The sequence below is a fragment of the Lampetra planeri genome, chromosome 6 (assembly GCF_965212315.1).
Source record: "Lampetra planeri chromosome 6, kcLamPlan1.2.h2, whole genome shotgun sequence".
Taxonomy (NCBI): domain Eukaryota; kingdom Metazoa; phylum Chordata; class Hyperoartia; order Petromyzontiformes; family Petromyzontidae; genus Lampetra; species Lampetra planeri.
Genome location: NC_136112.1, coordinates 17,698,547 through 17,762,888, shown reverse-complemented (window position 1 = coordinate 17,762,888; position 64,342 = coordinate 17,698,547). Strand labels below are relative to the sequence as shown.

General features: G+C 46.5%; 2 protein-coding genes across 3 annotated transcripts in view; both read left to right on the top strand.

Moving 5' to 3' along the window:
* Positions 1 to 2,108, top strand: part of LOC144719636 (uncharacterized) — an 11,250-nt gene extending 9,142 nt beyond the window's left edge. The window contains exon 5 of the mRNA XM_078595765.1: positions 779 to 2,108. Coding sequence (XP_078451891.1) covers positions 779 to 845 — 67 coding nt within the window. The 3' untranslated portion in view covers positions 846 to 2,108. The remainder of the gene's footprint in view (positions 1 to 778) is intronic.
* Positions 2,109 to 27,778: 25,670 nt separating this feature from the next.
* On the top strand, positions 27,779 to 50,607 carry LOC144719634 (collectin-11-like). Of its 2 annotated transcripts, XM_078595754.1 has the most exons (6): positions 27,779 to 27,992; positions 33,068 to 33,198; positions 40,668 to 40,837; positions 42,646 to 42,717; positions 48,325 to 48,417; positions 49,494 to 50,607. In XM_078595754.1, the coding sequence occupies exons 2-6, from the start codon at positions 33,167 to 33,169 to the stop codon at positions 49,838 to 49,840; spliced, it is 714 nt and encodes a 237-aa protein (XP_078451880.1). In that variant the 5' UTR covers positions 27,779 to 27,992; positions 33,068 to 33,166; the 3' UTR covers positions 49,841 to 50,607. The 2 variants fall into 2 exon arrangements, with proteins under 2 accessions (XP_078451880.1, XP_078451881.1); XM_078595755.1 differs by lacking the exon at positions 27,779 to 27,992 and having other exon boundaries at positions 28,007 to 33,198.
* The last annotated feature ends 13,735 nt before the right edge of the window (positions 50,608 to 64,342 follow it).

The following is a 64,342-nucleotide window of genomic DNA, read 5'->3' as shown; positions in this document are numbered from 1 at the left end:
GATCCCTGTAATAATAATAATCTCTATTTTATAAAGCGCTTTCATTTCGAAGTATCTCAAAACACTACGTAAAAATAAAACTACACTCACAAGTATAGATACAATGTAAGCAAAACAGAAAGCTAATAACAATATCAATGACTCTCCAAATTCCAATACAATAAAGAACTATGATAAAAGTGAAAAATGATTGGAGTAATCCAATCAGACAAGATTATTGTTTTTTTTATCCTAAGTTACAGAGAAAGCCCGTTGTACAAATAGGTGAGTTTTAAGACCTGATTTAAAAAATGACACAGGCCTCAGAATCCCGAATGGACTGAGGAAGGGGATTCCACAATGATATTCTAAAACGAGCGCTAGCCACGTGTGCTGGCGTCACGGTGCACATTTACTAAACTTCATCGAATTATGCACAAACGACTGAATTGGGGGGAGAAAAAAAACCCAGATGCCAACTGTGCCCAATACTGGCAGATCAATGGGCACACTTGAAGGCCGGTGCTGTGTACACCTTGTGGTGCGCAGGGGGACAGCTGCCATTGGGATAATTTTGGGGAGATCGCAGCAGGGTAATGATGGAATGGTTGAGATGAGATGTGATATAAAGGCTCTCCGAGTTGCTCAGGATAGTAAGCAAGTGGTCCTTCGCTTGCAAAATCCTTACCCTTATGAACTCCGTCTGAGCCAGAGTCCAATGCGCTCGTTTGGATTGGTAGACCTGGTTAAGCGAAATAAAGATTTTATTGACGATGTGTTTTTCTTCTCCTTGTGCTAGCCAAAAAAATCAATGTCGACAGAGCCCAGTGAAGACCCTAATCAAGACCCTTTCACAAGCCTTGTGATGAATGACAGTGAAGATCACGCTTACTGGTTTTCAGAATGATGACGATGGATCTTCTGCTGCGAGGACTGAAATGCACAGGGTGATCCACTTTAGACACCCCAATGATTTCTGACTCATTTCAACAAATGTTTAAATAATGTTAAACGACGTCTTATTTAACTTAAATGCTACATTACACATCTACAAGGAGTCGTGTTCTATGAATGTATGTTGAACTTATTTATCACTGTATGTAGCCAACCGTGCTAATCAGATGTGCCGGGGAAGGAAAACAAACTAAACACAACAATTAGTTTATTCTAGATGATTTAACAGTGCATAGCTCCAGTGGATTCCTAATATCAAATGGAAGAGTATTCCAGACGTCCGCATCCTAAAGTACGCGATGCAGGGACCATCTTCGTTTGATGGCTAGCCCAAAGCCGCTGCGAGGATGACTGGAGTTCCCGTGATGATTTTTGCTCCTTGACGTAACTTGTAAATCTCTAAGAGGGTTTGCAGTTTCATATAACTTGACCTGTAAATATCACATCCTTTGCTTTCTTTATTTTTTTGTCCAATATTATGCAAATGTCAATCGTATGTTTTTATTGACAAAAATGTCAAATATTGGTTTTCTTTGTAGCTGCTTTTAGTTTTCAGCTCAATGTGTATATAGGGATACCTTGACTTTCGTCCACTGGACTTTCGTCGCTTCGCTCTTTCGGCCGTTTTCAATTATAACCACATTTCAAATTTCGTCCACGTGCTTTCCTCTTTTGTCAGATTTCATCCAACCTTCCACGATGTTCGCGCCACGTGCCATTTTTTTCGTTCAATCTTGGAATAAAAGTCGTTTAGTGAGCATCTCATATTTGTGTTTATTAATATATTATGAATACTGTACTTGTGATTATACTGTAAACAATTAATAGTTATTTTGTGATAACAGTATCATACTACAGTGTTCATAGTTCTTTTCATGATTATAAAACACGTGGTTATATTTGTGATTACTGTGAAATACTTATTTTTGTGCTTGAATATATTCATAATGGGTGCTAAGTGTGGTGATAGTAAATCTAAAAGCCCATAAGGTTTTCAATTTGCAAGAAAAGCTTGACATAATCAAACTTAATGAGCAAGGCTAAATAAAGGCTCTGCTTTGACATTCGTCCATGCTCTGGTCCCTAACCAGACGAAAGTGCATGGTATTCCTGTACAAGGTGTTTTTCACTGACTTTTTTACATTTAATATTTAAAAAAAGAAATCTACAACTGATTTGCCAGTGTCCACGTGTGTATGCTTTGTGTTACGATGAAACGCCGCAATTCCTAGCAACATTCCGATTGAAGATAATATATTTTGTCTGGTTTTGTTTCTGCCGCGTCATGGGTTATTTCATTTTCGCTCTGCTATCCTGAAGCAGCATTGGCATCACATGTGCTTAATTTTTCAAGTAGAGTTTGTTCTATAACGTGCTAGTTTAATTCCTGAAGAACACCACGTTATGGGACAAATCGCGTTCTCATAAATAATATAGGGGTAAAGCACAGTCCACCATAACATGTGAGAAGTGTACGCAGGCTGAACAAAGACTGAGGCGCGTGGGTAGCAAATAGAAGCATCCAGCAACATGCTCCCTTGTGCAATGCGACGCCGAGGCAGCCGTACAACCACTTTTATTCCTACTCGCGTGACGTAGTTCCATTCATGCAATTGCGTTATATCCAATTCGCATCCGTGTTCGAAAAAACATGTTCTCCAATGCATTCATCGTATTATATCCAATTCGCGTTGTGAAAACGAGTTATAGCAAAATGGACTAGATTTGAAAATGTAATTTCCTACAACAACTAGAAACCTCGCAAACTAAAATTAATCGAGGTGGTTCAGAGGTCACAGATGTTGAACTGAGACCACTGAGATTCTCGGGGCCTGAGTTCGAGTAAAATGTGTGTAACATGTCACGGGCAGTCATAGAATTCGAAATGGCGCGGGTCAAAGCTTTCAAGCATTCACACACGTCCTAGCCAGATCAAAACTACTGGGGTGGTTGCTATAAATTAAATCGCCCTCACACCGCATTAGCCAATCGGCTTGCAATAGGGTAGCAAAATCGGCTTGCAAAGGCTGATTACAGCCAATCAGCTGCAAGAATGCCACCAAAGGGCCCACGCTGAATTCTGCAGCACGATGGAGATCAGCGACCTTCGCGTCTGATAAAAAAATACTATATTCAAGAAAAGATAAATTAAAGGAATATAAATAGAAAAAAAAATCTGTTTTATTTTTACTTACCTTGATCTGATGTTGGTTTGCATGTCCAGAGGCACAATGAGTCACCACAATTGCACACACACCAAAGAAAATAGCCACAGACACACAAAACAACAGTTGCCATTCGCCACAAAGTGGCGATGACGTCACCACGGCGCTTGTGCCATGCCAGGTACAATTTGAGGCCACGTGAAATGTCAAAGGCTTGCTAACAGGAGGTGACGGGACAGACCCAGATGCCACGGGTTCCTGACTGAGATGACTGGCAGATGCACCAACTGTGCCCCTAATATGCAAACTTAGCTAATTTTAGCCATCCCTTCATTGAGACTCATCTTGAAACATCTGGTACCGGTCTTTGGCAAATCCACTCGGCTCCACATCTTCAGCTACCGCATCCGCCCATGTCTTCTCCAGCCCGTGACATGCCCATTTACTCACCTTTATCTGGTCAAACAAGCTGCTTGGGCATGCGGTCTACATAACTCAGCTAACGCAGCTTTGCCTGCCAGAGGATCTCACTGATGGGAATGTGTTCAGATCTATGAAGGATTTTTTAACTCCTCACAAAATCCAGCCTGGTTTAACCCAGGATGGATTGTAGGTAGGACCGGCTTGAATATTTCTAACCGGCACAGATGTTCCGTTAGAGGGGTCCACGTTTCACAAGCATCGGGAAGGAAGGGCATGCTTGGCAGAGAAGTCGCTGAGCTTCGTGTGGAGTGACATACCAGGTAGCTTCCACGCAACATTACTCTGCAGATGAAAATAAAATGCTGCCCGACTGATTGGGAGTAAGACCTCTCCTGTCAAATCGGAGCTGGTCATGAGTACACTGCCCAGGTAGAGAAAACTTTGTACTCTCTCCACAATTTCTCCATCACCAATGGGCAGTTGAGGGGGTGAAGTGTTGATGGCAAAAAGTACCCAGGCACGTGCTTAGTTTTAGTTGGGTTAATTGTAAAGACTACACCTCTTAGTGATACACTCCAGGTTCAGCAGTAGCACCTCTAACTGCTCCTCTGAGTGAGCAGCAATTAGCATATCATCAGCATACATTACATGGTTGACCAATAGGGAGCCATCTCTCGACCGCACCAAGGCATCAATCAGGATCCCATTGAATCTGTACAAGATGGAAATTCCTCAGATACAGCCATGGAAAGCTTCCCGAACTGCATAATTAAAGACGATGTTAAAATTACTGCTGGCAAGTATCCTTAGCTAGCTGAGACCAGGCTACACTGTACCATTGACCGCCTCTCAAACAAGAGACCGGACCCACACATTGAAAAGCTAGACGTTAACAAAGTCGTAATTCATCGCAGTAACAGTTCTATTTCTGAAGGTCTGAAATCCGTTTTAGCTAAAGGACTAAACTTTGCAGTCACACCTAGACACATACCAGTTAATGATATAATTGCCCGAGTAGATGTGGCTCTCAAGGGCCTGAGTCACATCGCTGCAGACGTAGCAAGATCTGAAATCTCTGCAACCCTCAAAAACCCTAAGATGCCAACTAGCAACATCAGCAAAGATGAGCATTTTGAATTAGCTCAATTAAAAAAGAGGGATGACATTGTCATCCTCTCAGCCGACAAAGGCAATGCCACTGTCATCATGGACAAAATAGAATACAACAACAAAATTCAAGAACTACTCAACGATGGCAGCTATACAAAAATAAAAGAGACCCCACGAACAGCCTCGGCATTAAAACCAACAAAATCATTTCTGATTTAACCGCATTAATTGATCAGACCAAACAGTTCTCGTTGAAACCTTCTGCAGCCAGGCCACCAAGATTATACGGCTTGCCAAAGATACATAAAGAAGATACACCTCTTCGTCCCATTGTTTCTACTATCAACTCCCCCACCTACAAACTGGCTCATTTTTTGTCTGAAATCCTACGGCCTTTCACAGGAAAAACCACCTCTGCGGTACTAAACTCTACTGACCTGGTATCGACAATCAATGGGATTTCCCTGTCCCCAGACGACCTGCTTGTCAGTTTTGATGTGGTTTCCTTATTCACCAAAGTTCCTGTACCTGACACCATCACAATCATTGAAGACTTGGTTCATCAAGGAATGAACGCTGGGGTACCCCCCCTGGTGAGACACTGCTTAACCAATACATACTTCACCTGGAATGGAACTTTCTACAAACAAACTGAGGGCACCAAAATGGGCTCCCCCCTTTCTCCGGTTGTAGCCAACGTTTTAATGGAGAAATTTGAGACTGACGCCATCCAGACTGCCACTCTACGCCCGACCTTATGGAAGAGGTATGTAGATGACACTTTTGTCATCTGGCCACATGGCCGGCCTGCTCTAGACCAATTTCTCGACCACATCAATTCCATACACCCAGCCATCAGATTCACCATGGAAGTCGAAAAAGATGTCAAGCTACCCTTTTTGGATTTCCTAATTAAAAGGAGACCTGATGGTTCAATGAGCCACTCTGTCTACAGGAAAGCCACCCATACAGATGCTTACCTAAAACCGGATTCCCACCACCATCCATCCCAGAAGAATTCCCTCATCAAGACTCTATACCATAGAGCCCAATGCATCTCCGACCAGGAGCACATTGCCAGTGAACTCAAACACGTACGCCAAGCTCTTAAGGCTAATGGTTACTCCAACTACACAATCCGCAAAGCCATCACTCCAACCATCAAGAAGGATCCTGTTGAGGAGCCTTTCAAGACCATCACCTTACCCTACATTGCTGGGGTCACAAAAAAAATCTCCAAAATCCTGATAAAACACAAGATCCAGGTCCGATTCAACACAGTACATAAAATCCGTGATCTGGTACCGTCTGTAAAAGATGTGGTTCCAGACATACAGTACCCTGGCGTCTACAAACTAAGTTGCCTCTGTGGTAGCAGTTACATTGGAGAAACCAAACGACATGTCTCGGACCGCATCCGTGAACATAAAGCAGACTGGAAAGACGGTAGGACAAACACCTCAGCCGTGGCAGATCACTGTTACAATTCAGTGGGCTCACATGATATTGACTTCTCCAAGACAGAGGTTCTCTGCAAGCCATCTGGTTACCATGAGAGATTCGTTCATGAGGCGATCCACATATACAAACACAGAGACAATTTCAACCGAGAATATGGATTTTGGCTTAGCAATCATTGGAAGGACGTAATAAACCATTTCGGATCTTAACTGATTGTGTTCACGTTTACGGTGACTTTCAGACCGCGTTCCACTCACTGGCATTGTATTCTTTGCAGGGAATGGATTCTTTGCTCCGCTGCAAGTTTCCTACCACTACTCTCCCATTGACATATTTCGTTGCTTCCTCTTAGTATCTTTCACACGACGGTCAATGGTACAGTGTAGAATAACAAATAGTATACAATTTACATGCTTCGATTTAAAGCTTTCGTGACTGCAGGGATTCATCTTCTTGGTTCTTTCGGTAAAGTCACGTAGAAGGGAAGTAAGAAAATAATAAAAAATAAAACATAATAAAATTATTCTCACGACGTTTCGGCCACAACGCAAGCAGCCGTCCTCAGGTGAAAACCAGGCCCGTCGAGGCGACAGAGTCTGACTCTGCGTTGTGGCCGAAACGTCGTGAGAATAATTTTATTATGTTTTATTTTTATTATTTTATTACTTCCCTTCTACGTGACTTTACCGAAAGAACCAATAAGATGAATTTATATGCTTAATACAATGTACAAAGTAATATATAGTATTGTAATTGTATAGTGAATATACAGCAGTGTAATATACATTAGGGTTGGTAGAATAATACATAGTGTAATATTACAATGTATAAGGTTTAGGGTGATTTATAGCAATACAGTATATAATTTAATGTTGGGTTTGTCTATAGTACGGTGTAGACTCGTGTGATGTAAAAGAATAAAGTTTAGATGGAAGCATATTATATTTTTTACGACGTAGAATTGTAATGTATTACTCAATGTTAGTAACTCAGCTTATTGTAGAGTATTTTTAGTATACTGATGATACTATGTAGTTTATACTTTAGTTGTTTACGTGGTGGTTTTAGTTACTGCAGCTACATACTATTAAAACTCCTTCCCTTTATTAATGCTACCCCTATCCCCTCCCTTTGATGCTGCTAATCCTGCATAATGCACGGGCATAAGTAGTACTAATCACATACCTGCATTTCCCATATCCCCTCCCTTTGATGCTGCTAATCCTGCATAATGCACGGGCATGAGTAGTACTAATCCCATACCTGCATTTCCCATATCCCCTCCCTTTGATGCTGCTATTCCTGCATAATGCACGGGCATAAGTAGTACTAATCACATACCTGCATTTCCCATATATATGCTTAATTCCTCTTGATATGCAAATTCTTTTGTCAAGGCGCCCTTTCCCCCCCTTCCAACTCAGCTTATATATATGCTCCAAGCACGTGTGCTGTTTCATTCAGACTCTGTCGCCTCGACAGACCTGGTTTTCACATGAGGACGGCTGCTTGCGTTGTGGCCGAAACGTCGTGAGAATTATTGTATTATGTTTTATTTTTATTATTTTTTTACTTCCCTTCTACGTGACTTTACCGAAAGAACCAAGAAGATGACTCTCCAAGGATGTCAGGGACAAGATTGTAGACCTACACAAGGCTGGAATGGGCTACAAGACCATCGCCAAGCAGCTTGGTGAGAAGGTGACAACAGTTGGTGCGATTATTCGCAAATGGAAGAAACACAAAATAACTGTCAATGTCCCTCGGCTTGGGGCTCCTTGCAAGATCTCACCTCGTGGAGTTGCAATGATCATGAGAACGGTGAGGAATCAGCCCAGAACTACACGGGAGGATCTTGTCAACGATCTCAAGGCAGCTGGGACCATAGTCACCAAGAAAACAGTTGGTAACACACTACGCCGTGAAGGACTGAAATCCTGCAGCGCCCGCAAGGTCCCACTGCTCAAGAAAGCACATATACATGCCCGTCTGAAGTTTGCCAATGAACATCTGAATGATTCAGAGGACAACTGGGTGAAAGTGTTGTCATCAGATGAGACCAAAATGGAGCTCTTTGGCATCAACTCAACTCGCCGTGTTTTGAGGAGGAGGAATGCTGCCGATGACCCCAAGAACACCATCCTCACCGTCAAACATGGAGGTGGAAACATTATGCTTTGGGGGTATTTTTCTGCTAAGGGGACAGGACAACTTCACCGCATCAAAGGGACGATGGACGGGGCCATGTACCGTCAAATCGTGGGTGAGAACCTCCTTCCCTCAGCCAGGGCATTGAAAATGAGTCATGGATTGGTATTCCAGCATGACAATGACCCAAAACACACGGCCAAGGCAACAAAGGAGTGGCTCAAGAAGAAGCACATTAAGGTCCTGGAGTGGCCTAGCCAGTCTCCAGACCTTAATGCCATAAAAAATATGTGGAGGGAGCTGAAGGTTCGAGTTGCCAAACGTCAGCCTCGAAACCTTAATGACTTGGAGAAGATCTGCAAAGAGGAGTGGGACAAAATCCCTCCTGAGATGTGTGCAAACCTGGTGGCCAACTACAAGAAACGTCTGACCTCTGTGATTGCCAAAAAATGTTTTGCCACCAAGTACTAAGTCATGTTTTGCAGAGGGGTCAAATACGTATTTCCCTCATTAAAATGCAAATCAATTTATAACATTTTTGACATGCGTTTTTCTGGATTTTTTTGTTCTTATTCACAAAACCCCCATATCCAATATTCTTCACACACCGTGGTATTCACGCCATACGTTTGCCCTTAACACTGAATTCACAGCCCCGAAGCTTGCCCCGAACACTGCCACTTGGACGTTAAGGATTCGCCATCCAGGCGTCCATCTGACTGACCTCCTGAACGACTAGACGGCTGCATGCGTGCGGTTTAACGTGTGGCCATTGCGTTCTGCCATTGTGCATTTTGAACGCGTTAGATTATCACTCAAAAACGTACATACGCAACAGCACGTGATAAAAAAAATACTGTATTTCGTTCTCACAGTCGAGTCATTCACCCCTTGTGTTCTTCCAAAGTGACTATTGCAACGCATTACTGATTGGGATTCCGAATAAGGTGCTCGGTAGATTTCAGCTCATTCAGAATGCTGCTATAATGGTTACGTGAACACCATTTCCTGAGCACATCACACTCGTTCTTTTGTCGTTTCATTGGCCACCAATCAAATATCGAATTTATTATAAGGTCCTGCTAGTTACCTACACGGCTGTCAATGGGTTAGCCCCACATTACTTACAGGAACTGTTTCACGTTTTTACACCAATGAGGTCCTTGAGATCTTCTGATCTTCTTAGTATTCTGAGGTCAAGGCTCCGTTCCTGGGGTGATTGGGCTTTTGCCAGTGCAGCTTCAAGACTATCGAACACGTTCCCTCTGAAAATATGACAATCAGAATATTTAGTGATATTTAAATCGGCACCGAAACCTTACCCTTTTAAAATAGCTCTTTCCCCATAGTCTTGGTCGTTTACACTGGCTCTATCTAATTTCCTGCTTTCCTCCATTGGGATCCTAATGATGAAATGCGCCTTACAAATGTAAAGTATTAGATTAATATTTCAAGACAGGACCTAAACAGCTCCCACGGCTCTGATGGTCTCGTTACCAAAAGTACAAATAGATGTTCCAGTCTGGGAGCTGCAGTGGCAACAGCCTCATCATTCACTCACCCACCCACTTACTCACCCACAAGACAGGACATACATTGCTATAATGGCTCTGATTATTGTCTTGTTAGCAAAGGCAAAAAGCGATGTTCCATAGTCTGGGAGCTGCACAGTGGCAACAGCCTCATCATCACCCCATCACACAATGTCGGAAACTGATGTATATATCCCTGAGTTGTTAGAACCAAGTTTAGACGTAACCGCCTTGTCTTGTTTTCATTTTTATTCATAGAGCGCCTCAGCTCAAGGTGCTTTACATAGTTTTAAAGCGATAACAAAAATTGTGTGGTTGAGATGGCAAGGGCATGCAAGGGCCGAGGGTTGAATGATCGTAACAGAGGTCACGTGGGGGTCACGAAAGGGCTATAGGGGAGGGACGGGACTGACTGTCGGGGTAAAGGGAGAGAATAGAACGGGCAATGGAGAAGAGTTGAGGTTTTAAAAGAGGTGGAGAAGGAGGATTTGTGTCACAGTAAAACGAAACTATGTTTATTTCACCAGGCAAGGCCCATTGAGCTATTTGGCTTTTCAGATGCGACCTGGCCACAAATAATTGCTCAACGAAGTGGATTATCACGTGAAAAATTATAGAAGAGCCAAATACTCTAAACGCACGTTTATGATTGGAGGGAAACAATGGAAGACCCGAAGAAAACTATACACGATCTTCCCAGACGTCTGGACGACCGTTCTCGCATTCCCAACCTCTAAGCAGCCTACCCTATCCTGACCACGCGATTCCTAGCGTCATGCACGTGTCCCTGTATGCACCATAACAGGGGGCTTCATTCCTGCCTCAAGGACCCGATTCACGAAGCAAAATCACCTTTTATGCCATAACGAACACACGAAACGAATATGGAGATCCCCCCCCATGATGTAGCCTTGACCAGTCTGTTGAAGCAAGTGCTGTTAGCGAGAAGCAGCACCTATTAAGGCCGGCACGATCGCGACGGTGATCTGGCCAGCACCATGCCCGACCTCCTTTTTCTCACCAGTATTGGTGTTTACACCCCGCAACGCAGGTCGCTGGTTCATAGCGCAATGCGCACACACACACATACACGACGAATGACTGATGAGAGTGGCTCCTGCTTCATGCCTTTTTTGCTCTTACCTGGTCTCGCTCCTGCATCGTATCCAACTGCGTTAATTTACTCTAGTTCGTGTTCCCTGTTGAGAGAGAAATAGACACGCGTCGATCACACATCTACACCCTCGCTCACATGCAGACTGTGTCACTGGCATGGCTTGGAGTCTAATCCAGGCGACAAACCTGTTTGGCACCCTCATAGAACCATTGACCATAGCAATCACGACCCCTGATTTGACTAAAATAATGTATTTAACTACGTGAGAGCTCATTGAGATCATTGTCTGTTGTGAATAATTCACCATCTGCTATGATTGACGCAGTCTCACATCACCAAACAACTCATATGGAGCCTCTGTCACTGACAGCAGCCACGCCTGGGAGTCTAACTCTGAGGTAGCAGTTGCCAGAAGTTTACACAGGCTACAATGAGCACAGCTCTGAGTCAAGGCCAGGTGGGGGCTGAAGTCAAACTCAGGGCCTTGGAGAGGGCCGGATAAGGGTCTCTGACATGGCCATCATGAGCCATGTACTATCACTCACTGTGAGGTTCTGGTGCAGGTGCGGTTGGTACTCACTGGGCTACTGGTAATGTTTAGTCTCCTCGCTGACATGGTCTATTTCTCCAGCAGTAAAAAAACCTCCAGCAACATCAATTGCAACCAGAGCAGCAATGACTCCAAGGGAAATACAAACTACAGGTAGTTCAGGTGGAGCTGAGGTTGGCGTGGGAATGGTGTCTGTTCTATTAAACAAAAAACGCACAAAGGCATGCATATCCATCATCATCACCATCTTACTGCCATTTCCTCCTCGTCTTGTTTGGAGCTCTGCTCATTGCTGTCTTGGGCCGCGTCCACTCCCCAGTCCCTCGAATCCACATTCACCACTTCTACTCTGCTCACTCTAGGCCTGCTGCTTTCTCTCTGCCCTGGTGCCTCCACGTTCATAATCCTTATTCTGTCCATGCGGTTGCCCCCTCTTTTGTTAAGGCAGCCCCAGCTGTGTGGGCCGACTCTCTTTCTGCTCGAGTAAGATGGGCACCAGCACTCCCGCCTCCTTCGTCGGCTTTTCAGTTCAGACCGGTTAGGTGATCAAGTTTCAAGTTTCATTTATTAGGTATAGCCCTCGGAGCCATTCGGCTCTTGAATCGGGTGCAACCGCAACAAACAAAAAACTAAAACATGAAAAAAAAACATCTTAAAGTGAATGTGACTGAGTGCAAACAGAAAATCCAAGAAAAGACAGCAAAATATTGCAGAAAAAGCACCGTACACCAACACTGTGTGCAAAAATCCCAGTGGGATGCAAGTCAAACAACAACAACCACAAGACAACTTAGATTAAGGCTATCAGTCTAACTCTGTACTACAACAAACAAACATGGCCAAACCAAAAAACTTTTCGAAAATCACCAAAATAAAGCCATAAAAGCAATGAAACAGTGGTCATAGGAACTGTGACCGAATTTTCACAATAAACGACGTCAACAACATGTACTACCAAACTCTACAGCCATAGCTGGCTGCATGAGTCACTCCACAACAGTAGGAGCATCAGTCGGAGTATCAACATTTTTCAATGCACCTTTAAGATCAGCACACTAAATCAAAACACAGATCATACTTTGATCACTGAGATCTATCGCACATTCATTGTTTCTGTGTTGCCCAACGTCTGCTCCTCCTGGTTTCAGGAGGAGCTGACCCTGTGGATTCATCAAACGTGCGATCTGGCTCTACACGGTGTACCTGATGAGGCCTGTTATCCGGAACACGAGGGTGATGTTTCGGCTTGACGCTGCTAAGATTCTCATCTCCTTGTGGAAAAGTAGTGCCGTGAGAGTGCTGCATGCATTGGAAGGTGTGAAGGAATCGACTGTAAAACGATGTATTTACCAAGTATGTTTGTATGTGTTATCGTGTGAAAATATAAAACATTCAACGTGCATATGCTTACACATTGTAGCATGCATCTAGCCGTCCATTCATTGAAGACTTTAGATCAGTGGTTCTTAACCTTGTTGGAGGTACTGAACCCCACCAGTTTCATATGCGCATCCACCGAACCCTTCTTAATTGGAAAAATAAAATATGATTTTTTTTACTGGTGCACAAAATGAACCGTGCATCAACATCACTGTGTTCAAAGAACAAAACCAGCAACACATGAATTTCACATAAAACATAATAATGAATACTTACTGCAAATCAGTGTGACTTCTGCTGTTGCCTTTCAGAGACCAGTTCAGAAATGCGCGGCTTCACCTTGGCAAGTGCCACTCTCATGTCATTTTCGCAACAAAGTCTGTAACTTTTCTTCGTTTTTATTTACAGCATCCTCGAAAAGGATTGCTCGCAAAGATATGTTGTAACAAACGGTATGAAAATCTCCAGGGCTTTCTTAGCAATAACAGGGTACGTTACCATTTGTTGACACCAAAACGTTGAGAGCGTTGTTGTTCTGAAGAGTTGCTGTTGAACCTGGCTCTGCTGAATTTCAATGATTTCGTCCAGGTATTCATCATTGACATCTGCTGTCTCAACACTAAACGTGAACGGCTGTCTCACCCATGCTGGATATGACTCTCTTGTAGGGAAGTATCCATCGAGAGACTTTGCAAGCTCATCTAAGTGCGTGGCAATTGCTTGCTTCAGTTTCGCGGGTACAGAAATGTCTCCGATTCCAGATACATCTTTGATCTTACTTACATAGTCGTCCAGCAGGGGAAAGTTTGCGAAGTTATCGTTCTCTGTTCGTCGTTTCCATAACGGTAGCTTTTTTTGAAAAGCCTTCAGGTTTTCTTCCGCGTCAATGATGTTGACTCCACCGCCCTGCATCTGCTGATTGAGATGATTGAGAGCTGCGAAGATATCAGCCATGTACGCTAAAATGAGAATGAACTCAGAATTTTTGAAGCAATCTGCATGACAATGTTGGTGCTCTTGCAAAAACAGGGCTAATTCCACACGCATGGCAAAAACACGATTCAGCACATGTCCCCGGGATAACCACCGAACATTAGAATGGTACAGAAGTACCTCGAATTCAGAGCCCATTTCTTTACACAGCTCACTGAAGATGCGGTGCCTCAGAGCACTATTTCGCACATAGTTCACGCATTCCACTACAATTTTTAATACTTCTGTCAGTTTTGGAGGCAAGGTTTTTGTTGCCAACGCATGCCTGTGCAGAATACAATGCGTAACAATGATGTGTGGTGCATCGGCTTTAACTAGCGCACCAAAACCAGACTTTCTTCCCAGCATGACTGGAGCTCCGTCCGAACGAACTGCAGAAACCATATCCCACGAAAGATTGTTGTCTTTGAAGAAGTCATCCACAAGTTTCTTCACATCGGCTGCCTTAGTTGTTGTTGTAAGATGCTTACAAAATAAAAAAAATCTTTCTTTATCACGTCGTCTTTCACATAGCGCACGAATACAGCAAGCTGGCTTAGATTGGAAACGTCTGTGGTCTCGTCGAGTTGGAGGCTGAATTTTGCCGGGCTTAAAATCAGATCTGCAACTACTTGAGCCAAGATGTCTTTGCTCATGTCCTCTATTCTGTCGCTGATGGTGTCATTTGAAAGAGGAATTTGGGATAACTTAACTTCAGCCGCTTTTCCCAGCATGATATTCGCCATCTTCAACACAGCTGGTTTTATGAGTGTTTCACCAATGGTGTGTGGTTTGCCCTGCTTTGCGATTAGGTAAGCAACTTCGTACGATGCTGTGAGAATCGGTTTGTTGATGGGTACAAAGCCGAGAACAGGCAGAGTAGCCTTTTCATCGAATATGGCTCTCTTCACCTTGAATTCAGTGAGCGTTGTGTTCTTGTATTCCCCATCTCCAGGGGCGGTTTCTTCATTAGGGCGATTGGGCGACGCACCACCAATGTCATTCAACCACAGAGTCACGCTAGCCGTCACTGTGCCTCTGGATATAGTCCAATCAGCGTCATGTCACGTTCTGTGGAGTACCGCCTCTTTTTGGGCGATTTCACTCCGGCTGAGAATCGCCCCGAGTGGCCCCATAGACTTACATTCAAAGATGTTTTTTTCGAACGGGGGGCGCTGCAATGCATTCTCTATGGCTTCCGGGAGGGCTCGCACTAACATGCTTACGTCATAATACGTAAGCACGTTTCATCCAACAATATAATTTGTCGCCACCTAGTGGAATCTTTAATAAAAGAAACTTGAGTGGATTGTATTAATAGTGAGTATAGAAACAAACAAGATGTATTGTAAGAGTCACTTTATTTTTCATTAATATTAAAGAAGTGAAGTTGCCTTTACATGCTTAAGCTGTTAATTTATCCATTGCATGGGTGGACCTTATCCTTATAAATCATCCAGACATTTGCCCCCCCTGAGAGATTTTGCAGGAGCCGCCACTGCCCATCTCCATGCCGCTTAAGGAAGTGTTCCCTTAGTTTTGCCGGTGCTAGACTAGAATTGCTCAACTTGGCATTGCAAATCATGCAGTTAAAACGCTGACTCCCATCACGTTCCGTTATACATGTGAATCCATATTGTACATATTCGTCCGACCACTTTCTTTTTTTGCTCGACATAGTTAGTATGAAGGGATTAAAATATTAAGAAAGAAATCACACGACGTACCATCACGACAGTCACAAGTCGACTACCGAGCGCACCAAATTCCCTGCAGCACAGATAGGCCAAGCGATGTAGCGTGATCACTTGCAGCAAATGATGGCCAAGCCGGACGTGTCATCACGAATCATATGAGTCGGGTGTGTGTCTTAACCTCCGCCGAACCCCTGAGACTGACTCACCGAACCACTGCTTTAGATGGAGGCCTAGATGGCGAATTGTTAACGTTCAAGTGATAATGTCAGGGGCGGGAAATTCATTGTTAGAGGAGAGCAAGGAATGGAGACGGGGAGATATGTTAAGAAGTGTACACACATAAAACACGAAGAGCGACACAGCATCCGTTAATACAATAACAAGTGCATAAATCATATAGAATTAGTTAGACACAGAGGGAGGGGGTGTTAATTTTGGACCCAGCAAGGCATCCCTAGTTTTCGCATAGTGTCTATTATTTGTCATAACGCGGTTTTGCCCAACACGGCATCTTCGAGCAACGTAACCCCGAGGCCTGCCTGTGAATGTTAAATAGTGACGGTGCTAATACCGAGCCTAGAGGGAGACCGAATCAGAAGTTCATTTCCTGAGTAAAGCCCTCTGAGCTAAGAAGATATTTTTCAACATTAAAGCATTCCACATTCAGGGACTCCTTGGCTGATGCACAATTCCCAATTGTTGTGCTGGGTTTACCAGAACACAGATGGCCGCCGCATGCTTCGCTACCATGATATCAGTGACCTTCGAACCTACACACAATGTAGACAACTCAGAAAATAGTCGACTTTCTTACATTACAGCATGTGATATCTGAGGAATAACACTTTCCCTTTATACCTGTGCCACAGAGTGACATGTTTGTGCTAAATCTAGACAATAGTGTGGATTAGAATTTTCTCTTCACGATAATTATGAAGTAGTGGGTGACAAATAGATCCAAGGGAGACATAACGCAAACCTGGTTCATTGTGGACGTGCAGCTGCAGATACCCAATGTCTTGCATACCTGGCTGGTCATATCGATAAACCGTAACCACACAGCAATAACGCCAAGAGTCGTGGGTCTGGATGTTGCTGATGGTGATGGAGGCATTGCACTTGGACTCATCACCCACCCTTGTAACCTGCAATGGCATGAGGCTTCTCTTTCTGTAGTAGGTCTTATACACCTGGTAGGCAAAGATGAGAACACGCCAGGGCATGACGGTGTGTGCACATAATACAGGTGCTCATTCCAAAAACCGACATTCGTGAATAACATTGAATTATAACAGATATACATTTTATGAAATGACTCTTCTTTGCAGTAGAGAGAACGTAGAGAATTCGAGATAATTGTAGTTGAAGATATAATACTATACTGGTGTCTGAAAAACTTTGAACTTGACAATGGGACCAAAAAAGGAGAGTGGGTAACCTCCAATGAAATAAATTATCATGAACGGGCATTAATAAATAACATTTAATCATCTTTGTAAGTAGACGGGGTAGGTAAGAGTGAACACATTTTCCAGTGACGCACCTTCTCATCGTGTCCGTCTATGGTCCTGAACCACTCAACAAGCGTGGCTCTTATATCCGTGATCTTGCAGGTGTAAGAGCAGGACAGGAAAACTGTGCTGCCGACTGTGGTGTCCTTTACATCCGGGGTGACAACGGCCAGATCTGTCTACAAATCACGATGGTAACATCAGCAGTGAGAATGAACCTCTGGAGGAGGTGCTATGCTCACAGTGCAGTGATGACAACCAGGTCTAAGAGAGTGCAAACACTTCCCATGAGACTAAGCATCTATTTTGATCTCTAGCAGAGCAGTGCAATTCTGCATGTCAGAGAACGGTCCACAGAAGGGGATATCTAAGAGCTACCATTGATGACCCTTCAAGTGGAGTCACGGTGGTGAGATGTTAACTACCTCGCCTGATATACCGGGTCATGGGTTCGATACCGACCCTGACGCCTCCTGTATATTTGAAGTTGGCATTTTCTGTCTCCCCGGGTGGATTTTTCTACAGGTCCTCCGGGGTTTACCCTTTATGGATACAAATTGAGCAATCATTGGAAGGTTGTTATTAACCAGGTAAAACCCTAAATGCTTCATGGTGTTGCCTTCATATCCGCATCTGCTGTTGCTTCAGCTCCCCACTCCCAGCCCCACTCCCCCCCCCCCTCCGACATTTTGTCTCTGCTCGCCCTTTAATCACTTTTAGTAGCGCTCTACTTGGCAGCACTCCACTCCCCCTACCCCACACCCCACTCTCTATCTCTCCTCCCTGGCTCCTCCCCCCTCTCTTACCTATATAGCCTCTTGTTACAGCAGACCTTATGGCCACTTCAGTAATTGTTTCTTGCTGTGGTTGTCCCACCTGATGACGGACGCTTGTGTTGCGCCCGCAACGTCGTGATTTAATTTATTTTATTTTATACCTACATGACTTTACCGAAAGAACCAAAGAGTATTACCCTCCATATTTAGAAAGATCTGTTTAGAGTATTTGGCTGCGGAATTTTTCACGTGATAATCCGCTTCGTTGAGATGTCATTTGTGGCCAGATCGCTTCTGGAAAAAAAGCTTTATAGCTCAGTGGGACTTATCTGGTGAAATGAGAATAGTTTAGTTTATAGCTTTGATGTAACGAGACGTGCATCTACGTATCTACTTGGAGGGATCTGCACACATCCTCCTTCCATTCCTCTCGTAAAGCCTCAACTCTTCTCAATTGCCCGTTCTCTTCCCTCCCCTCACCCCGACAGTCAGTCCCACTTCTGAAAAAAAGCTACATAGCTCAGTGGGCCTTTGTTAATAAATATTAAATAGTTTAGTTTGTGACATTTGATCCACACAGCAGGGAGGATTGTTTCCCCATAATGCACTCCAAAAGCAAGTAAAGTTTGCTGCATGCCACTCAAACATATGTACAGGAAAACCTTGCCCAATGCTTTTGTCGAATGCGTGTTTCAGCTCTACACCGTTTACCTAATGAGGTCGGTTTTCCGGAACACGCAGGTGATGGTTCGGCTATGTGTGATTTTACGCTGCTAAGATTCTCATCTCCTCAAAGAAGAGTACTGCATCCATTGGAAGGTGTGAATTGATCAACAGTGCGAACGATTTATTTACATGTATGTTGTTGTGTATGTATGCTTTTTTGCACGTACAACGCAAATGTTTACATATTACCGCATGCATCGAGCAGTCCGTTCACCGTTGACGTCATATGAACCCCTAGATCGAGAATCATTGAACGTTCAAGTGACAGTGTTAGGGGCGAGCATTGGGCGTGAATACTGTGGTACGGGAAGAGGAGTGGAGATGGAGGTTTTGCCTTGAGGTGAAATGGAAGACTAAAGAGTCTAAACACACAAACAATAAATGGAGAGCGACTCTGCATCATTTAGTACAATGACAAGTACAGAAATGATGTAGAATTAGTAAAGCAAAGAGGGGTTGATGATTTTGAAGCCAGGAACGCAACCATATTTTCACATGAGGTCTATTATTTGCCGAACGCGGCATTTTCCAGGAGGTCTGCCTGGTTCGTTTAATTGGAAATACCTTTGAATTATCCAATTAAGTACAGCATCAGAGAACCAAATTTTACGTGAAGATGTTTTGTGTAGTATTGTTTATATTTATTTAATTGTTTCACCTGAATGATCAATTGAGAAGAAACATCTGTTTTGCAAGGGTGCTCAGGTGACCAGGGTAAGATGACAAACTCATGAGTCTTGACATCTGGATTTAAGACAGAGCCCTTGGATTAGAACCGACGCTCTCTCAGCAGTGCTAGTTCAGAACTCTGACCTCTGATGCATCCTGTGACCTCTTAGGCAACGTTGTTTTAAGGTTGAGTCAAATCCAGGATTTTATGCCCATTGGACACTGAAAGTGAAAAGTCATAGGCAGGAGTTGAAGCCAGATGATCGCGGTTCTAGGTCCATTGTTCTGTCGTAAAATGTTGAACTTTTTTGGCACCGTACGTAGCCAACCGTACTAATCGGAGGTGTGTACAACTAAACACAATACATAACTACCTTCCTCTGCGTTAGTGTAAAAATCCACCCACTCATGAATATTAATGAGGGGGGTGGGCCTCATGTGGAGTGACGTCACGCGCGGGACAGACAGACATTTTTGGGTGATTATAGTAGGTAATGGGGTTTTGGTCAACTACCCATCCTCCATCACTGGCTTTGTATGCACAGATTCGTAGAATTAACGTGAGGAGATACAGCAGTGGCTGTAGTGCACTATACGGGCAGTCCTTTACTTATGCATACAATTAGTTCCTGAGACCCATTCGTAAGTTGGGTATTTGTAAGTCGTGGACTGCCTGTACATAGTTCCAGTACTGTCTTTTTTTATATTTCATTTATATATTTTTATGATATAATATCATGATCAAGATAAATTAGCATTATGTACTATGAATGGGAAAACTAAAATATGTATTAATTGAAATAACTAATATTAAATATATGGGTAATTTTTTCCAGTATCAAAGTTTGAAAAATAAGAATAGGGTTTACTCTTTCTGGCAATAAAACAGGAGGCATTAAAATGTTAAAACACAAAATAGAAACCTTTTGCAAGGAATCAAGTCAGCATTAACCTCACATTACTTGTGGTGAACATACAAACATGATCTGATCATATATGCATTGTCTTTGAAACTGATGGGCCTACACCAGAGACAGCCTTCTTCATGGTCTTGTCTCACCACCCAGCGTTAGGCCAGAAAATAACGTCAAAAGGCGACCAGTACAAAGACAATGTAAGTATCAGATGATTTATAGCTTGAGTTAAGCACAATACTTGTGGTCAGAATGCACTGAGGCGCCTCTATATGAGGAATGAAACAGTAAGACTTCTCCACAAATCTGGCTGTTGCTTAATGAAGCTAGTTGTAATTATTGGCGAAACGTCGTACTCAGATTGTAAATGCTGTGGCTTGGCTCTCCAACACACCGGTGTGCTGTACTAGTGACGAATTGTCATGTTCTGTTTACGTGACAACCCTTACTAGTTGGCTGTGTCGGGTGGTGGCAGGTTTTAACGACACATTTATATATTTACGCGATCTAATCCAAAAACCTCTATTATAGTTGTTAATTAATATTACACTAGGGCACAACACCCCTTAGCTCAGTACACGTAGACCTCGCCAAACATTCCTGGGAAATGCAGTGTTGGGCAGAACCGCGTTCGATAAAGTAATAGACCTCATGGGAAAATTAGGGTTGCCTTCCCGGGTTCAAAATGATCACCCCCTCCCTCTCTGCCATACCTAATTCGACACGATTTCTGTCCTTCGCATTGGACTAAAGGATGCTGATTGGCTCTCCATATATTGTGCATCATCATCATGATGATGCAGCAAATCTGGCTGTGACGGTCCCACCTGATGACGGAGACTTGTGTTGCCTCCTAAACGTCGTGATTTTTTTTTATTTTTTATTGTTTTATTTTCATTAATTTTAATTTCATTTTTTACCTACGTGACTTCACCGAAAGAACTAAGAGTATGAATCCTTGCAGTCACGAAAGCTTCAAATCTAGAATGGATTGTCTTGCGCATCAATTGGTATTTGGCAACCGACAGGACGTCCAATCGAAGCTCAGCTATACAACGCAGTGCAAGAATAACAAGAAGCTATAACGAGAATTTGCTCCCTTAATGGGCAACAGTTTGAAGCTTTCACGGCAATAATGAGAGCTAGCAACGATGAGCATGTCCAGAACAGACCTTTCTACTTAGATGGTCCTGGCGGCTCTGGAAAGACTTTTCTGTACTCCACGCTGCTTTCATTTGTTCATGGAAAAGGTCAATTCGCTCTTCCTTTTGCGACCACTGGAATCGCAGCGACTTTACTGAAAGGTGGACGAACTGTGCACAGCGGATTCAAGCTTCCAGTTCCCCTCCTGGACACATCTTCTTCGTTGATGAGACTGAATTCGCCAGTTGGTGAAACGCTGCGACAAGCTTCGCTCATCATCATTGATGAAATTACGATGCTGACAAAGCATGGCCTTCGATGCATCGATCAGCTGTTGCGCGACATCATGCAGATTCAACGGCCGTTTGGTGGAAAAGTCGTCGTAATTGGTGGCGACTTCAGACAGATTTTGCCGGTTGAAGCAAACGGCACCCGTGTTGATGTCATCGAGTGCTGCATCAAATCAAGCGTATTATGGCAGCAGTTTACCAAATTGACTCTCACGGCAAACCTTCGGAGTGATGGTCAAAATGAGCATAGTAATTGGTTGCTGAAAGTCGGATTAGGAACTTTGCCGGAGATAATCTGGAATTGCCTTTAGGTTCCATTGAAATTCGACCTCAAATGATAACGGTTGATGATTTGGTCACTGCAAATTACAGTCAGAACTTGCAACACATTCCTGCCGAAGAGCTTGCGAAAATAGCGATTCTGGCACCTACCAACATGGACACTCTCGAAATGAACAGAAACATCATCATACAGCTGTCCGGAGATCTCCGAATTTATTACAGCTCTGACTCGATCGTGTCGGAATATCCTGCGGACGCATTGAATTACCCTCCAGAATTTCTTCACGATCAAACGCCTTCAGTAATGCTGCCACACACATTAGCACTGAAGACAGGCGTTATCATCATGCTGCTGCGAAATCTGAACCCGAAGAACGGTCTTTGCAAGGGAACGCGTTTGATGGTCAAATCTTTACAAAATAACTTAAGAGATTGTATCGGAATGCAACCGAGGCGAAATCGTCTTCATCCCGAGAATCGACCTATCTCTAAGTGATGTCACTCTTCCTTTCGTACTGAAACGACGACAAAATTCCGATAATTCCTGCGTATGTGATGACGATCAACAAGTCCCAGGGTTAGACTTTTGAAAAATTTCGTATTTATCTCAATGAACGCGTATTTTCCCATGGACAGTTGTACGTGGCTCTGTCTAGATCTAAAAATCCTCAGCGGATCAAAGTGTTCATCAAGTAGAGTCAACTGCAGGGAAACCTTTTGAACAGTGATAAGAGATTCGCACAAAATATCGTATACTGAGAAATCTTCAAAAGTCCTTAATTTCACTTAATAAGTTAAGAAAAATGTATTTATGTGCAACATTTCCGGAAAAAAATGTACAAGAAAAGTAAATGTATATCTTTAATATTTCAGTTTCCGTCTTAGGACGGGCAAACAAGCTAATTCGTTCCCAGGCAGTCTATAGCTGTTGTCACTGCACAGGTAATAGTTAACTAGTGATAATGATGTTGATGATAATGGTAAAGCTGATGACGATGGTGGTGATGGTGGTGATGATGATGATGGTGGTGGTGATGATGTTGGTGGTGATGGTGGTGATGATGATGATGATGGTGGTGATGATGATGTTGGTAGTGGTGATAATCATGATGGTGGTGATGATGATGGTGGTTGTGTTGATGATGGTGTTGGTGACGATCATGATGGTGATGGTGTGGGTGGTCGTAATTATGATGATGGTGATGATGGTACTAATGGTGATAATAATGGTGATGATAATGGTAATGATGATGGTGGTGATGATGATGATGTTGTTGGTGGTGATGATGATGATCTTGATGGTGGTGATGATAATAATTATGGTGGTAATGATGGTGGAGATGATTATGATAGCGATTGCGGTGGTGGTGGTGATAATCATTATCGTGGTGATGATGATGGCGATTTCGGTGGTGGTGATAATCATTATCGTGGTGATGATGGTGGTGATAATGATAATGATGGCGATTGCGGTGGTGGTGATAATAATTATGGAGGTGATGATGGTGGTGATGATGATGGCGATTTCGGTGGTGGTGGTGATAATAATTATGGTGGTGATGATGGTGGTGATGATGATGGCGATTTCGGTGGTGGTGGTGATAATCATTATGGTGGTGATGATGGTGGTGATAATGATGATGGTGCTTGTGGTAATAATGATGGTGATGACGATGATGGTGGTGGTGGTGATGACGGTAGTAATGATGCTGGTGATGGTGATGATGTTAGTGATGATAATTTTGATGGTGATGATGGTAGTGATGATTATGATGATGAAGCGTAGTGAGTTGCAATTATCTAGCATTGTCGATATACTATGCTACGCTCCACCGTGTTGGTTATGTCACAACTCAAGCAGTAGAGGGCAGTACGTCCCCATCTATTCTCCCACAGAAAAAACAAGTTTTTTTGCAAGGCAGTCAGGGTGATATTTGTCATTCTCGGAGCTAGAATTAAGGTGCTCCACCAACGTTGATGTGACGGGAAATTGTGCACCCACTGTGGACTGGCCTGAGAGCATAGCTCTTGTAAATATGGCATTCAGAACAGGTTAAACGAGTTATTGTGAGTTACAATAGTCAAGTAGCGTTAATGAGAGAAAGTGTTAGTTAGATATCACAATTTTGTCGTTAAATATTTGATTACTTTAACGAAAAATGCAACGGTTGTTTAATGCTAGTACGGTTCTTAGTTGAGCATTGCTATATTTTATATCACTTAAATGAGTTTTCTTTAGATTGTTATTTATTAATAATTCGTTCAGAGGCCGTCTATAGCTATTGTCACTGCCCAGGTAATAGTTTACTGGTGATAATGATGGTGATGATGGTGATGTTGATGTTGTTGGTGATGATGATGATGATGTTGGTGGTGATGATAATGGTGGTGATGTTTTTTCTGGTAATGGTGATGATGAGGACGATAGTGGTGGTGATGAATTCGAGTTAACCACGACCTCGTATTGAACTCACCAGATGTTGCTCGGTGGCGCTGTGCTTCAGAATCGGAGACACTCCCAACTCCCGCGCGGTCAGCAACTGATGTTCCGGTGAACAGATCAAAATCAAAATATATCTATTCATACTGGAGGAATCCGATGAGTTACGAGTTATTTTTCACAGATGTTCCAGTAGGCGGCACGAGGTAAGAGCATTACAATTATGACGGTCGCATTAGGGGCGTCACGGTGGCGAGGAGAGGTGAACTCCCTCGCCTGGTATACAGGAGGTTGTGATTTCCATCTCGACCCTGACGCCTGTTGTATATTCTGAGTTTGCATGTTCTCCCTGTGCTCACGTCGATTTTCCTCCGGGTCCACCTGTTTTTTCCCCCTCAACATTTAGAATCAACATGCGTTGAGGGTATTTGGCTGCAGAAAATGTCCATATGATAAGGCACTTATAATAAGCTTATTATTATAGCCAGGTAACAACCAGGTCGCTTCTGAAAATAGCTACGTAGCTCAGTGGACCTCCACATTTAGAATCAACATCACGCGTTTAGAGAACTAAACTCTTTTTATTTGCCAGGTAAAGTTCACGTGAGCTATGAACTCTTGCACAGGAACGACTTGGCTAATCGAATTGGCTAATATTATCATTACCACAAGTGGGAAGGTATAGTAACAGCCATCTAATCCAGACGCGTGTTGATTCTTAACGTGGAGGGCAACACCGGAAGACCCAGATAAATTTACTCTCCCCGTGGTCACGTGGATTTATCTCCGGGTCCTCCTGTTTTTCCCTCCACATGTAGAATCAACATCACGCGTATAGAGTATTTGGCTGCTCTACATTTTCACGTGATGATGATAAGCAACTTCGTAGAGCTATCAATTGTGATAATCAGGTCGCTTCTGAAATGAGCTACATAGCTCAGTGTACCTTACCTGGTCAAAAAAAAAATTAGGGCCACGCTCATCCTCTGCAGAGTATGGTGATCCCTAGAACAAGGATTGGAATAGGGGATCACCTAATTGGAATAGGGGATCACCTGATTGAAATAGGGGATCACCTGATTGGAATAGGGGATCATCTGATTGGAATAGGGGATCACCTGATTGGAATAGGTGACAACGCCTTTGTTGTTGGAACAATCTCGTTTCCTCCTTGAACATCGTAAATCTTTCTTTAAACAAATTCCTGAAGCATAAAATTCGTGCTCGACACAGCAGTCACATTTGCAAATGTGATTTGCAACTTTCATCATTACCCGTGTATCGATAGTTGAACGTTAATGTGCCATTGTGTTGAGGTGCTACTAATGCTGCGTGGTGTTATCTTGGTGTGGTCTGGGACTACTTTGTTATTCTTTTTGCTGCCTTGCCAAATCTTGATTAATCGGACATATAATTAATGTACGTATTGTTCATTTATATTTAGGGACTTGCTTATTTGTTGTTGTAAACTCGCTGACTGCGTGGACATCTGTGATAAAATAAAAGTCACAATTTGTCTGTGGGTTTGTGTGTGTTTGCGTGTGTTCACGCACTTGCAAAGGATTTGGCTCTCCAACCGTGATGTTGTCGTAAAAAAAATAGCTAGGTTCCACGCTGTAAGCTCCGCCGTGAGCAAGCACTATTCCCTTTTCATATCCGTCAACTTTAAATTAGTTTAATTAGCGATTTAGTGCGATTTCTGTGCGCTTTCTTTTTATGTATTTATTTATGACGCGTGCACGACCATACCAACTCACGTGCCTATAAAAATACACTAAATGCTCAGGTAAATTATTCACTGTGTGATGACCCCCCCACCCCGATGCCTGCAGTTACTACTATACAGTCGGTAGATCCTACCACTATAGGCCGTAGATATTACTGCAGAGCGGCCGGGGAGATCGTGGCTGGGGGGGGGGGGGGGTCAGGGGTAGCAGCCCAGCCCCTGCCTGCCAAGGTGCCACCCCGGCCAGCTGGACAATCTAGGCGAGGCCGGAGGCTCTGCACGGGACTAGGCCTCACCACTCCACTCTGTGAGGTGAGTATTTTGTGCTATAGAGTCCATAAATACTGCTATAGAGTCAGCATGTACTACTGTAGTAATAGCAGGTACCACCACAGTGGGTGTGCACTGCTGTAATCATAGCAGGTACCACCACAGTCAGTAAGCACTGCTGTTAGATTTTTAAGAGTAGGTTTGAAATATTTTTTTGACCGGGGCAACGCCGGGTACTTCCCGCTAGTCTGTGATAAAAAAAAGAGCTTCATAGCTGGTTTAACACGGAACTCAAATTGTAAATGTTGTTGTGGGTTTACTCTCCAACACACCGGTGGGCTGAACTCGTAATGAATTGGAATGTTTTGTTTACGTGACAAAACTTACTAATTAGCTGCGTCGGGTGGTGGTGGGTTCATGACGCATTTATACTTACGTGATCTAACCCAAAAAAAAACCTTTGATATTAAAGAGCTTCAGAGCTCATCAGATTCCTCCAGTCTAAATACAGATTCTGATTCTGCACCGTGAACCTTAAAGATCACTCGAGCAACGACCTCGCTTAACGTGCGTTTCTAAACAAATACATTTTTCTTTCAGAGAGAATATCTCGTGAAGTGGGAGGGAGTAATTTCCCCATCAGGAATACCGGTGAAGGTGGGGGCAGTGTCGCTCCAGCCCCGAATTGTATCATCACCGTTCTCAATCTGACAGCGTGGTACCACTGTGTTACGTGGTTCCTTTTTAAACGTGTTGTCTTCATAGAGTATTTCTATAAATGTGTCGATAAGGAGCGCGCCGCGGTGCCTAGGAAATGTTTTTTCCCTCACCTGGTATTCAGGACAGCGTGGGTGAGACCCCGGGCCCTGACAATGCTTGCTATATATTTGAAGTCTGCGTCTCTCTCTTTTCTCCGTGGTGGTCGCGTGGATTTCACCGGGTTCTCTGGTTTAATCCTCCACATTTAGAATTAACATCACGCGTTTAGAGTATGTGGCTGCTGTTATAAATTTTCACTTGATGATGATAAGCTACTTCATTGAAATATCATTTGTGATAGCCAGGTCGCTTCTGAAAAGAGCTATATTGCTCAGTGGGCATTACCTGGTAAATAAAAGTTGTTTTTGTTCATGTGCAAATCCTTCTGTGAAAGATGCTTTCACGAATGCTTGCAAAGTAGAGAGATCATATCACCAACTGGCGTTATAGCATACAGCACGTAGACGTGTTTGTTTCAGGATGAAAAGACATTACTGAGTATCTGTTGTCCACCTACACCCCTTTTGTGAATCTACTGCTGGATAAGCGCCTCATCACGCCATGTTGAGTCTTGATGGCCAGTTAACATACTTTTGCATTCTGGTCAATGTGGGTCGACTCAGCCTCAAATGAGTACCTAGTGCAGTGTGTAAACATCGCCACTCGGGAGGCAAACGCGGTTGGGCGTGGTGCTGGCCACACACTCCCTCGTGTGCCATTTCGGCCTCCATAGGTGGTCCTTATCAGCACTTGCCCCAACAATCTGTTAAGGCTACAGGGGGGATATGTACAGTATTGCTGTTTATGGTCACCACCAACATCAGTGCTAGCGATTATCTGAACCGGTCCTGGGGCCTCCTCTCCTAGGTCGACTCAGCCTCAAACAAGTTCCTGGTGGGGTGGTGTGTCATAGACATCGGACAAAGGCGGCCGCGCGGGCGTGGTGCTGGCCACTCATCCACTCGTGTGCCCTGCCTGCATCAGCGCTGCTGCTGCCGGTCGCTAACAGTACTTGTCCGAACAACCTGTTAAGGCTATACGGGGGATCTTTTTCCTTGTTTGTGTGTTATCTCTACACGAGTGTGCCTCTCCAACTAATGCAGACAGTTTATTGGAATTTGTAGTTTTATGGTTTAGTGACGAACTATACAATGCCTTACGCGTCGACTGTGCTCCTGCCGTAGCTAACACCTTGAGACTCAACACTGCCCATAGGCTCAACACTTCCCGTAGACTCAACACCACTGCCCGTAGACTCAACACTGCACCATAGACTCAACACTGCCCGTAGACTCACCACTGCTCGTAGACTCACCACTGCACCGTAGACTCAACACTGCACCGTAGACTCCCACTGCCCGTAGACTCACGACTGCTCGTAGACTCACCACTGCACCATAGACTCAACACTGCCCGTAGACTCAACATTGCCCATAGACGCAGCACTGCCAATAGACTCAACACTGCACCATAGACTCAACACTGCCCATAGACACAGCAGTGCCCATAGACTCAACGCTGCCCTTGCACATTAAGCAGTCCCCTCCTTAGCATCCTTCCATTCCTCTCTTAAAGACTCCCCTCTTCTCCATCGCCCATTGTTTCCTCTTCCCGACCCGAGCGCGTTCGTGACGCCCACGTGCCCTCTGCTACAGTCACTCGACCATCAGCCGTTGCACTGCTCTTGCCATCGAAACTACTCGATTTTTGTTACCGCTTTTAAACGTTCTTATAGAGGTCCTTGAGCCAAGGCGTGCTCTATAAATGTGAAATAAAATAAGATGCCTTTCAACAATTTGAGTGGGTGGCTATAATCCCCAAGCGATTTCCAGTGCCTATTGAGTTCACAGCACGAGAATATTGGGAGTCCGTGACAAAGCGATCATAATGAGATTAAACAGAGAGGGAGAGAGATCGTGTTGAGCTCTCACAACCCAGTTGCTCCCTCTTCCTCTCCAGACTTTACTCACTCTTTGCTGCCTTTCTATCCCTTTTATAACTGCCCTTCAACTCCATTAACTGCCCTTCAACTCTAATAACTGCCCTTCAAATCCATTAACTGCCCTTCAACTCCATTAACTGCCCTTCAACTCCATTAACTGCCCTTCAACTCCATTAACTGCCCTTCAACTCCATTAACTGCCCTTCAACTCCATTAACTGCCCTTCAACCCCCTTAACTGCCCTTCAACTCCCTTAACTGCCCTTCAACTCCGTATACTGCCTTTCAATCCCTTAACTGCCCTTAAACTCCCTTAACTGCCCCTTTTCTAGAGCCCATTCCTCTTCCCTCTCCTCGCCACTCCTTCCTGCCCCTCCTTCTGAGGAGCATTCTTGCATTAGCAATTCTGTTCAGATGCACAGCAATCAACCCCAATTCACACCATCTCACTGCTCAACCCCTGTACAGCGTCCACCCGAATCTGAATAGGTATCCTGTACCCTGAATTGATTACTCTCCTGGTGGACGTGACCTTCTGTGCACTCAAGTGACCCTATGGGCCCAATCCATGGTCATTATTACTTTAATTCACAATTATACTTGTGGTTCATTTACATTAAGCCCTTACCGCTACACGAGTGATACTAAAACAAACAAAAAATACAATAACCCAGGTTTTTACTGAAAATCAACACACACTCATACTCATACAGATCAATGCACATCCTTTAAATGATAATAATCGTCGTCGTCATCGTCATCCTTGATATGTTCACTCACAGATGAAGGATTTTAAGAGCCCCTGCCAACTCCAATTAACACAGTTGGCTACATACGGTGCAAAATATGTTCAACATACATACAGCTCTCATGTGAGTACGATCCGATTTCACCACTCCGTCTCTGCGGCGCTTGTAACCCCCACCAGTTGTTGCAATGTGTCCAACAGATTCGCCCTGCATCATTTAAAATCTCGAGTTTAAATTTATTTTATTAAACTTGTGGAAAGGCAGCAGAATGTCAGAGCTTACTGGTAGATGAAGCAGTGGTGATAGGCGCAGCCTTAAATGGAAGAGTGGGAAGAGGTAAGGACGGATATGAAAGGAACCATGGAGGATCGGGATATGGCAGTAGGAATAGGGAAGGAGAGGACATTCTCCGAATGGCCCAGGCAAATTATCTTGCAGTGGTAAAAATCTACTTCCAGAAGCTTGAGGGACATTTGATGAATTACCAGAGTGAAGGGGTTACGAGCCAGAGATATTTTATTTTGGTGAGGAGGAAGCACCTGAAAGTGATCCCTGGAGAGTGTGTGACTTGACAACATAAACTACTGGTGGCAGATTGCATAGTGAAAAGAGAGGGAAGTGAGGCAAAATAACTGTAGCAGGGTGAAGTGGTGGCGACTAAATAATGAGAAAGAAACTTCCGCACACAAGCTATGGAAAATTTTAGAAGCGTAAGGCGTAGGGGGATCGTGAATTACATTAGGGAACAACTGGTGAGTGGAATATTGAAAGCAACAGGTCGTACAGTGGGAGTGAGAAAATAAAGACAGACATAACAAAAGGAAAGATGGTGGTAGAGTAATGAAGTGCAAAAAAACAACGAGAGAAAAAAGGCCAAGTTTAATTAGTGGCAGAACACGAGAGAGAAGGACCATCTGGATGAATACCTGACAGCAAGAAGAACGTGGTAGCAATTGCAAAACAACAGCATTTGCACAACTCTACCAGAAGCTTGGCAGAAAAGAAGGCGAGAAGATGCTATACTGTTTGGCAAGAGCCATAGAGAGTAAGACCAGGCACTTTGACCATGTCAATCTCATTAATAACAGTGAATGACGACCAATTTTGGATGAGATAAAGGTTAGATAGAAATGGAAAGAGTACTTTAAGACGTTTCTAAATGTGGAAATCCCAAGACGCAAAATGGTTGAGGGAGATCAAAGAATTGAAGTAGTTGCAGATACTACAACCAGAGAAGAGGTAGTGGAATCTCTGGGCAGCATGAAACATCAAAAGGCAGTGGGGCGATATGATATTCTAATTTATGTGTTTAATTTAATGGGAGAAACGGGTGTTCAAACATTGATGGGGCTGTTTGGGAAAATCTCGATGGAGAAGAAAATGCCGGATGCGTGGAGAGAGAGAGAGTACTATGGTTCCCATCTTTAAAGAGAAAAGTGATGTACAAGAGTATGGGAACTACAGAGGAATAGCATTGATAAGTCACACCATGAAACTCTGGGAAATTATCATAGAAAAGAGACTCATGAAGCTGGTGGATATTGGCAAGAGTCAGTTTGGATTCAGACAAGTGGCTTCAATCTTTGGACTGAAAGTATTGATGGAGAAGTTTACATGATGTTTATTGATGTAGAGAAAGCATACAGCAGGGTGCCTCGAGAGCTCATATGGTGGTGTATGATAAGAAGAGGTATTATTGAGGTATATGTCCGACTGATTCAGGATATGAAGGAGGAAAAATGCACGCGCGAAACAGTTGTGCAGTGTCTTAGAGCTTTCAAATCAAAGCGGGAGTGAAGCAAGGTTCTGCCCTGAGCCCTTCCTGTTCATTCTGGTGCTGGGCACAGTAACGAGAGATATTCAGAGGGAGCCCCACTGGTGTATGCTGTTTGCAGACGACATTGTGCTATGCGATGAAAGCAGAGGGGTAGTGGAAGATGATTTCAGATATGGGTTTAATACTATTGAAGGGAGTTGGTTGAGGATTAGTCGGACAAAGACTGATTATACGGTGCCAAATTTCAGTGGAAATCATGCAGGAGAATTGTAAATTGGAAGTGAACAGTTGATAAGATGAACGAGTTCAATTACCTGGCTGAAACGATGTGTGCTGATGGATCACTAGAAGGAGAGATGAGAACAAGGGCTGGATGGCTGAAATGGCGAGAGATGACTGGTGTGGTGTGTGATAAGAGGGTCCCAGTTTGGTTGAAGGGAAAAGTGTACAATACTGCGGTGAGGCCGGTGCTGTTGCATGGGGCCGAGTGCTGGGGCCCAAGAAAGAGGGAGGACCAAGCTATGGCAGTCACAGAGATGAGGATGTTGCTGTGGATGTTGGATTTAACAAGGGTGAGAAATGAAGAAGTGAGAGGAAGACTCAAGGTGGTAGAAATCACAGAGAAGATAATAGAGAAAAGGCTGTTGTGGTTCGGTCATGTGGAGAGACTACAGGAAAAGTATGTGGACCAGAAGGTGCAAGTGATGTAAGTGGAAGGAAATAAATAAGGAGGAAGGCAGAAGACGAGGTGGGGCGATGTGGTGCGATCGGCCATGGTGGCCCGAGGAGCAGAAAGAGAGATGGCGCCGGACAGGGCAGCTTGGAGAAGGTTGGCAACGACAGCGGATCCCACATGAGTGGGACAAACGCGTGGAAGAAGAATAGTTTTAGTTTTTTCTTGAAACTCTGTAATATTATGTTAAATAGTTAACTTAACGCGCTTTGCACTTACATATTTCCACATATTTACACACTTTACATATTGTATACGCAATTATTTCTACTAAATTATAAACGTAATAATTATGTAATATAATTATTATTTACAGTATATGATTATTGTATTTCGTTGTGAGATGCAATTGGCATAAATGACGCAAAATAAAATGTAATCAATTATATGAGCCACATCTAGACATTCAGTGGGTTTTTATTAGCTACATTTAGACATCCTGATGTAAGCGACGTAAAACTGTGAACATTTTTTTATTTGACCAGGTAAGGCCCGCTGAGCTCTGCAGCGCTTTTTCAGAAGTGACCTTGCTGTCACAAATGATAGCTCAAGAAAGTGGCTTATCACATGGAAATTTATAGCAGCAGCCAAAAACTTCATCATATTGACATATTGACATAATATTGACTGGAAAAAACAGTCAACACGACATATCTTACCTTTTTAAATAAAGTGCAGTATGTATTGTTTTCTCATTGTATAGACAGGTCTATGTTTATGGGTGCAGCATAAATATAATGATGGTGCTCTGAGTAGTCGTACAATTGTGCCGGAAAGACACAACACCGCGTGTTTTTAATCAAAAAAAATGTTTAACTTGACTTGACTCGCCCAAGTTCTCGATTTATTTGTATCCCTCGTTCTACCTGACAGCTTGATTTCAACCGTGAGCGGGGGCACGAAAGAAGGACCTCGACATCTGCTTTGCATCCCTCAACGGTGTTCCCTTCCTCCGTCGTTAACCTCACAAGAATGCGGGCGCTCATTGCCTTCATGCAAAATAAGTAAAAAGAGCTGCCAGCATGCAAAATCCATGACGAGAAACTTCGATTGACCTAACTTTAACAAATTATATCTACCATCACGATATGGACAGTTATAGCGGCCAAACACTATAAAGGCCAAACACTATAAAGGCGTGATGTTGATTCAGCATGTGGAACTGTCAGCGGGACTCGAACTTGAGTCTCTGCCGGGTTCCTAGCGCAGCCCAGGGCCCTAACCGCTGAGCCATCGCCCCGTGCAACGACCACACACACACAGCGCCACATCTCAAGGTGCGGGGTTTATTTTTGCTTTCTTTTTTCAACAGCAATCATATAAAATGCGTTTTTTTCTTTTTGCCCTCATCGCGCGAGATAAATAAAAATCTCGAGGTGTGACTGAATTGCATGAATCGGCCGCCTTTATGAAAATAATTACAAATTTAAACCCTCCCCCCACCCCGCCATGGAAAATTATTAAAATTGATTCAAATATTTTGACTATAAAAAATGTAGCACGCGCCATCGGATTGTCATCACTGGAGAAGCGGCCGTTGTGGAACACGAAAGAGCGCCTCCGATTAGCGCAGTTGGGTACGTACGGTGCGAAAGATGTTCACCATACACATGTAGGGGTGTTAGAGAGAGAGCCCGTTATGCATGGCAGCCTATGGTAAACAAACACAGTAGGCGGGGCTACATGAGTGCACGAGCAGGTGCCCTCTGCGACGTCCGTGCCAGACACCCTGGGGGGTCGATTCGGTCGTTATGATCCCCCGGGGCCCCACCCCTCAGGGAGGGGTTGGGTATAAAAGGGGAATGTATCGAAGGGCTCGAGAGTGATGTTTAGCTAAAGAAGAGAAGACGGAAGACGTCTTAGATAGAGCCCTGGACCCCCCTGGTACGCCGTCCTTATCAGGACCGCGCAGGCTCGAGCCAGTGGCGTGGTACCAGGGCCAGAGCCAGTGCTGGTCTGGACTCTGGGTACCGGGCCCGACTGACCAGTGTCGGGCCAAGATAGCCTCCCCTAGCCCATTAGTGGAGGACTCAGAGGCAGGCTAGGGTTAGCTAAAGAGGTGTGTCCTCAGATAGACGGGTGAGGGGGCCGATACCCCCTCAAATGTGTATGTCACAACGTTGGTGTTGAATAAACAAGTGTGCCTCCAACTCCGGTGTGAACGAGTCATAAGCGTTACTACATCTGGCGTCAGAAGTGAAACAAAGTACGAACATGGATACACGCCGGACGACTCGAGTCGGGGTACCAGAGGCAGAAGACACCACTGCAATCGGAGGGCCCGAGACGGCTGAAGATGCCATCGACCAGCCGGGGCTGGGCGCATCCACGCCACAGCAGCTGGAGGAAGGGGAGCCGTCGATGGAGGGGCTGAGGCAGGCGCACGCGAAGCTGGCCGAGCTGCTGTACGCCGCAGCCGCCATGCTCGACACCATCACGCAGCTGGGGGCTGCGGGACCGCCACGGGGCAACGGCAGCCGACGACCACAGCGCCTTCCCGCCATTTCCACGGAGCAACATTTTGAAACTCCCGCCATCGCCGCAGCTGCTGTTGAGGGCGTGGCCGCTCTAAGCATCGCGTCCAACGGCGGGAGTACAGTACCTGCCGCGTCACCACCAACGGGCGGAACGTCACCACGGGTGCGACCGGCGATGCCATCGCTGGTTCGTGCCGACGCTGAGTTGAGTGAGGCGGACGAGGGAGTGCGTTCTTCCTCTGCAGCCGCTGCCTTACATCAGCGGCTACCTCCACTCAAGGAATTTGTGGGCGAGGATGGCGACTGGGGCGGCTTCCAGCGGCGCTTCCTCGCTCACCAGGAGATGGCACAGTGGACAGACGCCGAGGCTCTCCGCGCGCTGCCAGCACTTCTCGACAGCGACGCCCTCGCCACTCTAACATCGGCTCCGAAGGAGAGGCGCTCCACGCTGCGGAAGGCGATGCAGGTGCTGTCGGCGGTATATGGTCCACCATCGGACTGTCGCCAACTCTTTTACGATCGCCAGCGGGGGACGAAGGAGTCGCACCTGGCGTACCGCACAAGCCTCCTGGCACTGGCGAAGGAGGCCTTTCCACGAATGGACGACGAGGGTGTCGACGCCACGGTGACAGAGAAGATATTTTTGCTGGCGGACGACTTAGACATCGTCATTGTCGCACAGGACGATGCAGAGATGTGCTCCCTCCAAGCGGCATGTCTTCTCCACGCAAACTTGTCCTCTCAACGACGGAAGGCCAGCAAGGCGGCGAGCAGGCGTGCCGTCGCTGCGGCCACCCTCCCGGCGGAAGAGGTTTGCGCCATCGACCATCGACGGCAGCATGGAGCGGGAGTACGGGAGGACCGGGCCGGTTCAAGCCGTCTACAACATCCATCGTCGTCACCAGCGCTTCCACGCTGTTACAACTGCAGCATCCGGGGCCACATCGCCTCGGGGTGCCGCTCTCCTGGGCAGCGCGGGACGACACCTCAACGGGACGCCGGCCCTCGTCACAAGCTCCACCATCATAATCCGGCGAGTCGCGGCACCCCTCATGCTTGGCCCACGCACACGCCCGTCACACACTCAAACACCGCAGCGAAGGGGGGGCCAATATCGCGTACCATGGCACCAACACGCACCGCTCTGGGTACTCAGATTGAACCCAGCCAGTGGTCCGTGTTGGCCCATCGGGTTGTAGCCGCGTCGTCAGGGTCGTCGGCCGTTGTGGGTCACATCGATGGGGTCGAGGTGCGCATCCTGGTCGATACAGGAGCATCGGCGACCATTATTTCGGAGTTGATTTATAACATTCTCCCTGCCCAAAGCCGTCCTTTGATGCCTGTTAACGTGCCATTCTTTGCTGCTAACGGGGGTTCACTTGGCATCATCGGACAAATTCGTGCCCAAATTTGTGTCGGGGATATTAAATTGTCTGGGCCGATTTTTGTTTCCTCGTCGCTGGCGGTTCCGTGCCTGCTGGGGACGGACTTCCTGGCCAAAATGCCGATTAGGATATTAATCGACCAGGGATGCATTGAGCTCCCATCGGGCGGACGCATGGCGTTTCTGCCATCCCCCGCTACGAGCCGGACGGCGTTCGCGACGGTGCCGGCGTTCGTAGATAGAACGGTGCGCGTTCCTCCGGGGGCGCAAATGTTGATTCCTTTGAAACTTCGGCGGCCCTTCGCTAAGGGCATTGGGGCTCAAGGGGTTCTGTTGGGACCGTCTAGGGCCGGGGTCAGTGGACCTAATTTACTCCCGGCCCAGACCATAGTGAGAGGGGAAGGAGAACCCTTCATCGCGGTCCTCAATGTGGGCTCGCAGACGGTGGTGGTCCCACAGGGGACCGTGCTTGCTCACGCAACGCCGGTGCCCTGTGAGGAACCCGTCGCGAGTCATGTCGGCGCTGTCCCTGCACCGCGACCACATTCGGACAGCGATGAAGGGTGGCTCGAGGCGCTTTGTGCGGGATCGACGGACCTGTCAAATTTAGAGCGTCAACGTCTTAAGACACTACTGAGGGAATTTTCCGACGTTTTCAGTCGGGATAAATACGATTTGGGCTGCACTCATCTGCTGCGTCACCATATTGATACGGGTGACAGCGCGCCAATACGCCAGAATCCTTTTCGGTTGAGTCCCGCCGAAAAGGACCATGTCAAATCGGCTGTTGATGACATGCTAGCCGCCGACATCATTTCTCCCTCCAACAGCCCTTGGGGAGCGCCGATCGTCCTGGTTAAGAAGCAGGACGGTTCGTTGCGGTTTTGCGTTGACTTTCGGCGCCTTAATAAAATTACGGTTGCCGACGCATACCCGCTCCCACGGATGGACGAATCGCTTGACGCCTTGGCGGGAGCGCGATTCTTCTCCACATTGGACTTACTTTCGGGATTCTGGCAGCTTCCTCTGGACGATGATTCAAAGCCTGAAACTGCTTTCCGTACTCCGCACGGCCTGTTTCAATTCAACCAGTTGCCGATGGGCTTACACTCAGCGCCGGCAACTTTCCAGCGGTTGATGGAATTGGTTTTGGCTGGATTGCAATGGGAGTCGTGCCTGATTTATTTGGATGACGTCATTGTCTTTGGCAAAACTTTTGATGAACATCTCCAGAGGTTGCGGGCGGTTTTCCTAAAGATGCGGGCTGCTAATTTGAAATTTAAGCCCCAAAAATGCCATTTGTTACGCGAGTCGGTGCATTATTTGGGGCACATCGTGGGGCGCTCAGGTATCTCTACCGATCCCACCAAAACGCAGTGTGTAAGCTCCTGGCCGACTCCCACCTCAGTGGGAGAGGTTAGGAGTTTTATTGGGTTTGCGTCGTATTATAGACGCTTCGTCGCTAATTTTGCGACTATAGCAAAACCCCTACACGCTTTAACATCAAAAGGGGTTCGGTTCTGCTGGGGTCAGGAGGAGGAAGCTGCTTTTTGCTCCCTTCGGGACGCTTTGGTAAACGCTCCTCCCTTGATTTACCCTGATTTTTCAAAACCATTCTTGCTCGACACCGATGCGAGCAACACGGGTATTGGGGGCGTGCTCTCCCAGGTGGTTGACGGCGTGGAACGTGTGGTTGCGTACGGCAGTCAGGTGTTGTCTCCAGCGGAGCAACGATATTGTGTCACCCGTAGGGAACTGTTGGCAATTGTCCATTTCATCCAACAGTATCGCCCATATCTGTACGGTCGGCATTTCACCGTCCGCACAGATCATGCGGCACTGCAGTACGCCCTGAGGGTTCAACAGCCATCGGGACAATTGTCCCAATAGTTGGAGGTCCTCCAGGATTACGATTTCCAAACCACATACCGTAAGGGCGTTCGCCACACCAACGCGGACGCTCTGTCGCGCTTGCCAACCACCTCCGAGTGTGCATGCCTCCTGGGGTCTGGACGTTGCAGACCTCCAGGGGACACATCGGTTCCTGTCTTGGCGGCCGCCAACGACGACGATACAGTAGTTACTAATTCGATCGAACAACAGGGCAAAGATTCCCTGTTGGGGTTGCCCGTCATTGAATGGGGGCGCCTCCAGATGGAGGATGTCTCCCTCCTCGGGTGGCGACGTCGCGTTGGCGGTGCGGCGGGGGAAAAAAGAGGTGGTTCCGACGCATGGGAAATGTGCCAAGGCCTGCTGATGCATTGGGACGGGAAGTCGCGTCGACATTGGCTGGTGGTCCCTACTGGGTTGCGGGGCAGGGTGGTATGGGCCGCTCATGAGCGCCTCCTACACCTGGGGACCCAAAAGACTCTCGCCTTGCTGCAACTTGATTTTTATTGGCCTGGCATGACGAGGGATGTTGGGGATTTGTTGGGATCATGCCCTCAATGTGCACAACGCAAACCGCCGGCACGGGAGTCTAACCCGCCCTTGCAATCGATCAAAGTGTCCAGGATAAACGAGCTGGTCGCTCTGGACATTTTGGGACCATTCCCCGCCACCCCCATGGGGAATAGATATTTGTTGACTGGTGTCGAGTATTTTACACGCTGGCCTATGGCCTGGCCTCTGGCCAACCAGTCGGCAGCAGCCATCGTGGAGGCCTTTGTTCAGGGTTATGTCCTGGACAAAGGTGCTCCGGAGAGGCTGCTGACCGACCAGGGCAGAAATTTTTCCGGTAAACTACTCAGACAAGTCTGTGATCTCCTGGGCACAAAGAAAATTCGGACCTCCCCATATCACCCACAAACTGACGGGATGGTCGAACGGTTGCATCGCACCATCACGTCCATGTTATCACAACAAGTTTCGGACTCGCAAACGGATTGGGACCTACAAATTCAGGGGGTCTTGGCAGCGTACCGGATGGCACCCCATGCAGCTACGGGGTTTTCTCCCTTTTACCTCATGTACGGCCGAGAACCAGACCCGCCTGTTCGTGCCCAGTTGCAGATCCCCGTGCCGCAGGGAAAAACTAATCTGGCTGACCACGTTAAATTTAATCTGGACAAATTGACCGAGGCACGGGATGCTGCAATGCAAAACTCTGACCTCCGTCAGAAGGCGAATGAGCGCCTCAGATTGAGTCGAGCGCACATGCTGCAGTGGAAGCCGGGGGACAAGGCATGGCTGCACTGCCCCCAGGTGCCACTGGCAACCTCCTCTAAACTGGTGCGGCCGTGGCGGGGCCCTGTGGAAGTGGTGGAGGTGTTACGACCGCAGTGCGTGCGCATCAAGTGGGGGAAGCGGCGATGGTTCGTGCACCCCTCTAGGTTAAAACCCTTCTCTGCGGTACACAATCCCACTTCACACGCGCGTGGCCAAACATGTGGGGGGTCGGCCGACTCGCTGGGTCTGTCTCCGTCGCTCTCACCTAATGCCTTGCCGGCTGTGCCACCTTCGGGTGCATCAGGAGTGACGGGCTCACGCCCGATCACCCCTCCTGCGGATACCGAGGGTCACGCGGAGTCGGATGAAGGCTCACCCCAAGATGGACAATTGCCACCTGATGGTCCGCCACGCGCGGTTACCCCGTGTGAGGGGCCCGCTGCAAGGACGCGCGCTAAAATGCGCAAACTGTTGTGAGGCCGGAAAATGTGTACATAGCTGTTGTGTTCATTGGGTGTTGTGTGTGCGTGGTGGGTTCCCTGCTGATTGTATATAGGCTGTTTTTTTTACGGAATTCGTATTTATTCGGGGGGGGGGGGGGGTGCGACGGGTTGTTTTCTCATCTTGCTGTTGCGTTCTTGTTCTGGTTCCTGTTATTGTTCAAAAATAGTGAGGCACACGCGCGGTCAGGGGGTGAAGGCACCTTTATTGTGAAATTTTTGTATGTTGGCAGCCGGGACGGCTGCATGCTATGCGGGGGGGAGTGATGTAGGGGTGTTAGAGAGAGAGCCCGTTATGCATGGCAGCCTATGGTAAACAAACACAGTAGGCGGGGCTACATGAGTGCACGAGCAGGTGCCCTCTGCGACGTCCGCGCCAGACACCCTGGGGGGTCGATTCGGTCGTTATGATCCCCCGGGGCCCCACCCCTCAGGGAGGGGTTGGGTATAAAAGGGGAATGTATCGAAGGGCTCGAGAGTGATGTTTAGCTAAAGAAGAGAAGACGGAAGACGTCTTAGATAGAGCCCTGGACCCCCCCTGGTACGCCGTCCTTATCAGGACCGCGCAGGCTCGAGCCAGTGGCGTGGTACCAGGGCCAGAGCCAGTGCTGGTCTGGACTCTGGGTACCGGGCCCGACTGACCAGTGTCGGGCCAAGATAGCCTCCCCTAGCCCATTAGTGGAGGACTCAGAGGCAGGCTAGGGTTAGCTAAAGAGGTGTGTCCTCAGATAGACGGGTGAGGGGGCCGATACCCCCTCAAATGTGTATGTCACAACGTTGGTGTTGAATAAACAAGTGTGCCTCCAACTCCGGTGTGAACGAGTCATAAGCGTTACTACACACACATAGACATAATTACGGAGAGATAATCCCCATGGCCTGCGCAGTGCGTAGGGAAAGGGGAAACTTGTCGGATCATGATGGGTTTTTGTTCTTCTCGGCAGTCACAGATTTGACTCTGGAGAGATGATGATGGCAACCCTCGTCCGACTCGCTGCCGCCATCCTCTTCGGCTTCGTGGCTGCCACCGGAGCCCTCTCCTCCGTGGGCCCACTGGAAAAGTCTAACAAGAAACTCTGCTCCGACAAGTACATCGTGGTGCCAACCATTACAGGTTAAACTAAACTATATTTTTGTTTAAGCATGTAAGGCTCACTGAACCATACAGCTCTTTTTCAGAAACGACCTGGCTATCAAAAATGATTGCTCAACGTGGACATGTATAGCAAATAAGTGCTCTAAACGCGTGATTGTGATTCTGAATGTCGAGCGAAACACCGGAGGACCCACAGCAAAATCCACGCGCCCATGGGCAGAACCCGCAAACTCCAAATATAGAGCAGGTGTCCGGGTCGGGATCGAACCCACGACCTCCTGTACACCAGATGAGGTGGTTAACATCTCCTAGCCACCGTGGCAACGGGAAGCAAAAGGCAGAGGCACGAAGGAGTGTCTGAGATCCTTAATACGTGCGTACGGATGATGAACTCGTGTAGTGTATAGTATATAGTAGTGTAATGTATAGTAATGTAGTATATAGTAGTGTATGGTAGTGTAGTGCATAGTAGTGCAGTGTACAGTCGTGTAGTGTACAGTAATGCAGTGCATAGTGTAGTATAAAGTAATGTAGTGTATATTAATGTAGTGTATAGTAATGTAATATATAGTAAATATTGACTTAAAGCTTTCGTGACTGCAAATCAAAGTATATAGGTTCAAATAATTATTTCATTTTCTTTGAACCTATCTACGTGATTCTTTGGGTATTTCGGTACGTGACTTTACCAAAAGACCTAAAGAATATAGTGCATAGTAGTTCAGTATATAGTAGTGTGTAGTGCCATAAGAGGGGAGGGGCTGCTGGGGGCTCTGAGATCCTAGGCAGATAAGCCTTGGCGCCAGGCGCTGGGATCCCAGGCACCCCAGCCAGTTAAGCCCCTTGGCGCCACCAACGGGGGGGGCTGTGTGTGCTCTATGGGATATCTGGGGGCGCACACAACCCCACCCCTCGTTGGGGACGAGGCATAAAAGGGCAGCTCCCTGGCCGATCGAGGCCAGTTGTAGCTCAAGACCCAAGACCCAAGACCAGCCATCTTAAGACCCTGGACCCCCTCGTTCCGCTTGTCCTTGTAAGGGCCGGGACGCTGTGAGGGCCAGTGGTGGGACTTTGGGACTCCCGGCTCTACGTCCTTGTAAGGGCGAGTTCCGAGGAAGCCAGAGTCCAGACCCGCACCTTGGCTGGGTCGGGTCAGATTAGCCTCCCCTAGGGTAATTGTAGCCGGAGGACCCCAGAGCGTAGCCAGAGTAGTGTATCTAGGCTGTGTACCTAGGCTGTGTACCTAGGCTGTAACAGAGTATCAGGACTGTTGGAGTGTTGTATTGTAATAAAGAAGTTACCTCTACAAGTGTCTCCGGAACCCATTGCAGTGTATAATGCAGTGTATAGTATAGTGTTTAGTGTAGTGTATATTAGGGTAGTATATAATAGTGTACTGTATAATGTAGTGGACAGTGGAGCGTATCGTAGTGTAATGTATAGTGTATGTATGCCGACAGGATTGATCGGAGGTGCGGGGGAAGGACAATAAAATAAACACTACGTCTCCCCAAAATGTGTCCATGGTTAGCGCCTTGTGTTACGAACCTGGCAAACCGAGTTCCATTCCCGCTCATAGCCAACACCAGTGACGAACATCTGAATCGGTCTTTGGTCTCCCCTAGGTCGGTTCAGCCTAAAACGAGTACCTGCTGCGGTGTGTAGTAAACATCTCCACTGGGGAGACAAAGACGGCCGGGAATGGTACTGGCAAACCACCCCCTTGTGTGCCGTGCCAGCCATCATGGTTGCTGCTACTCGCTAACAGCACTTTCCCCAACAGTTTGTTAAGGCTACATGGGGGATCTTTGTCTTTGTCCGTCTAGGTGTGGCTGGAGAGAAAGGAGACCAAGGAATTTCTGGGACACCTGGGGTGCAAGGCCCGCCTGGACCACCTGGTAGAACAATCCCACCGAGTTGTCTGTATTTACATATGGAGTGCCTTCACTCACGTAGCTTACAAAACAGTGAAACAGAACAGAATGACTTTAGATGGTAGGAGCGTGCAAGGGATGAAATATGATCATGCATGACGGTGGGCGTGCAGGATTTGGAAAGGGTAGGGAAGGGACGGGAAGGAGTGGAGGGGCGAGGATGGGGGAGAGAATGGACAGTGGAGAAGAGGTAAGGCTTGAGAGAGGAACAGCAGGAGGTTAAGGAGGGGGCAATGTTGAGTCTCTGGGTAGTGTTGAGTCTATGGGCAGTGTTGGGTCTAGGGGCAGTGCTGAGACTACACGTGGCACTGTACCAAAGCGACGCTTCCAGCGCTCCTGTATTGATAGCAAAATTAAAATACATATATATGTGTCGGGGGTTACTCGGCACTCACCACCCTGTTGGCTGGTAGCTCCTCCTTCTCATCAATAGGGGGCGGAAGCGCTATCACGCCAGTGTTAATGACCATTGCCCAAAGGGGCCAACGACAATCCATGGGAAGCGGATCCTGGGACACATTCCCTGGACCCCGAAAGGGGGGATCGGGGGATGATGTCACCTTCCAGAAAGTTCTGGAATGGAGGCGTGGCTAGGGTGGAGCAAGCCACGAACCAGTATATACGCCGGACCTCTCAAGGGTCTGGCTCAGTCATCTCCAAGCCGAAGACTGAAGACCTGGGCTGAAGTTAGGACCCTGGACCCCAAGCTCTGCCATCCTTCTAAGGGCCGGAGCTCAGTGAGGCAAGTGGTCAGGACCCGAAGACCTGGTACGGTCGGGTCAGCATAGCCTCTCCTAGGATCCCAGCCGGAGGACGGAAGGTTAACGGGATTCCCAGTGCTAGGGTCCGTGTAGTCCAGAGGCCATACCTCCCCAGGTATCGGGTAAAGGGACCGCTACCCCTTTGTGTTAGGGACCTTGTATAATAGAACCAAATAAATATCGTGTTGCCTCACAATAAGTTCCCCGTCAATTATTACCCACTGTACATGCATAATCCCAGCCGTTCTTAATCCACTGAGCTGAAAAGGCTTCATTCGCTCACCCATGATTCTCATGTATTTTATTTAACGTACATTTAAGTAATTACGTGCATTTATAAACGCGCCAATTCTTATAACCCAGGTTATAACGAGTGTGCAGTCTTCATACATCGCAAGCTCTGTCTGGCATGTTCAATATCTGTGAAGAGTTTCGAACATCGTGCAGTGGCAGTGAGTTACAGGCCGATAGACCACTGAGTAGGTGAGTGGGCGGGTGAGTAGGTGAGTGAGTGTGTAGGTGATTTCCAGGCAGATGGACTGCTAAGTAGGAGAGTGGGTGAGTAGGTGAGTGAGTGAGAACGTGAGTCAGTGAGTGAGTGAGTGGGTAGGTGAGTAGGTGAGTGAGTGGGAACGTGAGTAGTTGAGTGGGTGGGTGAGCCAGTAAGGGAGTAGGTGAGTGGATGGGTGAGTAGGTGAGTCAGTGGGTGAATAGATGAGTGAGTGAGTGTGTGGGTAGGTGAGTTCATCCAGCTGTCCTTGATGCCGACTTCCGGTCCCAGTTCTCATGCAGGTGCTTATTTTGATGCGCGTCCTTGTGACAGATGTGACTGATTTACAAAATGTAAAGGTGGTAGTTTTCAATCCTTGTCGAGGGTTTAATTAAATCAGGCATCCACATCCCATCTACAGCTGATTAAAGTAAAACCTACAATGTGAGCACGTGGCTCAGACGTCAGAGTGCTGAGCTGGCATCACTAGGGATATGCGTGCAAATCCAGGTAGCTACTTAAACTGGGTGCTCGAATGTAGTGAATCAATTGGTTTTAGCCCAATTTCGAATCTTCTGCTTTGGTATGGCTGCTGATGTGTATGCGGAGCAACAACTACAATTCAACATTCAGGTTGTCAAGTCGGACAACTGCATCAGGAGCAGCGGATTGCTTCCCTGTGATGTCTACATCATATATGTGGATCGGGCATTGTATGTTGTATTGGTCTGTTCTGGATACCCACAGTCGCACACTGGAGAATGTTACATTTTTCATTTGTGCATCAGGTGTCCGCATCCGCAATGGTTTTTGCATACATAGTTTAGGGTGGGTCATGAGCCCCGTGGAAAACCAAACCCAGAGATCTTCTGCGTTGTTTGTGAGTTCTTTTGCACTCCATTAATCTCTCCAAGCTTCAACGGGGTTGAACTCGCATTGTTAAAAGTTAAGTGCATGGGTTCAAAGGTGCTTGCTTAACTTCAAGCAATGACGTGGGATGTTATTGATATCCTGAATAATGGAAAGGTGACTGTTTTCCTGGATTCGCACGATTTATCGGCGGGTTGCAGCGTTGCGCGGATGGGTGGGGAGAGATGTGTCATAGTACGGGCAGCCAGGGTGTTGGGGTCATCTTGAGGGTTTCAGTGATAAACTACATCAACAAGTCGAGTGTGACTGCTTCTGCTCCATACTGCTGCCGAGTATTCAGCTACGGAGTGCACAAGGGCCATCATTGATGTCCGTAGCAATGGTGCTGACGCTCCCTAGCTTATGCTTGCCAGTTTCTTAGCCAATTTGACCCTTTTATGGTCTTGGCGACTACCTTTTTGCAGGTGGTCATGGATTGTTAGTGTGTGGTCCAGCTTCACTCCGGGAGAGGTTAGAGTGGGGTAGTGTCGCACAGTGTTGCCACAGAAGGTCACTGTCAGAGTGTATTTGGCGATCATATTATCAAGATGAAATCCATCTTGATGACAGGTGATTATGTCTTAGTTCAGAGTAAGATTCGATGTCGTTAAAAGTGGCTGCTTGAGTTGCCAGGGCAAAGCCATCCGTATTTTCAAATTTGCCTCATCTGCTTGGTAACATGTCACTAGTGTAGACACTGAAGAGAGTTGGCGTGAGTACTGAACCTTGTGGCAATCCATTGTTGAGGAACCAGCGTGAGCTGGCTTTGTCACCCAAATAAGCACGCAGTTGCCTATTTCTCAGCATTGTCCATATCAGGCATATTGTTTCATGGCAAGAAATGGTCCTTGCGAGCTCCAACATCAAATCCTTAATTTAGATTGTGCTGTAGGCTGATGGCAAGTCCACAAAGGCTGTGCCGGTCTTTGATGTCTTTTGGAATTGGGCCTCGATGTGCATCGCAAAGACCAAGACTTTGTCACAGTAGCTATGTCCAGGCCGGAATCTCGCTTGTTCTTCAGTGATGACCGGCTCAACGAGGAGACTGATTCTCCACAGGATGATACGTTCCAAGAGTTTATAGGTCATGCAACAGACATGATAATGGCCTATAGATTTCCGGGTCATCAATTGGCTTGCCCGTTTTGGGTATTGCAATCACCATTGCCTTACAACATGTTTTTGGTATGCATCCAGTTTGAATGCTTTTGGTATTCATGTTTTCCAGCCTTTGGTGTCCTCCAGGGCCTAAGTGATGAAGGAATTCTGGGGGAATACCATCTCTTCCAGCAGCCTTACCTTTCGTAATTTCAGGCAGACCTTCCCTCACTTCCTCTGTGGTGATGGTGGTAGGGTCTTGTGAAGAAATTGAGGGCAATGTCTGATGTAATTTACGATGGATCTCTTGCTTGATGTTTTCTTGAGCGGTCCTGTTCTGTTTGCCACTAGTTTGGAGGCTATATATTTGGGCAGGACTCTTCCGGTCTGGTATTCTTTTAGCAGCTCCCAGATGTCACAGTAGGGTCCAGGCATGCTGGCTGTGTGTGAAGTCCAGGCCTTCAATGCACTCTGGCCGAGTCTAAAGACTCCAGCAGGCCCTTCCAATCTGTGGACTGCTCGATTTGATGTACTGTTGGAGTTGGTCCTGGGTCTCTTTTGTCCAGCAGGGAGTGGATTCATTCCAGATGCAGCTGCAGTAAGGAGGTCAACAAAAAGGTGATACCATTATGGTGTCATTGGAATTCGACTCACTACTCTTTTATACACCATCCTCACAGTAGTGACCAGGTTCTGCCTTGGTAATCATTTTGACAGAATTATGGAGATTTCGATGCCCATGTGGTTGATGATGGGCCTTATTTGACTTTTGGGGAGACAGGATTTCAATCGCATTGCCAGCAAGCAGAGTGGAACGTTGTTTGCTGCTTGGGATCGAAAAACATGTGCAGATCTTCGGCAGACATCCAGTCGGTGAGGTCTCCACCGTCGGCGCGATTTACTGCATGGTCCCACATTGTATAGTGGCTGTTAAAGTCGCCAACGTATAGGGCTGGAATTGCTGCACTTGGGGCTTTTTACACGTTGGTGATGTGCAGTTACTCTATCTTGATGCTGGTGGTGTAGGTGGCATATTTTTCAGTTGTTGGGAAGGCATAGCACGCTGTGATGGTGTTCTTCACGGATGTGGCCACGCCATATTTCAGGTGGTAATGGCTCGTCGTGAGGCAGTATCCATGGATTTGGTAGCGAATGGCATGTAGGGGGTATTCAAGACGTGGTTTTCTTGGAGCGTCAGTACATAAATGTTACATGGGTGTTCATTATGTTAGCTAGATACTCGTACTTCGCCCGGGAGATGTCTCAGGGCCTACGTGGCATGCTGTTTGCCCATGTAGAGGGCCGTTAGCTTGGCTTGTGTTGTTGCTCTAGAAACTGGAGATATCGATGATCGAGGTTCAGTCGCCATGTCAATGGCATTCGTCGTGATTTCTCACTCAACTGAGTGGACCGTGTGAAGGCTGCCATCTTCCACTCCAAATGATTGCATACCACGAAAAACCCATCACAATAGATTGGTTATTAATTCAGATAACAATAATAATAAAATGAAAGGCATGCATGCAATGAACATTATTCTCTGTTGCAGGGCCATTAGGGAAAGTTTTGCTTGAAGGGAACTGAGAAATAGCTCTGCGATGCATGCTTTTACAGGCCTTTTGCGGAAGCGAAAAATAATAAGTGGATCGTTTCTATCTCGGTGCTGTGACGTTGATAGCGTAATCATCAAGTGCAGTGCGATGCGTAATCCGATTCCATTACTGTAATGAGTTACTGTTCGGAATCCGATGAGCGATAAAGCTATTTTTCACACATGTCCAGTAGGGGCGGGTAAGAATGTTACAACGCCAGAGTGCTTACACGCAACACCGTTTTGCAAGCACATCACACACATTCTCTTTTGTCTTTATATTGGCGACAAGTCAAGTACCGATTGGACTATACGATCTTGCTGATGACCTACACCGCTTTTTACGGGTTAGCCCCACACTATCTGCAGGAACTCATCCACGTTTATTCTCACACAAAGTCCCTGAGACCTTCGGATCGAACTTCTTCTAAGGACTCGGAGATCAAGGCACTGTTCCTGTGGTGATGGGGCGTTTGCCAATGTGCAGCTTCCAGGCTTTGGAACAATTTTTTAATTTCTCAGAACATATTCAGTATCGTTAGATGTATTTTGAAGTCTGTCTTGAAAACCAACCTCTTCAAACTGGCCTAGTTATGGCTGTTTAATCTGCAGGTTATCTTCATTTCCTGCTTTCCATACACGGCGGCGCATTGAGATCTGTGCATGTAAATGCACCTTTAAAAAAAAGGAAATTACTGAAGCGGCATACGTTTCTTTACCAGGAGCCCCGTGCAACTGCAACTTCAATGCACAGTTCGCCTCACTCCAGTCGCAGATCGACTCACTCAAGGGAACCAGGCGGCACCTGCCAAAAAGTGAGTGAGAGGCAACGCAGTCGATGAACGGGTAAAGGCGCACCCCTGCAAAGTCTTCCCTGCCCCCCCCTCTCCCCCAGTGTGGAGAAATATAAACTATTGTTTACAGCGATTTTGATTCGTAATTAACCAACATGTAGCGTGGGAGGTTAGATCGCGCAGCTGTAATGTCACAATTGACATTGTCACGATGGACCCTATAATGTCGCAAATGACACGACAAACCAATCCAAACTAATTATGAATCATAATAGTGATCGTAGAAGCCTATGTATGTAAATACAAATTTTTACGGAACTTTGCCCTTCCACTGCTGGGTGAAAACTTCTGTTACACCCCATATTGGCTATGGTGCTTGGTAGGCCATACTTTACCACCACGATTCAAGAGGACATATAACATTGAAAACGATAACTGCCAAGTTACTGACACTGGCCAACAACAAAAAAACACGGTTGAATTCGTGGCGTTATGATCAATTAATACAAATCTAACATACCCTTGGGTCAGGCAACGATTTTCAGATGTGTTTAAATAATTACCGACGATGGTTAACGATGAAAGCCGCAGAACAAGATGCCGGTAATTGATGGTGACACGACTCTTGGCGGCATCACGTCACAGGCATTGACGTCATCGATTCGCTACGCAGGAAGGGTTTTTGGCGACGTTGCTTTCGACTCTGCTTAGTTTTGCATTCAAGTTGCTGTGGGGAATCATTTGATCAATTCGGTACAATTTATTTTTTATTGGTATCAAATTGCCATACAATTTTTTAATCTTCTTTTGCGGAAATCTGTGACCCCTCATTACCAAAAAAATAAAAAAATAAAACTTGACCCGTTTGCGAAGAGCACCGTGTGGCATTACAAGGACAGTCGACAGTTAATGCGGACAATGGCCCTTTCTCCATAGCATATACATTGAATGTTACAGACAGACGTACGAACAGAGTGTTACAAGTGATTTCCAGTTGCATGTCTTCTACACCACTGACATCTCTCTCTGCCCTCCTCCCCACGACGGCGATGACGGAATCCTGGTTTCTCCTGGCCACTCTTCATGGTGATGCTCAGACAAGATCTACCGGCTGTTCACCAATCGATCCAACTACCACAGTGCCAGGCAGCAGTGCGTAAATCACGGCGGTGTCCTGGCCATGCCCAAGAACGCCATTCAGAATGCCAGAATCCAGCAGGTCGTTAGAGGCGACCGCGCTGTCATTGGCCTGAATGACATTCAGCTTGAAAATAATTTCGTGTTCTCGGATGGATCCAGGCTCGGGTGGTATAGAAACTTTGCTCCGGGTGAACCCAATAGTTGGGGTGGCGATGAGGACTGTGTGAATATATATCCCGATGGCAAGTTGAATGACATTGGTTGTCATACCCAACTTCATTTCATTTGTGAATTCCCCGCTTAAGACGTCAGGCGCTCGCGCATGGGACAAATCCACGGTGATGGCGTAACAAGTGTGAGATACGTTGTAGATCATCGTCCTTACCACCACCATCATCATTATCATCATTGGTTATTCATAGATTTCCCTAATAAAAAAAAAGCTAGCTTCTAACAGTCCGACCTAACACCGGCACTCATATCCACCGTGAACATCCTTTCCATGAGTGTTCCATCCTTCGGCTGCCGATCCGTTCTTTGACTCGACAACCGGGGCGATCATTACTTCTGGTAACAGCGTGTTTCCACCATCGCCAGGAGGTTAACAGGAGCTCAGATCTCGAGCGATTACTCATTAGAGATCACATCCAGCATCATCAGGTGGTTAACATGAGCTTAGATCTCGAGTTAAAACACTTTCTGGTCTGGGTCATGAGAAGGGTACACGACGACCCAATCCAAAAGCCTTATTATGAATCATAATATTGGTAGCAAAAGCATTTGTTTAAAATTAGCGCAGTGTACATTAATGATAACACTTGTGCACGTGTGATACTCAACATTCGAATCCCGTCACCGTGGAATTGTCTCCAATGATGTCGTGAAATTCACACAGGCCTCGAAAAAGTTGACGGAAATATCTCTGCAATTGAAGACGAATCTAATGGCATGTTATTAGACAAGATTTACACGTGATTTTCATTTATAATTGCATTACAATGCTTTTGGGTGACTTTGTGATCAAGGGGTAAATCTGTAATCCTACAATAAAATTACATAATCAAAACGTTATCCCCCGTTATACAGTGTGTGCAGACGTTTGTGTGTGCATGTGTGTGGATGTGGGGCGTGTGGCGCAGTGGTTAGTGTACTGCGCTACGAACCCGGCCGAGACCCCAGTTCTATTCCCGCTCACGCCCACCAACACCAGTGACGATTATCTGAACCGGTCCTGGGCCTCCTCTCGGTCAGATCGTCCTCTACTGAGACGTATATGTCTAATATCCATCTGCTCCACAATCCTTTCCCGCGGGTCGACGTCGAGGAGGAGCCATACCCTGGCTCCACCAGGAGAAGGTGGTAAGAATAAAATGTGGACTAATCTTCATTTATTTAATCTCTACTGCCTCTGCGTTAGGTCTGCATGTGAAAGTAACTTACGATTTATGTATAAGAGACGCTGCTATAAACTTAACCTATTCATTTCATATATATATGAATATAATGTGTGAATATAATGTTTTTTTATAGAATAGTTTTACCAATTTCGCTGTCAATATCGTATCGTGAAATGAAAATCCATTCTTACTTCTCATGGAGTGCAGGTGTTGCCCTTCGTTTTTTTTTAAAAGAACCCTTATAAACAGACATCACAGAGCTACTTCTGAGATATTTTCAAACAACCTCGGTTCCACACAGTCCATGGGCCAGTAGCAGAATTGGTACCCCTCGAGGGTAGTAGCAAAACGTTAGTCGTAACTGGGTTATTTGTGTACTCCATGAGAGCGAATCACTTGCTAATCCACTAATGTCGTGGTTATCAGATGATCCAATAGTATTGGCCACAACAATGACATTTTAACCGCTAAACTATGCCGCATCAGTTCGTTCAGATAAGTGAAATGTCTGGTCTGCAGGGCTCATAGACTAAGTGGGCAGAAACCCTTTTCCACAGACCCTGCCATTGACAGTCACGTTCGTTGCATGAGTCAAACCGAATATTTTAATTCTCAGACTTTGAATTTGGTTAAATTCAGTGCAAAATCAACGTTTATGTTTTCTTTTTTGCTGCACAGTCCATTGGTGATCGGACTGGGATCATCAACTTACTGCACGTGAATAGCGGGTTTAATCAAAGACAGCTGAGACCTGGATTTGAACCGCGGCTCTCAACGATGCTAGCATCAGCTCTCTTATCTCTGAAACACCTGTCCACCAATTCCATGTCCACATTAAATCATCTTCAACGTCATATTTACACCTCCACTCATCAAGCATTATCTATTTCGCATCTTTCCATGCGGCGTAAACATTATTTTATATAATCTTCGACCACGTAGTTCGAGAAGCCTTTCATGCCGGTACCAGTGGAATATCTATCTGTTACAGATACAATAGAAGGATAATCGATGCCCGGGTGTGGTCAAAGGATGGCATCCAAATGGTCAACCATATTATATGTACGCTGATGATCTGGTGGTTGCTGCTCAATCTAATAATGAGTTTGAGGTTCTGCTGCTGAACCTGGAGCATGCCACTAAGAGGTGGGGCATTGCAATCAGTCTCTCAAGAATTAAGCACCTATGACGGGGAACGTTCCTGATGAATGGGAAGACGAATACATAGTGACACATACACACATACAGTGACACAGAAACAAAGGCAAAGATCCCCCATATAACCTTATCGAGCAACTATGAAGGCCGACAAGGCACACAAGGAGATGCGTGGCCAGCACCACACCCGCCCTTGTCGCCCCAGTGGCGATGTTTTACACATCACAACAGCAGGTACTCATTTGGTGTTGGTGGCCGTGAGTGGGAATCGAACTGGGCCTCTGCCGGGTCAGTAGCGCAGCGCGCTCACCACTACAATAACACTCCCCACCATCACGACTACCACCACTACCACCATGTCTCTTCCGCCCAGTGCTGATCTCGAGTCGATAATCATCTTGAGTACGAGTGCCAACAAACATTAGATTGACGTAATGCCAACCAGCCAGATTATAATCATCTCAGCTGATGCTGAGTCATTGTGAAACATAGACAGGCTACGCGCTGGGTTTTTCCTCTTCCTCCTCTTCTTCTCAGCCAACGGTCGCGTTGCATGATGAGTTCGCCTGACCGGGTTTTCCTCTTGCCTGCACTCCCAGTCTGTACCTCTTTCATTTTTAATTTCATTCATGAAATTTATTTAACCACGACCACCACGGCTCTATCGCCCACTGCCGATCTTTAGTCGATAGTCATCTTGAGTCCTAGTGTCGACAAAAATCAATATTTTGTGGTCCACACGGATCACGCGGCCCTGCAATATGTGTTGCGAGTTGATAAACCATCTGGACAGCTATCGCGTTGGTAGGAGGTTCTGCAGGATTACTCCTTCACAATCACCGACAGAAAGGGGTTGCACCACTGTAACGCAGATGCTTTGTCGTGGTTGCCGCCAAAGGGCCAGTGTGCGTGTTTTACTGGGGCCGGGCATTGTAAACCGGTAGGTGATGGAGTGCCTTGCACCATGGTAGCACAATACCATCAGTCTTGCACTCGACGAGTGGGGGTGCCTCCAGGCAGAGGATGCCTCCCTTTTAAAAATGGGTCGCCACGTCGGTACAGCGAGCAGCAGAAAGGGTCGAGGGGGTATGTCTCCAGTGGTCATCAGAGATGGGCTGTTTATGAGGTGGGATGCAGAAGTGCAGCGCCACTGCATCGTTGTGCCGACCCCCCTGCGGGGTATAGTTGTGAGAGCTGCCCATGTGCGGCTGATGCACCTTGGTGTGCAAAAAAATGTGCAGAATACTTTGTCTTCCTTGAAGGGTGACTTCTTTCAGTCCGAGATGTCTGAAGACGTCCACAACATTCTTCAGGGATGTGTGGAGTGCGCGCGTCAAAAGCCCCCACCGAGGCTAGCCCGACCACCGCTGCACTCTATGGGGGTGTCGCGTATAAACGAGCTTGTTGCTCTTGACATCCTCAGGTCGTTTCCCATCACGCCGAGGGGAAATCATTTTCTGCTCGTGGGAATAGAATACCTGACATGGTGGGCAATTGCATGGCCTCTGCAGGATCAATCGGCTGCGGCTATCACTGACACTTTCATTAATGGTTATGTGTTAGACAATGGGGCCCCGGAACGTCTCCTTACGGACCAAGGCCACATTTTTTTTCCAAGTTGTTAAAGGAAGTATGCAGCCTATTGGGCTTTATGAAAATTCGGACTTCGCCCTACCATCCCCAGACTGACGGGATGATGGAGCGGCTGCATAGGATTCTCACAGCTATGTTGTTGCAGCAGGTCAACAAGGCACAGTTCGACTGGGACTTAGACGTTCCGGGCGTACTCGCGGTCTATAGAATGGCCCCTCACGCCTCTACCGGGTTCTCCCCATTCTTTTTAACGTGTGTGAGAGAGTGTGATCCCCCGTGGAAGCCCAGTTGAATATTTAGTCAAGTACTAAAAAGATCGGTGTGCCGGGACTCATGCACGGGAGGCGTCCTGTCTGAATCGGCTAAACAGCAAGCGTCGAACGAAAAACTGGGGAGAGGGCATGATTGCACTGCCCCCAGGTGCCCTTGGGCACGTCCCCTAAGTTGCATAGACTGTGGCAGGGCCCGGCCGAGGTGATAGAGGTCAAGAGGCCCCAATGCGTTGGGATCCAGGTCGGTCACAGACGCTGGTATGTGCACCGGTTGTGGCTGAAACCGTATTTTACGCCTTGTCAAGATATTTCATACTCTTTGGTTTTTTCGGTAAAGTCACGTAGGTATGAAATCAAATAAATCACGACGTTTCGGGCGCAACACAAGCGTCCATCATCAGGTGGGAAAGCATGGTCTGCTGCCGAGGCAGACTGTTTTAAAAGGTTTGAAATGGGTGGAACTCACGGGTTGTAAAGAAGTGGACGGGGCTAGTGATGTTAATGTGAGAAATTAGCATGTAACGGTGAGATAGGAGAGCGGCCTCCTCGACGAGGCCATGGAAGTGGCTATGTTAATGTGAGGGATTAGCATGATGTTAATGTAAGAAAATAGCATGTAAAAGTAAGCTAGGAGAGCGATCTCCTAGATGAAGGCACGGAAGTGGCTATGTTAATGTGAGAGATTAGCATGATGTTAATGTGATAAATTATCATGTAACTGTAGAAAAGAAGAAGAGTGGCCTCCTCAACGAGGGAGTGCAACCTAATGGGTGTAATCCGAAGGGCCTGTGAGTATGAGAGTGCAATCCGAAGGCATGAGAGTGCAATGCAACGGGCATGTGAGCATGAAAGATCTAAGAAAGAGGCATAGAGAGAGAGAGACACAGAGAGTCGAAAAAACAGCTGACATATGCAGGTTGGATGGAAACATCACAGTCAGTTAAGACTTTACCTGGTGAATAACGTCCTTCCAAAGATTGCTCAGTGTGTACCCATCCTCTCGGTTGAAGTTGTGTCTGTGTTTATATATCTGGATAGCTTCATGAACAAAATCTCTGAAGGAAGCCAATAGGTTTGCAGAGTACCTCCGTCTTGTAAAAATCAATTTTGTGTGAGCCCACAGCGTTAAAACAATGATCGACAACGGCAGAGGTATTCGTCCTACCGTGTTTCAGATCTGCCTTGTGTTCAAAGACCCGGTCCGACACATGTCGTTTCGTTTCCCCAATTTAACTGCTGCCGCAATCACAGCTCAGTTTGTAGACACTAGGGTATTGCATGTCAGGAATCACATATTTTACAGATGGGATTAAATCATGGATTTTGTGTACTGTATTGAAACGAACCTGGATCTTGTGTTTGTTTAAGATTTTGGAAATCGTTTTGGTAACCCCTGCTATGTACAGTAAAGTGATGGTTTTGGTTGGATCCTCAGAAGGTTGTCTCCGCATGGCTGGGGAGACAGCTTTGCGGATTGTACGGTCCGAGTATCCGTTCATCCTGAGGGCTTGGTGTACGTGCTCCAACTCACTGGCTAGGTGGTGCTGGTCGGAGATGCAACGGGCCCTATGGTGTAGTGGTTTGATGAGAAAATTCGTCTGGGCTAGATGGTGGTGAGAGTCAGGCTTTAGATAGGCATCCGTGTGGGTGGCTTTCCTGTAGACCGAATGTCCCAACGAACCATCAGGTCTCTTCTCGATCAAAACATCCAGGAATGGTAGCTTGCCATCCTTTTCCACTTCCATGGTGAATTTGATAGACGGGTGTATGGAATTGATGTGGTTGAAAAATTGGTTCAGTGCTGGGTGGCCATGTGGCCAGATGACGAACGTGTACTCTACGTACCTCTTCCACAAGGAAGGACGTAGGGTGGATGTCTGGATGGCGATAAGGGAGAACCCATTGGGGTACCCTCATTTTGTCTGTAGAATGTACTATTTCAGGTGAAGTATGTGTTGGTAAGACAGTGCCTTACCAAAGTTGGTACATCTGGATTCAGTCCTTGTTGGACTAAGTCTTCAATGATTGCAATGGTGTCAAGTACAGGTACATCGGATTGCACTCTCATGCTCACATGTCTTTGGGATTGCACTCTCATACTCACAGGCCCTTTGGATTACACCCGTTGGGTTGCACTCCCTCGTCGAGGAGGCCGCTCTTCTTCTCCTTCTCTTTTACAGTTACATGCTAATTTCTCACATTGAGCTACACCCATTTCAAACCTTTTAAAACAGTCTGCCTCAGCAGCAGACCATGCTTTCCCGTCTGATGATGGACGCTTGTGTTGCGCCCGAAACGTCGTGATTTATTTTATTTTATACCTATGTGACTTGACCGAAAAAAACAAAGAATATGGATTCCTGCAGTCACGAAAGCTTCAAATCAAGATGTTTCATCCCCACTACCCCAAGGCCGGGTGTCTGATGTACCTGACCAGCCCAGGCGTGCGACCACCGAGGTTGTGCCGCAGCAGATTTCTGTTCCTCTACCCACAGGGATTCGGCACTTGACATCCACAGAGCCACCCGTTACGCCATGGAAGGCCATCCAAGGAGGAGGGAGCGGCCGACATCCGCTTCTCTTCCTCCCCTCATCTTCTGTCCAGGAGGGGTCGTGCCCATTAGGCCAACTTCAACTCGTCCCCGATAAACCCGCCCTTGTTCCGCCTGGGGGCCCGGCGACGAGTACCCGGTCCAGAACTTTGTGGTTTAAATGATCACCCCGGTCATCCTATTTATTCCGACTCTGCCTGGCAAGAGGCCACAGCTACGAGCCGGGCTGAGTTTGCCGGTTGAACTGGGTCCTTCCTGGGTTCGTGGGGTGTTATACATAGTCTGGGGGTGGGTTATTGCAGTGCATTACATAATATTTGTTTGTCTTGTTGTTGTTGTTGTTGACTCACGAAGGGGGAGGGTGGGGGGCTTACGGTTGTTGTCATTGACTTGAGAAGGGATGTGACAGTTGGTCGCTGTGTTGTGACAGGATTGTTGTTGTTACGGTGGGTCGTCCCGCTGCGCAGGTATCGAGGTCAGCCGGGATGGTTGTGTTTTATAAAGGGGGGGGGGGGGGGGGGGTGATGTAGTGATGTAAAAATGGATCACTGCGACACGTAGTGTTAAGTGCTGTAAAACAAGGAATTATTGGTGCAGAGGCTAGCACACCGTGCAGTACCATACGGTGGGTCACTAGGGGCTTTGTACCGGGTGCTAGCAGAAAGAGGCAAATGAGTCCTGTCGACAGAGTAGGGAATAGCAGCCATTCCTCCAGCGTAGCGAGTAATTGCCAGATACTTGGTCACTGGCAGAAGGCGGCATATGACGACGAGTCACCCCGGCATTGGTTAAACCACGTGATGGGCCGGGGTGAGAAATGGGGGGAAAAGGTGACTGAGGGGACACAGGAAGTGTAGCTAGGAATCGTCTATATAGTTCCCGAAGGGGTCTTGGGTAAGGGTGGAGCCGGGCAGGTGGCAGGTGCAAGGTAGTCTGGAACCATCAGGAATGTTCCAGCGGGGGGCGTGGCCGAGGGTGGAGTCAGGCCGCACCGAGACAGATAAAATGGAATCCTCGATCGAATATTGGGGCTGTCTGCAGATGAAGTGGAACCCAAGTGCTACGTCTTCGTCTCCGACGTTATGGGTCAGACAGCACGTTGGCTGCTCTGACCCGGTTATAGTTATCCCGTGTGCGCAAAGAGAGAGGTGTGTTATAGTCCCGTGTGTAACAAGTGCAAAAGGTGTATTGTAGTCCCGTGTATAACGGTGTTAAGTAGTGTAGAATAAACGTTGTTGCCTCCTGTATAGTGTTTCCGAAGTGACTCACTACACCTGGTAAAAAAAATGTTTTATAGTAAATATTTTGCTCGAGAATAAAAGGTGCTTGTAAAAGCGAGTAAAAAATATAATTAACATGAATGCGAGTGCTGGTTTTGTTTATTCATGATTTCCAAGGTTTGAGGTTTTGAAGAATATTTTTTTGAAAATCCACGTGCAAGTCGTGCGGTCAAAAAACTGCATTGCTGCATGGAAATACATACCGCCCAACAACGCAATGTTCCCCGAGTTACTTTTCGTAAGAAGTACAGAACACCAAACCAAGCTGCTATCGCAAAATAGAAAAATCTCTAAATTATACATGGTTTATATTGATACATATATTCTAGATTTGAAGCTTTCGTGACTGCAAGGATTCATACTCTTAGTTCTTTCGGTAAAGTCACGTAGGTAAACAATGAAATAAAAAAATAATAAAAATAAAACAATAAAAATCACGACGTTTCGGAGGCAACACAAGCTTCCGTCTTCAGGTGAAACCGTCACAGCAAAATATCTGTACCTTATATAGTGGTTAAGGGGGGAGGAGCCAGGAAGGGCAGCGGGGGAGGAGGAGTTGTGAAGCGATCAATTACTGCTTTTGTTATACTGCTGGGTGGGTAATCGTATCTAATTCATTTACCCACCCAGCAGTATAACAAAAGCAGTAATTGACCACTTCACAACTCCTCCTCCCCCGCTGCCCTTCCTGGCTCCTCCCCCCTTAACCACTATATAAGGTGAAGTATTGGAAATGACGGCAGGAAACTCCTTTGACGGGAACACACTTCTTTTATTAAATCTTGACTTGTAACGATACAACGCGTGGCCTCTCTTCTTCACAATGCGGTCACCATACAACGGTACAACTCGTGACCTCTTCTCTCCGCCCTACGCTTCTCTCGACTCTCGTAGATTCTGTGCTGCTGGCTCTCTGTGCCTCGTGTAGACTCCGCGCCTCGGCTACACTCTTCTCTCGTCTCGTGTAGACTCTGCGCCTCTGCTACACTCTTCACTCGTCTCGTGTAGACTTTACGCCTCTGCTACACTCTTCACTCGTCTCGTGTGGACCTTACACATCTGGCTGCACACTCTTCAGTACCCGTCTCGTGTAGACCTTACATCTCCGGCTACACACTCTTCAGTACCTATCTCGTGTAGACCTTACACTCTCTCTGGCTACACCGTATGCATTACTCGGCTCGTGTAGACCTTACACTCTCTCTGGCTACACCGTATGCATACTCGGCTCGTGTAGACCTTCCACTCTCTCTCTGGCTACACACCATACATTACTCAGCTCGTGTAGACCTTTCTCTCTCTCTGGCTACACACTATACATTACTCAGCTCGTGTAGACCTTTCTCTCTCTCTGGCTACACCTTATACATTACTCTCCATTACTCTCCTCTCCGGGCTCTATCTCTGCACCTTCGTCTTCATTCCTAGATGGTTCCACTTCTGCCCTCTACTCCTCTGTGCATCACCTTATATATCTCTTCCTCCCGGGAGACGGAGCGGATGCGGACCTCAACGTCGGCACCGCTCCTCAGTAACCCAATCACCACGCGCTATCTCTACGATCCGTTTCCGCCCAGCGCGTGTTTCCACTCCTCGACCAATCACACCGCGCTGCCACCCGATCACTCCCTCTCAGCGCGTCACCGGCACACAGCCAATCAGCAGCACTACCCCCACCCGCGCACTGACGCCTGCTCCTCCCCGTCAGCGCGCGTCACCACACACACACCCGTACATACGCGCTGGCACACGACGTATACACCCAGCGCGTATCACCACTACAAAGGTACAGATATTTTGCTGTGACGGTTTCACCTGAAGACGGAAGCTTGTGTAGCCTCCGAAACGTCGTGATTTTTATTGTTTTATTTTTATTAATTTTTTATTTCATTTTTTACCTACATGACTTTACCGAAAGAACTAAGAGTATGATACGTATATATAACAATAGGCCGACTAGAGACTTATGTTATCACCTGTAGTTGGTTGTTAATTGGTGGTATCAAAACATTACTGAAGTCATAGTTAAAAACAACATGTATGGTGTGTATGTATCCTGAACTTCTTTTGCAACGACTGTAGCTAACCGTGCTAATCGGATGTGCAAATACACTGCTGGGTGAGGGCCTGTGCAGGCTATGTGTGCCGTTAGTACTACTCATATGTTGGACTAGTTGGGTAATGTGGGGGATCGTCGAGGTGGGAGCATAGCAGGGCAGTACAACTAACGGCTGTTGCTGCTCTGCCTTGTGTTGCTCTGTAGCCCAGTCGCAACAACTCTGTGTTTGTGTGTCCATGGTATCGTAACTACTACTAGTACTACACAGTTTGCATCGTTACTAGTACTATATAGTTTATACTCTTTGGGTATTTTGGTAAAGTCACGTAGATCGAAAAAAAAAACCGATGTTTCGATCACAACACAATCGTCATCAGGTGAAAAAAATACAGCAGGCGAACTGCTGAGGCAGGAGAAATATATATCTTACCGATACATGTCATTGTTCATCTGTCTGTGTGTGTGCGCGCGCTTGCGAAGGATTTGGCTTTCAAACGGTGGGGTTTATGTAAAAAAAAAAGCCAGGTACCACGCCGTAAGCCCCGCGGTGAGCAAGCTCTATTCCGTTATCCCGTCCGTTAACTTTAAAGCACTTAAATTAGCGATGTTGTGCTGTTTCCACTTAATTATTTATTAAACAGCACGCGATCGACGATGCCAACTCACACGCCTTCGGTGGGGGTGGACGGCCCGTACCAAGTCACACTCGTTCGGTGGGGGTGAGGGGGACATTTTATTTTACACGTTTAAAATAAAAAAAAATACACAACGCTTAAATGCACATCACAGTGTGATGTCCTCTTCTCCCCCAACCCACCCCGATGCGTGCAGTTACTACTATAGAGTCCGTAGATATTAATATAATATCGCTTAGATCGTATTATTGTAGTGCGGGCAGGGAGATGGTGGCGGGGGGAGGGGGGGTTGCGGCCCAGTCCCCAGCCTGCCAAGGTGCCACATCGCCCGGCTGGGCAATCTAGGCGTGGCCGGGGGCTCTGCACGCGACTAGGCCTCACGACGCCACTCTGTCAGGTTAGTTGTTTGCTCACACCACAGTAAGTATGCACTGCTGTAATCATAGCAAGTACCACCACAGTCAGTATGCACTGCTGCAATCATAGCAGGTACCACCACAGTCAGTATGCACTGCTGTAGTGAAAGCAGGTACCACCACAGTATGCACTGCTGTTATCATAGCAGGTACCACCACAGTCAGTATACACTGCTGTTGTCAAAGCAGGTACCACCACAGTCAGTGTGCACTGCTGTTGTCATAGCAGATACCACCACAGTCACTATGCACAGCTGTAATAGCAAGATCACAACCACAGTCAGTATGCACTGCTGTAGTGATAGCATGTACCACCACAGTCGCTATGCACTGCTGTAGTAATATCAGGTAACACCATGGTCAGTATGCACTGCTTGAGTGAAAGCAGGTACCACCAAAGTCGGTATGCAACGCTGTAGTGAAAGCAGATACCACCAAAGTTGCTATGTGTTGCTGTAGTCATAGCAGGTTACCACCACAGTATGCACTAATGTAATCATAGCAGGTACCACCACAGTCACTATGCACTGCTGTAATCATAGCAGGGACCAGCACAGTCAGTATGCACTGCTGTAGTGAAACCAGGTACCACCACAGTCAGTAAGCACTGCTGTGGTGATAGCAGGTACCACCGCAGTCGGTATGCACTGCTGTAGTGATAGCATGTACCACCACAGTCGGTATGCACAGCTGTAGTGATAACAGGTACCATAACAGTCGGTATGCACTGCTGTAATGATAGTAGATACTGCTATCGAGTTACTAGATACTGCTATATAGAGTTAGTAGATTCTCAAACAGTCAATATACCACTACGGTCAGTAAATACTACTATAGTCAGTGGATACTACTATAGAGTCAGCAAATACTACTATAAATTAGTAGTTACTACTATAGAGTCTGAAGATACTACTGTAGGGCCAGTAGATACTACTACACAGTCAGTAGCTACTACTGGCTCCGTAGATACTACTGTACAGTCAGTAGATACAACTACAGAGTCAATAAATACGACTTACTCTGTTGTCTGTAGGGTGTGTACGTATATATATATAAACCTACGTGGGGGTAAAAATATTTTTTAAGTGGGGGGGAGTCGACAATTTTCGGAAATCTTTTATATCAACTATTTACCCCCCATTATCTATAACTTTTTGGATTTCTGCAAGCCTCTTATAATTTTGTTGGTGGAGAAATGGACAAACGGCCCACCGGGCTTTCATGTATATGTAAGGTTTTTAAAAGAAGTTTTGAAATATATTTTTCGCCGGGTACTTCCGGCTAGTATCATATATTTCTCCTGCCACAGCAGTTCGCCTGCTGTATTTTTTCACCTGAAGACAATTGCTTGTGTTGCGATCGAAACGTCGTGATTTTTTAAATTATTTTTCTATCTATGTGACTTTACCGAAAGACCCAAAGAGTATGAATTCCTGCAGTCACGAAAGCTTTAAGTCACTGTACAGTTTGTCTAGCTACTCGTACTACAGTTTGTCTAGCTACTAGTACTACACAGTTTGTCTATTTGTAGAATAGGACTTCTTGACACCACGAGGATTGTAGAACCAGACGGAGACGAGGATTGTTACTTAAGGCTGCTTGCCGTTTATTCACTCATACACACTCTGCTTGTTTACATTCTCTGCACCCGACGCTTACACCCGTTATGGTGCACGTCAGAACTCTGTCCTTTACACGGACATCCCTTCATTATCTACTCCCCGGTACGGCTCCCCTTTGTCTACCCACTCGTCTGTCCGGGGCAGGGGATCACCCAACACTGCCCGGAAATGAGGTGAAACCTCTACATCTCAAGCTCTCTTCGGCGGCGGCTGGGATGTCGTATACGCAGGCTCTTGTTCCTCTCTCTCTCCCAACGATGGCGACATCAGTCTCCCAACGGCGACCCAAAACTCACGCACTCTCCTGCTTAAATATCCCTCCGCACGTGCTCCCACTTAAGCTTCCATCTGCACGGCGCCCCTCGCATCCCATGTTCCCACTTAAGCTGCCGTCTCTATGGCGCCCCTCCACGAACTAATCCTTATCATCACCCCATCTCCCATCTCCACGGCGCCAACCCCGTCTTCCCACACGCACACCTGTTGTTCGCTCCCAATTGCCCTCACTCACAGAGAGACTTGCGCAAGGTTGCATAATGCATGCTCTTGCACGACCTTTCCACAAACTCACACTTACCCGCGATCGTCCCTCGCGGTACTCCTCTACATATCTACTAGTAGTAGAGTTTGTCTAGCTACTAGTACTACACAGTGTGTCTAGCTACTAGTACTACACAGTGTGTCTAGCTACTAGTACTACACAGTGTGTCTAGCTACTAGTACTACAGTGTCTAGCTACTAGTACTACACAGTGTGTCTAGCTACTAGTACTACAGTGTCTAGCTACTAGTACTACACAGTGTGTATAGCTACTAGTACTACACAGTGTGTCTAGCTACTAGTACTACAGTGTCCAGCTACTAGTACTACACAGTGCGTCTAGATACTAGTACTACACAGTGTGTCTAGCTACTAGTACTACAGTGTCTAGCTACTAGTACTACAGTGTCTAGCTACTAGTACTACAGTGTCTAGCTACTAGTACTACAGTGTCTAGCTACTAGTACTACACAGTGTGTCTAGCTACTAGTACTACAGTGTCGAGCTACTAGTACTACACAGTGCGTCTAGCTACTAGTACTACACAGCGTGTCTAGCTACTAGTACTACACAGCGTGTCTAGCTACTAGTCCTGCATAGTTGGACTACACAGGGGTAAAATGCCTTTTTGGCGATGAGTCTTGAAGGTAGTTTAATTAAATCTTGACTTAAAGCTTTCGTGGCTGCATGAATTAATATTCTTTATTTTTTCTATCTACTTGGCTTTACCGAAAGACCCAAATAATATAGTTAAATTAACTTTTTTTCGTCGATGAGTTCTAAAGTAAACCAAAAACGAGCGAAAACCAAGGTCACAGAATGCAGATAAATATCCGGGTGCTTAGCCCACATACCAGGAGTACTGTACCATGCGGATGAGGTCAAAGCAATGCGAGTTTTGCATACTTCGATGTTGTCTGTCGGGTGGGAGGGTGGGTGAGTGTGCCGGTGAGTGTGCCGGTCAGTGTGCCGGTGAGTGTGTGGGTGTGTAAAGTGTGCCAGTGAGTGTGCTAGTGTGTGCCTGGGCGAGTGAGTGTGTTAGTGAGTGCGTGGCTGGGTATGTGAGTTTGCCAGTGAGTGTGTGAGTGGGCGAGTCAGTGATTGAGGGTGCCAATGTGTGTGTGGGTGAGTGAGTGTGCCAGTGTGTGTGTGTAATTAATTGTGTACCAGTGAGTAGGGCAGTGTGAGTGGCCCAGTGAATGTGTGGGTGTTATGTAGTGGTTAGCGCTGCCCTACGCTACGAACCTGGCAGAGACCCGAGTTCGATTCCCACTCACGGCCA

What these genes read in the sequence shown, in the direction of transcription:
- LOC144719634 (XM_078595754.1), top strand. Translation starts at nt 33,167, where the DNA reads ATGCGGGCGCTCATTGCCTTCATGCAAAATAA. An exon ending in CGTGGTGCCAACCATTACAG is followed by an intron (nt 40,838 to 42,645) that starts GTTAAACTAAAC and finishes TTGTCCGTCTAG; the next exon opens with GTGTGGCTGGAGAGAAAGGA. An exon ending in CAGGCGGCACCTGCCAAAAA is followed by an intron (nt 48,418 to 49,493) that starts GTGAGTGAGAGG and finishes GGTGATGCTCAG; the next exon opens with ACAAGATCTACCGGCTGTTC.